At 38.4% G+C, this 72,089-nt stretch overlaps 1 protein-coding gene across 2 annotated transcripts; it reads right to left on the bottom strand.

Annotated features, from left to right (window-relative positions):
• Positions 1–27,690: 27,690 nt before the first annotated feature.
• On the bottom strand, positions 27,691–42,685 carry LOC110308603 (prolactin-5A1). 2 transcript variants are annotated; one of them, XM_085830764.1, is made up of 5 exons: positions 42,655–42,685; positions 33,584–33,759; positions 30,383–30,490; positions 29,018–29,206; positions 27,691–27,876 (listed from the first exon to the last, which is right to left on the bottom strand). In XM_085830764.1, exons 1-5 carry the CDS (start codon positions 42,683–42,685, stop codon positions 27,691–27,693), a joined length of 690 nt encoding a protein of 229 aa, XP_085686890.1. The 2 variants fall into 2 exon arrangements, with proteins under 2 accessions (XP_085686890.1, XP_021036694.1); XM_021181035.2 differs by having other exon boundaries at positions 33,584–33,762.
• Between the last annotated feature and the right edge of the window lie 29,404 nt (positions 42,686–72,089).

Below are 72,089 nucleotides of genomic sequence, written 5' to 3' on the forward strand. Positions count from 1 at the left end.
GCAAGTCATGGATACCCCAACACATGGGAAAAGCAAAATTTGGATTTAAAATCACATCTCATGATGCTGTTGGAAGACTTTAAAGAAGGACATAAATAATTCCCTTAAAGAAATACAGGAGAAAACAGGGGAGCAGTTAGAAGACCTTAAAGAGGAAACACAAAAATTCCTTAAAGAATTCCAGGAAAACAGAGCCAAACAGGTGTAGGAATTAAACAAAACCATTCTTGATCTGAAAATGGAAGTAGATACAATAAAGAAATCACAAAAGGAGACAACTCTGGAGACAGAACACCTAGGAAAGAGGTCAGGAGTTATACATACAAGAATCAACAACAGAATACAAAAGATAGAAGAGAGAATCTCAGGTGTAGAAGATACCATAGAAAACACTGACAATAGTCAAAGAGAATGCAAAATGCAAAAAGCTCCTAACCCAAAACATCCAGGAAATCCCGGACACAATGACAAGACCAAACCTAGGGATAATAGGTAAAGAAGAGAATGAAGTTTTCCAACAAAATGGCAGAAGAAAACTTCCCTAACCTAAAGAAAGAGATGTCAATGAACATACAAGAAGCCTACAGAACTCCAAATAGTTTGGACCAGAAAAGAAATTCCTCCCGACACATAATAATCAGAACAACAAATGCACAAAGAACGAATATTAAAAGCAATAAGGGAAAAAGGTCAAATAACATATAAAGGCAGACCTATCAGAATTATACCAGACTTCTCACCAGAGACTATGAAAGCCAGAAGATCCTGGGTAGATGTCATACAGACCCTAAAAGAACATAAATGCCAGCCTAGGCTACTATACCCAGCAAAACTCTCAATTACCATAGATGAAGAAACCAAGGTATTCCATGATAAAACCAAACTTACACAATATCTTTCCACAAATCCAGCCCTTCAAAGGATAATAAATGGAAAAATCCAACACAAGGAGTGAAACTACACCTTAGAAAAAGCAAGAAAGTAATCTTTCAACAAACCTAAAAGAAGATAGCCACATGAACAGAATTCCAACTCTAACAGCAAAATAACAGGAAACAACAATTACTTTTCCTTAATATTTCTTAATAACAATGACTCAATTCCACAATAAAAAGACATAGCCTAACAGACTGGTTACATAAACAGGATCCAATATTTTGTTGCATACAGGAAATCCACCTCAGAGATAAAAACAGATACTTCCTCAGAGTACAAGGCTGGAAAACAATTTTCTAAGCAAATGGTCCCAAGAAACAAGCTGGAGTAGCCATACTAATATCGAATAAAATCAACTTTCAACCTAAAGTTATCAAAAAAGGAGGGTCACTTCATAATCATCAAAGGTAAAATCTACCAAGATGAACTTTCAATTCTGAACATCTATGCTACAAGTCCACGTGTATCCGTGTATCCACATTCATAATAGAAACTTTTCTAAAGCTCAAAGCACACATTGCACCTCACACAATAATAGTGGGGGACTTCAACACTCCATTCTCCACAATGGACAGATCATGGAAACAGAAACTAAACAGAGACAAAGTGAAACTAACAGAAGTTATGAAACAAATAGATTTAACAGATATCTATAGAACATTTTATCCTAAAACAAAAGAATATACCTTATTCTCAGCACCTCATGGTTCCTTCTCCAAAATTGACCATATAATTTGGTCATAAAACAGGTCTCAACAGATACAAGAAGATTGAAATTATCCCATGCATCCTATCGATCACCACGAACTAAGACTGGCTTTCAATAACAACATAAACAGTAGAAAGCCCAGGTACATACGGAAGCTGAACAATACTCTACTCAATGATAACTTGGTCAAGGAGGAAATAAGGAAAGACTTATTAGAGCTTAATGAAAATGAAGCTACAATATACTCAAACTTATGGAACACAATGAAAGCAGTGCTAAGAGGAAAACTCATAGCTCTGAGTGCCTCTAAAAAGAAATTGGAGAGAGCACAAACTAGCTGCTTGACAGCACAACTGAAAGCTCTAGAATGGATAGAAGCAAATAAACCCAAGAAGATTAGAAGGCAGGAAATATTCAAACTCAGGGCTCAAATCAACCAAGCAGAAACAAAAAGAACTTTACAAAGAATCAACCAAACCAGGAGCTGGTTCTTTGAGAAAATCAACAAGATAGATAAACCCTTGGCCAAACTAACCAGAGCATACAGAGACAGTATCAAAATCAACAAAATCAGTAATGAAAAGGGAGATATAACAATAGAAACTGAGGAAATTAAAAAATCATCAGATCTTAATACAAAAGCCTATATTCAACAAAACTGGAAAATCTGAATGAAATGGACGATTTTATAGACAGATACCAGGTACCAAAGTTAAATCAGGTTGTACTTAGACTGAAAAATTATCTAAACAGTCCCATAATCCCTAAAGAAATAGAAGCAGCCATCAATATTCTTCCAACCAAAAGAAGCCCAGGACCATATGGATTTAGTGCAGAATTCTATCAGACCTTCAAGGAAGATCCAATACCAATACTCTTTGAACTATTCCATAAAATAGAAACAGAAAGAACACTACGCAATTAATTCTATGAAGCCACAATTACTCTGAAACCTAAGCCACATAATGACCAAAGAAAGAAAGAGGACTTCAGACCAATCTCCCCTATGAATATCGATACAAAAATATTCAATAAAATTCTCACAAACCAAATCCAAGAACACATCAAAATGATCATCCATCATGATCAAGGAGGCTTCATCCCAGGGATGCAGGGATGGTTCAATATATGGAAATCCATCAATGTAATCCACTATATAAACAAACTCAAAGACAAAAACCACATGATCATCTCGTTAGATACTGAGAAAGCATTTGACAAAATCCAACACCCATTCATGATAAAAGTCTTGGAAAGATCAGAAATTCAAGGCCCATACCAAAACATGATAAAAGCAATCTACAGCAAACCAGTAGCCAACATAAAAGTAAATGGTGAGAAGCTGGAAGTAATCCCACTAAAATCAGGGACTAGACAAGGCTGCCCACTCTCTCCCTACCTGGGAATGCCAGACCAGAGAAGTGGGAATGGGTGGGTTAGTGAGCAGGTAGGAAGGATTGGATAGGGGAGGTTTCAGGGGGGAAATGGGGAAAGAGGATATAATTTGCAGTTTAATAAAAGAAAACATCTAATTAAAAAAAAAAGAAAATTTGAGACTATGAAACTGTCCCCTTTCCTTATTCACATTTAATGATAGTGCTTTTCATGTTCCTGAGTATTACTTGAGTTGATTCATGACACTTTCTTAATTAAGGTGTAATTGGTGTGAAGTCACATCTCAGGAGAAAAAAATAAGTAAAATGAGTTACATACAAATCCATTGAAGGTTTCTGAAGATCAAGTATTGATGTGTTCAGATATAACATATACCAGGTCAAGTGTACATTTGGGGCCTCCATTTACAAATTACTCATGGGAGGAGGGACTCTGTGAGGTAGGAAGTGGGACAGAGAGCAGTGTTTGTGATGTAAATAAATAAATAAACAAATAAATATCAAAACAAATTAATTACACACCGGGACAGAGCCACTTTTCTCACACAGGACCAAGTGTGGCAGTTACAGTGACAGTTGTGCCCGTGATCCAGAGAAGGAAACCATGGAGATGGTGTGTCCCTGTTTAATGACAAGTTCCCTGTGTAGAGAGCCTTATTACACAGCTCATATTTCAGGTAGAGCAGAAAAGCAAAATCAGTCACTATCTATCTATAAATATTTCATTAAAAACTATATTTGCACAGACATATAGCTTGAAAACTTGTCAGCCTTCTAGTTTTCTGGAGTGTTCACAGAGCGCACGTGTTGTTCTCAGATGTTTAGACCATACATTAACTCTGAGCTGGTTGTGTAAGTCATGCTTTTCTGGGAGTTTCCTGTCCTGGGGTTTCTGATGATTGTCATTCATCAGACTCGCACAAGCCTTTTGTCTTTTAACTCAAGTGTCTGGTATCAGCATTTTGGTCACAAATGAGACAAGAACACTGAAGTTTGGCTTGCTTCAACTTCATGCCTGATGAGGCTAAACACGTGGCAGATGGATTTTAAATTGAAAAGTTGAAGAAAGCCCTGCCAGAAGCAGGAAGCCATAGTGTGGAGTTGCCAGTTCATTACTGTGTGCCTATGGGTTTGTCCCTTTGCAGAAAGCTTTAGATGTTTTTAAAATTTTGATTTTTACAACAGCCTATGAGGAAATTGGACCTCTGAAATTATCATCAAACTAAATTGAGGAAATAGGTAGATTATATGAGTGAATTATATTCCCACAGGCCTCTTATTAGCAGCTTGTGGAGAAAAAATTACCCTCCCTGAGGACTTTGCACTTCACCTGTTCCATCTTACGCACCTGCATATCTGGGGACAGGGAACACATTGATGTTCTGAGAGTCACTGTCAGCTGAGGTCCTTCTTCTTGCCTTTACGAACTGCATTTTGTACTCAATAACATTAGAGATGTTGCAGTAATTTGGTTTTTATCCCCTCTCTCTGCTCAGTGGGAGTCCTCTCTTTGAAATTTTCCAGGATTTTTTTTTTTTCTTTTCTATCTTCAGTTTTCTTTTGGCAGACTCTTTGAACATACCAACAATTTGTAATCTCAAATTGTTGAGAAAGACATAAGAGATATGTCCCATCTTAAAAGTTCCTTCTAACTCTAGTGATACTGCTCTGAAAGCTATTCTGATACTACAAATTTGAGTCTTTGGAACCAAGTCTTGTAAATACTTAAGTGTAAATAAATTAAGTTGAAAGCATGTGATATAAGCTTGGCATTTGCTAATTTATGTTGGGAAAATCCCTAAGTTCAAGTAACCAAAAGATATATATGTACGTGTATGTGTGTGTGTGTACGTGTGTGTGTACGTGTGTGTGTACGTGTATATGTATATAATGATCAAAGTATCTAAACAATCTTTTAAGGTGTAATTACAATTGAAAATGCAATTAATCATATGTTTTTCAAAGAACATGATGTTTCACTGAATTTATTTTATACCTCATAAACACACACACACACACACACAGAGGGGGGAGAGAGAGGGAGAGAGAGAGAGAGAGAGAGAGAGAGAGAGAGAGAGAGAGAGAGAGAGAGAGAGAGAGAGAGAGAGAGACTTTAATTATGACTGGAGAGATTTTTCAGTCTAAATACAACATAGTTTCACATTTTATAAAAAAAATTCATAGCTGTTATAAATTCATTATTTGTGGGACGCCTGACTCGCCAGCAAGTAAGATGCCACAACAGGATCCTTCTGCAACACGTTTATTGGGAGAGCATGGACTGCGTAGGTGAAAGACCCCGAGCCCCAGAAATGGCACTGCTTATATAGGCCTAGGAGTGACGTGTCCATACCTGATTGGTTATGCTACCAGTACCTCAATAATATGCCTCGGGCCAGGCAGTGACTCGGCAAAAAACTCTACTGCACATGCGCACATTGGTTGTTTACCCATAATCATGGGTGGTGGCCAGTGGTAGCCAGTGCCATCTTGTAATGGCGTTTACAGCTTCCCACAATTATTTTTGAAAATGGTATTAATAGTATAAAGAGAAATAGTTAACAGTAGCCTGATTTCCTGCTTTAATAGTTACTTGGTCTTCAGCAAATTCTCCAGAGGATCTGAGATAAACATCTTTTAGCATTGTCTGCTTTAGTTGGGGAATTTTAAGCTTCAGTAGTCTATTGCCCGCCGCTTTTTGTGTCCCCCTGGTAAGAACATGCTCAGGGCAACCGGAATCTTCTGCAGCACAAACTTTATTGCTTACCCCATCAGGAGCCAGTGGAGAAAGGAGCCAGAGAGAGAGAGAGATGGCGGAGCCCCCTCCCTTTTATGGAGGACTGTCCTCCGCCTCGGACGTGTCACTCCCTGATTGGCTGCAGCCCATCAGCCGGAGTTGTCGTCACGGGAAAGGCAGAGCACATGGCGTGGAAAGCTACCCCGGCACATGCGCAGCTTGCTTGTTTACTACTTAGAACACGGGTGTCAGTGCCATCAGCGCCATCTTGTAGTGGCGAATGTGAAGGCGGCTCCTTACAGTAGTCTAACTCAAGCTAAACAGTTTGTAGCAGTCACTTGTAATGAGGAAATGTTACTCACCTCTTTCTGCAGATCTGACAAATCAGGCTCTTAGATGCTTGTGGTCTCAAGCTCTTAGATGCTTCTAGGTGTGGTTCTCAGTTTTAGCTGCACTGCTGTTTTGAGGATCATTCCTTTTTCAATTGCTTTCCAGTGAGTTGGAAGTTGCTGGTATGTCTCTCCAGTTTCTAAGTTAAATAGAGAAACACACTCACAACTCCGTAAGCTATGCAGACTTGGGGAACGGGGGCTCATAATAACACCTGGAATCCCAGGTTAAGTTTCTATGACACTACTTCCTCAGGGAAAGATAATAGATCCATTACTATCTCCCCAGGCCTAGACCTGTCTCTATTATTTTGCTTATTTTTGTCTGTTGACTACGGACCAGTTGGTGTCTTATGTCATCAAGCTACGTTTACTCCTGTATGATGGATGGTTGTGTCACACTCAGAGAACACAACTATTTTTTAACACTTCACCTCTTTCCTCATGGCTTTTCTATTCTCTTTGTCAACTCTTGTGCATTGTGGCCTGAACCCTAGATTAGGTGATAGATAATCTTGAATTTTTTATAACCATTTAGTTAGCATTTTGTTAGGGATTTCTGCTAATTACCACCTATCATCATAGTGTTTGCCTCTCCAGCCTTGGCTAGTAAAAGAAGCCATCTGTGGCAACAGACATATTTTGAGAGAGATGATAGGCCTATCAGATTTGTTCATATATACTTATACATATACATCATATACATGTACATATACATATAAAATCACCAGGAAAAGCCTCCTTACTTGAGCCTAGAGGACCTTCCCAGGCAAAGACTTTTGGCTGGTTTATGTTAAAATATATTGGTTCATTTTGTGATGCAGGGTTTCAATTTAATTTCAAAGTCAGGGGTTGTATTTATAAGCATTGTCCCTCTATTAGACTAGAAATTATAACTTTCATGGCATGGTGATTGTGCTAACATGTAGCCGAGCAGGTCATTAGATACTTCATCTTGTATCAAGAATAGTGTATTTTAACAGTATCAATTCATCAAAAATATGGAGAATTTCTAGCTCAGGTTGGGTTTTACTTCTCCATACTTTAAAGCCATTATCACAGTGCATTTACATCAATTGTCTTATTATTTGATCTGGTGTGCATGCAGCAGCATTAGCAATCGTAGTATCAGAAATGGATCATAGAATGAATTAAAAAAAAATCAAGGTTTTCCATGAATTCTTCATATGTCAATTTAAAGTGCTGGGCTAGTACGGAAATGCAGAAAAAGGAGATTTATTCAATCTGTTTCTTAGTGAAATGGACATAGAAACCTGGTAACTTCCAAGTCTGTCTTTGGGGTCCTGATATGAGAATGAGTTTAAAATAAAAACCAAGGGAAGTACATACAAAACTTGCTGGCAGTCTTAAATAACCTTGTTGCTTTTGTGCATCTTTGCCTACCATGCTACGCGCACCATCTAACGAATCCTTACTTACTGTGTTTACTGTACTGGTTTTCTGAATACTTAAGATATGAGATTTTAGCATTATATAATGACACCTATTCCATAGGGTAGACATGATCCTGCTATGTCCATGCTATATCCATGCTAACTCAGTTCCTAGCATATTAGGTGGTATCAACAAAATATCCAAGCGTAATAAAATATAAAAAGATCCAAATGATTATTCCAGTTGTTTTCTCCAAAGAGAAAAGTTGGGTTCTGCACGGTAAATGTAATGGACTACATTCTGATGAGTTAGCTTCATAAATCTCATGTTTTGGCATTTCCAGGAGTCCAAGGATCTGGTAAGTTTCACCCATCTTGTACTGCTTGGCCTGGTCAGGACTTAATTGGGAATACTGTGTGTCAGACTGGCTGCAGGTTGGTGCTCTATAGTCTATAATTGCCTCTTGAAAAGGCCCCTGCTGTATAAACAATGACCACGTTAACTTTCTCATGTCTATCAAATACATAAATTCCTTTTGACTCCCTCTTAGACTCTCCAAGTCTATGATACATCATGAGTCTAAGAGGTACATGTACTCCTAGCATAGTTTGTGCAGTGGAGAAAGTGACACTACATAATCTCTGCAGAAAGGGTGCTAATTCATCCTTTGACCAGCTAAATCTTTAAACCTTCATTTCTCTCACTTATATGGTGTTGCTACCTTTACTCCCAGTGTATGTTGGATTTACAATGTTGGACTGGTGTTCATTTGACACTAACAGACACTGCCACAGAAACATTGTTAAGGTACTAAGTATGGAATATTCTACACTGGATCTTCAGTCAAGCTGCATAGTCATTTTGGTGGGGAATAGATTGAGAATCCTACCCGTTAAAGGCATTCTTTCACAATAGCACATTGAGTGTTAACCCTTGCTGCATCTTCTTCCTCTTGGCAAATGCCCATCCTTTTCCCTCCTTACTGAAGCCTATAAGCATTGCATCTGCTGTTCTGTCAGTCTTTTCCTAGGAACTCTCATTGGATTCCATCACAAAACTGTTCTCTTGAGTAGGACCCTTTTCGGTCTTGATTTCCTTAGCATTTAAAAAAGATCTACCCAAGCAGTTCCTTCAGTAGCATCAATCGTGTATGAATTTATATTTGGTTTCACTCTTCATCTCCATGTTTGTGACATAAACTTCTGTGTACTCATGTTGCCTTAGTTTATAGATCAAAGTGATAGGATAAATGATCTTCACCGTCAGAGGCTTGGATAGCTGCTGAGGCTAAGATATTTTTGCACATGGGTAAGTATTCAGAGGACTGGGATTCTTTTCTACTTTCATGTGGTTTTGATTAGAGGTTTGAGGATATTATTGACATTTAAAAAAACATATTAAATAGTAAATAAACTTTCAGTTTTGTGGTCCTGAGAGTGTCCTCTAAATGGGCATTTTATATGTCATATGTTGTACTGTTTACTGTCAATAAGCCTGCATAAGACTGATAATCAAACCTATGAAGCAACAAGTCTAAGATCGGAGAGTAGAGTAGAGATGGTTGTCTCAGACCTTTTAAAATTAGCATATATACCAGTAAGAACGGCTGGCAAAACTTTGGTTTTAGCTGACTAATCCCAACAACTGACCCATGTGCAGATGTATTTAATAACATGCCATGGGTCTAACTGCAATACTGAAATACATATCCTGGGAACGGACTTATGGTCCTAATCATACATATGGAGTTGTAGAGAACTGCATGTTCTACCCTGGAGTTCTAAAGTCTACAAATGAAAGCCCTGGATCCCAGAGGACTGTGCTGTTGATCTTTTTTCCTTTGTTCACCGACTCATCCTGTAAACATTTTCTTTGGTTTGGTCCACTTATGCATATACACTTTGTCTCTCCTTCTAATTAATTGATTAATTGTTAAAGAAGTTTAAAATCTCACACGCGACATTATTACAGTATCTTCTAGCAAAATTATTTTTGTTAGTTTCCTACTTCTCTCTTTCACTGTGCCCCTGACTTTCCCGTGTGCTGTGCCCTGCCACTGTGTCTAGTTTCCTGCTAAAAGTAATATTGGCAGGCCTAATTTAGAAAAAAGTGGGGAATTTAGGATGAATTTTGGAGTTGCAGTTTGAAACTTGTTGCATCTTGTTTCTGATTTTGTTTTAGTTTAACTTTTTATTTTCTGCCTATCTAAAATTTGTTCTTCCTATTATTTTTATTTAATGAAGAAGCCTAGCTGAAATGACTTCTTAATATGTTGACTATGCCCCTCTACCAAAATGTTCTAGGGCAGTGGTTCTCAACCTCTGGGTCATGACCCCTTGGGATGGAGTTGCACATCAGATATCCTGCATGTCATATATTTACATTACAATTTTTAACAGTAGCAAAATTGCAATTATAAAATAAGAACAAAATAATTTTACAGTTGGGGGTCACCACAACATCAGGAGCTACTAAAGGGTCCCAGCATTAGGAAGATTGAGAAGTTTGGAACCACGGTTCTATAGTTTTCCAAAAACAATTTCACTAGGGGAGGACCAATTATTTAGAATTATGAGCCTGATACAAACTTTTACATATATACATGAAATATATTACATTATATTGTGTATTATACTTTACTTTTTTATCCTGAGTCTCACTATTTCATTTTAAAAATGAAATATTTATATTTGTGTATAATGCCAAAGTGTTCATATTTTTGTTTTGATTTAAATTCCCTTCTATTCCCCCCACTCTTTCTCTCTGTGTACCCTCAGTTATTTCATGTCCTTAGTTTTTTGAGATAGAATATCTCACTGACTGAACTTGTCTTGTTTTGACATATTAACTAGACTGGGTAAGCAGGTGACACTATTGTTCCATTTCCCATTGCTTTCTGTCCCCATCTCCTAGCCCTGGGAATACAGACATGCACTGCCCCTCCCAGCTCCCAGTCTTTATGGAGTTGCTGGGGATCTGAACTCAGTAGATGTGTTCTTAGTTCCAACAGTTTCTAAGAAGTTTATTTTAATTTCAGCTTGAGTGTCATTCTTTTTATTTTGATACAATTTTTTAAAATTAATTCTTTTATTTTTGTTAAATTTCCTCTGAGACAAAGTTTGGAGCTAAGATGAAAGGATGGACCATCCAGAGACTACTCCACCCGGGGATCCATCCCATAATCAGCCACCAAACACTATTGCATATGCCAGCAAGATTTTGCTGAAAGGACCCTGTTATAGCTGTCTCTTGTGAAGCTATGCCAGTGCCTGTCAAGTGCAGAAGTGGATGCTCCCAGTCATCTATTGGATGGAACACAGGGCCCCCAATGGAGGAGCTAGAGAAAGTACCCAAGGAACTGAAGGAGTCTGCAACCCTATAGGTGTAACAACAATATGAACTAACCAGTACCCCCCAGAGCTCATGTCCCTAGCTGCATATGTAGCAGAAGATGGCCTAGTCAGCCATCATTGGGAAGAGAGGCCCCTATGTCTTGCAAACTTTATATGCCCCAGTACAGGGGAATGCCAGGGTCAAGAAGTGGGAGCGGGTAGGTAGGGGAGCAGGGCAGGAGGAGGGTATAGGGGACTTTCGGGATAGCATTTGAAATGTAAATGAAGAAAATATCTAATAAAAATTGAAAAAAATTTAAAGTATTTTAAGTATGTATTATTTGACACATATAGTATTGAAAATTTGTAGTCACCAAATTGTAAAAGTTTAATGAACTTTTAGTAATCTTAATAAATACTGAGTGTGAGTCTTATACAAAAAGTACAGTGATTAGAAATGACAAACCTGAGTGTGTACTTCCTATAGCTATTGAGGCCCAGTGCTCCCACTCATTGATGAACTGAAGTCTTCATTTATTGTGGCTTCTTTAACTGACACACAACACACAGCATATAACCCAGAAGCTCTGTTCATCAAGCATCAAGGGCTTGATTACAATATTAAACCAACTCTATTTTAGTGATTGTAAATTAATGACCCCAAGTTCTTTAAAAACAACTCATGATTGTGTTTTCTGACAGCTTTTTTATGATCACTATTGCTCTGCCCTGGCTATCATTGCTTCTTTTATATAACTCTTCTCAATGGATAACTCTTCTCTGTAAAGCAATTATTTACTCTGTCTGCAGTATACCAAGTGATGAATAGAGACTGGCCCCAGCACTCAGTAACAAGAAGTCATAGTCCTTCAGCCATACCTTTTAGGACATTGTGTCACAAATAGACATTAAACTTTAAAAATGAATAGAGTATATCACTGGAAAACTTTTAAAACTGCTGACTTCTGCTAATAGGATTTTAGGAACCTGTCTCATCTTCCTTATTCAGTAGGGGCAGATGTTTTCTGTATCTCTGAACATATATTTTTTGAAGTTTTGTTCTTGATGTTTTTTAGGTTTAGCTCTAGTGTGGCCTAGACATTGTTATACAGTCTCCTTTTAGGAAGAAAACAGGTAAATTGGTTATTTAGGAAGTCTATGAATAATTCTGGAGCTATCTTGTAAATGCACTCAGATAAAATGGACACTGTCTTAAACAGATACTGAAGGGCCAAATGGCAGCACCCATTTCCCACCTTGACACAGGGGGGTACAGTCTCCTACAGGAGCAGCTTTACTTCAACAGCAGCAGAAGGGTGTCTGGTATAATGAAAAGAATCAGCAATATGAGTGTCTATTCCTGAAGTTATTTCCATATAGTCCTCCTGCTGGTATTCAGGGGAAGCACAATGCTAGTTCTGAAGGTTTTCCATTGTTCCTGCTCCATCTCCACACATGTGGGGTATCGCTGTGTGTCTGTGGGGCCGATGGTAGCTCAGGTTATTGACATTAAGAACAGTACTTTGTTCTTCGTGATATGATAAGACAATTCCTATGAATTGTTCTGTTACGTACCCAAATTCCAAACTCATGGCACTAATCCAAGGTGATTGTTGCATCAATTTCTTTTTCACCAGATGGACAGGCACAGACCTCTAACATAGCAATAAGTGTAATCTCAAGAAGAAAAATGCAAGAAATATGTACCACCTACAAAATACCATTTGGGTTTTGCACTCTTTTGACAAAAGGTTTTCTGACAAAAGTGTGAGTCTGGCTAAGTAATTTTCACAGAAATCTTAATAAATGGAATTAGAAATGCTCAACATAAAAGATGTAATTGTTGGAGCTGCAGTGATAGTTCAGTGGTTAGGAGCACTGGTTGTTCTTCAGGACACCGGGTCCATTTCCAGCATTCACATGGCAGTTCACAATCACATAGCAGCTTGTAATAAAAGTAAAGATCAAGGGGATCCAATATCTTTTTCTGGCTTCTTTGGGAACCAGGCATAGAAGTGGTACATAGATCTACATGTAGGCAAAATACCAACACAAATTTAAAAAATACTCTTGTCCAAATAAAAAGTATGTTAAAGTTTCATGTGTGGGGAATTTCTTAAACTTTAGTGACTGAAATGATTAAATATATAAATAAAACTATGCAATACAGCAGGGAACTAAATAATCTTTAAATATTAAATTAGAATAATATTGTAAGAATTTGTATTGCATATAATTTTTCAAAGAAAATGTCACTTCTGTGAATTCATTTTAATGTCAATAAACACACATTGTCATTGCCATTTATCACTGGAGAGATTTACAAAGTCTAAATTGAATTTAAATAAAGGTACAATTTTTGTTTTACATTGCATAAAATAAATTTCAGAGTTGTTATTAATTCATCTTTCTGAACACATCATAAAGAAGATAAGAAGAATATAAAGGAGAAATAGCTGTAGCAGGGTTTCCTTTTTACAAGGCCATTGACATCATCCAAATATCAAAGCAGTATGAGATATATATTTGCTAGCATGGCATAAGCTACACTGTCCAAGTAGAAATGTAGATTCGTAAAGTCAGGGAAATATATATACACATACACACACACACACACACACACACACACACACACACACACACACACACATATAAAACTGAGAATCAGAATATGTTCCTCTTCCCTGGAGGAGCTGGGAGCAAATTGAACCCATAGTCTCTTGAGGTCTCATTCTCATCAAAGTTCTAATTTGAGAGCTCAGCCCTTCTTATGTGGGTATTCTAAAATGCTCTGGAGCTGTCCTGGGCATAAGTGATCGTCTTGATATCTTCCTAATGTCTAACCCAAATAGGATATGCTTACTTTCCCTCCTCACTTCAGTTGGGGAAACACATAAAGCACGTTGCCTCACGTAGCTGGGACAAGCAACGGCCACTGATTGAGAACCGCTGATGGAAGCCTCAGTTGTGCCTGTGCTGTGTTCCTATATAAGAAGGAATAGAAAATTCTCCGGAAGCCGTGAAACAGCGCATCATTCTCCCCAAGCACAGTTGGATACCATCATGAACTGAGATTGGAGGAGCACGAGGACGGGATCACCTACAAGAGCATGCTTGTGTTGAAGAGAGCTGCATGCCTGAAAGCTAACAAACAGCATGGATATCAAGCCACATTCTCACTGCAGTGGAACCCTGCCTTCAGTTAAATTTCACCTATATACTCAAGTACAGTTCCCCACTAAGCTATTCAGGAGTTACGTTCTGGAAAGTTTCCATGACTCTACCCATCCGGGGAAGGTTAATAGCCTCAACTTCACTACCATACTCCTAGAGCTATTCTATTATTTTGCTTCTCTTTGACTCTTGCGTATGTTCCAAGTAATGTCATATGCCAACAAGCCACTTCTTATTCTTAATGTGGATAGTCATCTACAGGAATGTAGTTATTTTCTAACCCCAACAATTTCTTCAGCCTCTTTCATTTTTTAACACTTGTTTTTTGCAGTCTTTCCTGACCTATGGGATGGTGATATGGTTTTGATTCTTTTAAAATCATTTTATTACTGTGATGCAGCACCAGTAACTTATTCTCGGCAGCTGAAGTGGGATAAGTCTCTCATAGTAAACACCAACCACCATAGAGTTTGTCTCTGCAACCTAGGAAAATGACAACAGTAATCTATATATGTGAATACCTATAGAGAATGCTGATGCAGACATCAGATCTGTTTCTATAAACCACAGGGAAAGCTTTCCTGCTGAGCCTGGGACCTCTCCAGCCAGAGTTTTGACCTGGCTTTCAGTATAAAACTTGGATTTCTCACATAAAACAGAGCTTTTATCTAGGCACAGAGTAATTGGATGTACCCATAAGAATTGCATCACTATCATACCACTGGTTACATTCGTGGTTGTGTTTAAGATGCTGCAGAGCAGGTCCCTTCGTATATCCAGCATAGTGTGATTGTCACTGTCAAACCCTCAAGCACACTGAAGAGATCAGCTAAGGTCAGACTTAATTGTCCATATCAAAACCAGAGCGTTGTATCTTTATCAGTAGGCTCTTACCCTGTGGCTTTGATTCACACCTCACAGCAGTGGCAATAGCCATTATTTCATGAAGGATCTCAGGATCTCCCTGGTCAAAACTTCATGACTGCAGCAATCTTGACTATGGCTTTTGTTAATAACCATGAGGCTTTTGTGCTCTACATTCTTTGTACATGACAGAAAAGATAAGATATTTCTCTTCGTGAGACTGTATTTTGCTAAACCTAATTGCTCTCCAATTTTGTCTATATTTCTGTAAATAATATAATTTCATTTTTATGGCTGAATAAAATTCCATTTGTACTGAAAACATATACACATATAAGTGCATATATATTCTTTTAAAATCACTTTAGATTTATTTCATTTTATGTGAGAATGTTTCGGCTTAATATATGTATGTGTATTCATATCTGGTGCCTGAGGAGATCAGAAGAGGTCATCAGATCTTCTGGTACTGGAGTTAAGGATGGCTGTAAACCTGTCTTAGTCAGGGTTTATATTGTTGTGCTTAAACACCATGACCAAAAGCACTTTGGGAGGAAAAGCATTTATTGGAGCTTATAGTTCCATACTAAAGTTTATCACTGAAGGAATCCAGAGCAGGAAATGTACATACTGGAAACCAAATCTGAGTCCTCTGTAAAACCAACCATTGATCTAAACTGCCAGGACATATCTCCAACTCCAAGTCACTTCCCCTTTAGGCATTTATATGTTGAAGGACACCCATGCTTGTTCTTATTTTGACCATTTTGAATAGTGGGTCAGGAAGCATAAGTGTTCCATGTTTTGGCACATGCTGATCAGATTTCTTCCATAGTTCAGAGGAGTGATACAGCTAGATTATATGGGAGCTGTAATTTGATTGAGAAGCTGACATTTGGATTTCCATTAGAGGTGCACTATTTCGTATTTCCAGCTACAGTGTATATTATTATTTGTAACCTTCCCAGAATTTGTTGAAATTCTTGTTAGTCTTTGTGAGGAAGCTCTTGCCTACGGTTTTCCCAGTGTTGTCTTCTAGCAGTTCCAGAATTCCAGGTTCAAATTAATATTGAGAATTTATTTTGTGCAAGATTAAAAAAAGGAATGCTGTTTTCCTCTAAGTGTGGATGTCCAGGTTTGAATACTGTTTGCTGAAGATGTTCCTTTGTCCAAGGCATATGCTGAGAACCTGGCTTCATGTTTATATTGTTGTGCTTAAACACCATGCCCAAAAGCACCTTGTGAAGGAAAGCATTTGTTGTAGCTCACAGTTCCAAAGCACAGTCTATCACTGGAAGAAGTCAGGCCAGGAATTTAAGGTAGACATCTAAAGACAGGAACTGAAGCAAAGGCTATGGAGAAACACCACTTACTGGCTTGCTCTCTATGGCATGCTCAGCCTGCCTTATAACCTCATGCCCACTTGCCTAGAGGTAGCATTGTCCTCCTTGTTGGGTTGGCCCACCGACACCAATCATTAATGAAGAAAATGGACTACAGAGTTGCCTACAGGCAATCTAATGGAGGCATTTTCTCAAGTGAGATTCTTCCTTCCAGACAACTCTAGCTTGTGTCACATTGGTAAAATCAACAATCAACAATAGCAAAACATGACAGAAACTGGACAAACTATGGGACTGTAGCTAGGGAGATTTATCTCTAGGTTTCTGCGTTCTATTCCATTAATTTAAGTATCTGTTAGTGTACTAGTAACATGCTGATTTTTATTATTGTGGCTGTATAATTTCAGTAGAATCCAAGCATTAAATCATCTTTAGCATGGCTCATTCTGTGCAGGGTTATTTTGTTATTCTGAGTGTTTATGTTCCATGTTAACTGCATAGTTTTTGTTATTATTGAAGAATATGATTGGAATTTTGATGAGTATTTCTTTGAATATTTAGATAGTTTTTTGATAATGTATCCAATTTCAAAGGGCTAATTCTACCAATCAGGGAGTAGGGAGCTGTTGCTATTTTCTACTTTTCCCTCCAGTTATTCCCTCAATGGTTTAAGATTTTCACTTTAGCAGTCTATCACCTTCTTTGTTAGTTGCATTTTTGGTTACAATTCCAAAGCATTTTTTTCCCTAATTTTCCCCCTGAAGCTCATTGATGATTTACATGACAACTATTGATTTCTATGATCTGATTGTATAACCTTCCACACTGTAGAAAGGGTTTATTAGGTTCAATCTTTGAGATCTTTTGAATGTAGGATTACCTAATAAAAAATACAAATAATTTGATTTCTTTCTTTCCTGTTTATATCCATTTTATTTTTCCTTTTAGGTTTATTGTTCTAATATTTTAAATATTATACAATAGTGAGTAATATTTTGATATACCTCATTTGTGATTTTAGGAAAAAAACCTTTATTTTTTTTCTCTATTTTGAATATTATTGGCTTAGATGTCTTGTCTGCTGCTTCTCTTTCCTTTCCCTTTTCTTTTTTCCTTTTTTTGAGATTTAAGAATTTTTTATTAATTATTTTATTTACATCCCAAATATTGCTCCCTCTCAATTCCCCCTCACAGAGTTCTTCCCCCACTTTTGCCTCTACTAGGGTGGCCCCTCCCCGTCCCCTGTTATTCTCCCATCTTGGGGCTTCAAGTCTCTATAGGATTAGGCACATCCTCTCCCATTGAGGCCAGACAAAAGTGCCTTCTGCTCCATATGCCCTGCTGGTCAGAGGACCTGCCCTATCATGTTTTTTGGTTCCTGGCTCACTCTCTGGGAGCTCCCAATGGTCTAGGTTAGTTAACACTGTGGATCTTCCTATGGGGTTGCCATCTCTTTCAGTTCCTTCTATTCTCCCCCTAACTCTTCCACAGGGGTTCCCAACCTCCATCCAATCAATGGTTGGTTGTGTGTATCTGTCTTAGTCAGTTGCTGGATAAAGCTTCCCAGAAGACAGTTATGCTAGGCTCCTCTGTGCAAGCACAATTTAGCATCAGTAATAGTGTCAGGAATTGGTTTTGCTACTTGGCCATTTCTTCTCTGATCCATTTTTTGTTGTTGTTTCTTACATTTCTTTTAGTCAGGAGCAATTTGGGGTCAAATGTTTTGTAGATAGGTTGTTGTCTCCATCCTTCCACTCGGGAGGTGATGTCTGATTAGTGGAGGTGGTCTCCTCAGATTGTATATTCCCACAGTTGGGCAATTTGGGTTGAGGTCATTCACTTTGAGTACTGGAAGCCTTCCTTATCCCAGGTTTCTGGGACTTTCTGGATGTTCGCCCCATTACCCACCCTGGCAGTTATATATGCCCCTTCAGTCTCCTGGCTCTCTGGGCCTCTCTCCTGTCTTCCCCATACTTGATCCTACCCCATTATTTCCATTTCCCTTTTCTCCCATCCAAGTCCCTACCTCTCTTCACTACCTATGATTCTTTTTAAGTGGGATTTAAGCATCTTCACTGGGTTTTCCATCTTGCTTAATGTCTTACAGTCTGTGGGGTGTATCATGGATATTCGGTACATTTTTTACTATTATGTACTTATCAGTGAGAATGTACCATGTATGCCCTTTTGAGTCTGGGTTACCTCACTCAGGATGATATTCCCTAGTTCCATCCATTTGACTGCAAAATTCATGATGTCCTTATTTTTACTTTTATTTTTATTATTAGGTATTTTCTTCATTTACATTTCAGATGCTATCCCGAAAGTCCCCTATACCCTCCCCCTGCCCTGCTCCCCAACCCACCCACTCCTGCTTCCTGACCCTGGCATTCCCCTGTACTGGGGCATATGATCTTCACAATACCAAGGGCCTCTCCTACCATTGATGGCCGACTAGGCCATCCTCTGATACATATGATACTAGAGAGACAGCTCTGGGGTAGGGAGTACTGGTTAGTTCATATTGTTGATCCTCCTATAGGGTTGCAGACCCCTTTAGCTCCTTGTGTACTTTCTCTAACTCCTTCACTAGGGGCCCTGTGTTCCATCCAATAGATGACTGTTAGCATCCACTTCTGTATTTGCCAGGCACTTGCATAGCCTCAAAAGAGATAGCTATATCAGGGTCCTGTCAGCAACATCTTGCTGGCATATGCAATAGTGTCTGGGTTTGGTCATTGTATATGGGATGGATCTCTGGGTGGGGCAGTCTCTGGATGGTCCTTCCCTCTGTGTCAGCTCCAAACTTTGTCTCTGTAATTCCTTCCACGGGTATTTTCTTCCCCATTCTAAGAAGGAGCAAAGTATCCACAATTTGGTCTTCCTTCTTCTTGAGTTTCATGTGTTTTGCAAATTGTATCTTGGGTATTCTAAGTTTCTGGGCTAATATACACTTATTAGTGAGTACATATGTGAGTTCTTTTGTGATTGGGTTACACCACTCAGGATGATATTCTCCAGATCCATCCATTTGCCTAAGAATTTCATATACTCATTGTTTTTAATAGCTGAGTAGTACCCCATTGTGTAAATGTACCACATTTTCTGTATCCATTCCTCTGTTGAGGGACATCTAGGTTCTTTTCATCTTCTGGCTATTATAAATAAGGCTGCTATGAACATAGTAGAGCATGTGTCCTTATTACAAGTTGGAACATCTTTTGGATATATAAGGAGAGATATTGATGGATCTTCAAGAAGAACTATGTCCAGTTTTCAGAGGAAACACCATACTGATTTTCAGAGAGGTTGTAACAGCTTGCAATCCCACCAACAATGGAGGAGTGTTCCTCTTTCTCCACATCCTTGTCAGCATCTGCTGTCACCTGAATTTTTAATCTTAGCCATTCTGACTGGTGTGAGGTGGAATCTCAGTGTTGTGTTGATTTGCATTTCCCTAATGATTAAGGATGTTGAACATTTTTTCAGGAGCTTCTTAGCCCTTCAGTATTCCTCAGTTGAGAATTCTTTGTTTTGCTCTGTACCCCATTTTTAATGGGGTTATTTGATTTTCTGGAGTCCAGCTTCTTGAGTTTCTTGTATATATTGGATATTAGTCCCCTATCTGATTTAGGATAGATAAAGATCCTTTCCCAATCTGTTGGTGGCCTTTTTGTCTTATTGATAGTGTCTTTTGCCTTAAAGAAGCTTTGCAATTTTATGAGGTCCCATTTGTTGATTCTTGATCTCACAATACGAGCCATTGCTGTTTGTTCAGGAATTTTCCCCCTGAGCCAATATCTTTGAGGCTTTCCCCCACTTTCTTCTCTATAAGTTTCAGTGTCTCTGATTTTATGTAGAGTTCCTTAATCTAATTAAACTTGAGCTTTCTACAAGGAGATAAAAATGGATCAGTTCGCATTTTTCTACATGATAACCACCAGTTGAACCAGCACCATTTGTTAAAAATGCTGTCTTTTTTTTTTCCCACTGGATGGTTTTAGCTCCTTTGTCAAAGATCAAGTGACCTTTGGTGTGTGGGTTCATTTCTGGGTCTTCAATTCTATTCCATTGATCTACTTGTCTGTTGCTGTACCAGTACCATGCAGTTTTTATCAAAATTGCTCTGTAGTACAGCTTGAGGTCAGGCATGGTGGTTCTTTTATTGTTGAGAATAGTTCTTGCTATTCTAGGTTTTTGTTATTCCAGATGAATTTGCAAATTGCCCTTTCTTACTTGGTGAAGAATTGAGTTGGAAGTTTGATGGAAATTTCATTGAATCTGTAGATTGCTTTCAGCAGGATAGCCATTTTTACTATATTAATCCTGCCAATCCATGAGCATGTGAGATTTTTCCATCTTCTGTGATCTTTGAATTCTTTCTTTGGAGACTTGAAGTTCTTATCAAACAGATATTTCACTTCTTTAGCTAGAGTCACAACAAGGTGTTTTATATTATTTGTGACTATTGTGAAGGGGTGTTGTTTCCCTAATTCCTTTCTCATTCAGTTTATCCTTTGTGTAGAGAAAGGTCACTAATTTGTTTGAGTTAATTTTATATCCAGCTACTACACTGAAGCTGTTTATTTTTAGGGTCACTTATATAGACTATCATATCACCTGCAAATAGTGATATTTTGATATCTTCCTTTCCAATTTGTATCCCCTTTTGTTATCTAATTGCTATGGCTAGGAATTCAAGTACTATATTGATTAGGTAGGGAGAAAGTAGGCAGCCTTGTTTAATCCCTGATAGTGGGATTGCTTCGAGTTTCTCTCCATTTAGTTTGATTTTGCTTTTATTATGTTTAGGTATGGGCCTTGAATTCCTGATATTTCCAATACTTTTATCATGATTGAGTGTTGGATTTTGTCAAATGCTTTCTCAGCATGATCATGTGTTTTTTTTTTCCTTTGAGTTTGTTTATATAGTGGATTACATTGATAGATTTCCGTATATTAAACTATCCCTGCATCCCTGGGAAGAATCCTACTTGATCATGGTGGATGATCCTTTTGATATGTACTTGGATTTGGTTTTTGAGAATTTTACTGAGTATTTTTGCATCAATATTCATAAGGGAAATTAGTATGAAGTTCTCTTTCTTTGTTGTGTTTTTGTGTGGTTTAGTTATCAGAGTAATTGTGGCTTTGTAGAATGAATTGGGTAGAGTATATTCTGTTTCTATTATATGGAATAGTTTGAGGAGAATTGGAATTAGGTCTTCTTTGAAGGTATGATAGAACTCTGCACTAAACCCATCTTGTCCTGGACTTTTTTTTTTTTTGGTTAGGAGACTATTAATGACTGCTTCTATTTCTTTAGGGGAAATGGGACTGTTAAGATCATTAATCTGATCCTGATTTAACTTTGGTACCTGGTATCTGTTTAGAAATTTGTCCATTTCACCCAGGTTTTCCAGTTATGTTGAGAATAGCCTTTTGCAGTAGGGTCTGAGATGTTTTGGATTTCCTCATGTTCTGTTGTTATGTCTCCCTTTTCATTTCTTATTTTGTTAATTAGGATACTGTCCCTGTGCTCTTTAGTTATTCTGGATAAGGGTTTATTTATCTTGTTGATTTTCTCAAAAATCCAGTTCCTTGTTTGGTTGATTCTTTATATAGTTCTTTTTGTTCCTACTTGCTTGATTTTAGCCCTGAGTTTGATTATTTCCTGCAGTCTACTCCTTTTGGATGAATTTGCTTCCTTTTGTTCTAGAGCTTTTATGTGTGCTATTAAGCTGCTAGTGTATGCTCGCTCTCTCTCTCTCTCTCTCTCTCTCTCTCTCTCTCTCTCTCTCTCTCTCTCTCTCTCTCTTTCTCTCTCTCTCTCTCTCTCTTGGCAGCACTCAGAGCTCTGAGTTTAAGTTTGGGTATGTTGTGGGTTCATTTTCATTAACCTCTAAAAAGTCTTTAATTTCTTTCTTTACTTCTTCCTTGACCAAGTTATCATTGAGTAGAGTGTTGTTCAGTTTCCACGTGAATATTGGCTTTATATTATTTATGTGGTTATTGAAGATCAGCCTTAGTCCGTGATGATCAGATAGGATGCATGGGATAATTTCAATCTTCTTGTATTTGTTGAGACCTGTTTTGTGACCAATTATATAGTCAATTTTGGAGAAGGTACCACAAGGTGCTGAGAAGAAGGTATATCCTTTTGTTTTAGGATAAAATATTCCGTAGATATCTATTAAATCCATTTGTTTCATAACTTCTGTTAGTTTCCAGAATCTGTCCATTGATGGGAGTGGGGTATTGAAGTCTCCAACTACTGTTGTGTTGGTTGCAATGTGTGCTTTGAGCTTTACAATAGTTTCCTTAATGAATGTGAATGGTATTGCCTTTGGAACATAGATATTCAGAATTGAGAGTTCATCTTGGAAGATTTTTACCTTTGATTATTATGAAGTGCCCCTCCTTGTCTTTTTTTGATAATTTTGGTTTGGAATTCAATTTTATTCGGTATTAGAATGGCTACTGCAGCTTGTTTCTTCAGACCATTTGCTTGGAAAATTGTTTTAGCATCTTTTACTCTGAGGTAGTATCTGTCTTTGTCTCTGAGGTGGGTTTCCTGTATCCAGCAAAAAGTTGGGTCCTGTTTATGTAGCCATTCTGTTAGTCTGTGTCTTTTTAATGGGGAATTGAGTCCATTGATATTAAGAGATATTAATAAATAGTAATTGTTACTTCCTGTTATTTTGTTGTTAGAGTTGGGATTCTGTTTTTTGCAGCTATCTTCCTTTAGGGTTGTTGAAGGATTACTTTCTTGCTTTTTCTAGGGCAGCATTTTCCTTCTTGTGTTGGAGTTTTCTTTTTATTATCCTTTTTAGTGATGGATTCGTGGAAAGATATTGTGTGAATTTGGTTTTGTCATGGATTACTTTGCTTTCTCTGTCTATTGTAATTGAGTGTTTTGCTGGGTATAGTAGCTAGCATTTGTGTTCTCTTAGGGTCCGTATAACATCTGTCCAGGATCTTCTGGCTTTCATAATCTCTGGTGAGAAGTCTGGTGTAATTCTAATAGGTCTTGCTTTATATGTTACTTGACCTTTTTCCCTTTCTGCTTTTAATATTCTATCTTTATTTAGTGTATTTGTTGTTCTGATTATTATGTGTTGGGACAAATTTCTTTTCTGGTCCAATCTATTTGTAGTTCTGTAGACTTCTTGTATGTTCATGGGCATCTCTTTTTTTAGGTTAGGGAAGTTTTCTTCTATAATTTTGTTGAAGATATTTACTGATCCTTTAGGTTGAGTCTTCATTCTCATCTATACCTATTATACTTAGTTTTGGTCTTCTTATTGTGTCTTGGATTTCATGGATGTTTTGGGTTAGGATGTTTTTGGATTTTTGCATTTTCTTTGATTGTTGTGTCCATGTTCTCTATGGAATCTTCTGCACCTGAGATTCTCTCTTCCATCTCTTGTATTCTGTTGCTGATGCTTGCATTCATGCTTCCTAGGATTTCTATCTCCAGAATTGTCTCCCTTTGGGTTTTCTTTATTGTTTCTACTTCCATTTTTAGATCTTGGATGGTTTTGTTCAACTCCATCACCTGATTGGTTATGTTTTCATATAAATCTTTAAGGGACTTTTGTGTTTTCTCTTTAAGGACTTTTACCTGTTTAGCAGTGTTTTTCTGTAATTCTTTGAGGGATTTTTGTGCTTCCCCTTTAAGGCCTTCTACCTGTTTAGTTGTGTTCCCCTGTATTCCTTTGAGTTATTAATGCCCTTCTTAAAATCCTCTGCCAGCATCATGAGATATTATTTTAAATCTGAATCTTGCTTTTTAGGTATGTTGGGGTATCCAGGACTTGCTGTGGTGGGAGTACTATGTTTTTTTTTTTTTGTTTGTTTTGTTTTTTGTTTTTTTTGTTTTGATGCTGGGTAATCTTGGTTTCTGTTAGTAAGATTCTTATGTTTGCCTTTCCTCATCTGATAATCTCTGGTGTTAGATGTTCTAGCTGTCTTTGGCTGGAGCTTGTTCCTCCTGTGATTCGGTTAGCCTGTATCAGCAACTCTGGGAGTGCAACTCTCTCCTGAGTCCCAGTGGTCAGAACACTTTCTGCACTCCAGCCCTTCTTTTGCAGGGAAGGTGCACAGATCTGCCTCCTGGCTGAAGATGAAGGCCCGAAGGGACCCTATCCAGAATCTCTGTTGCTTCTGAGGCCTGCATGCTCTTCTGCTTGGATTGGTCTCTGAGAAACCCGGGAAAGGAGATGGCACTCTCACCTGAGTCCTCAAGTCAGAGACCTCCCTGGAGGCCAACTTTCCTCTGGTGCCCAGAGGTCTGGGTCTCAGATCTGCCTCCTGGCTGAATATGAAGGCAGGAAGGGACCCTGTTCAAGAAGCTCTGTTGCTTCTGTGGCCTGTGTGCTCCCCTGCATGGACTGGTCTCTGAGAGACCCAGTATACAAGATGGCTCTCTCACCTTAGTTCTGCGGTCAGAGCCTTCTCTGGAGGCGGACTCTCTTCAGTGTTCCTAAGATCCTGGGCGTGCTAGGGTACCTATGGCATGGAGAGTCCTCTGGGGACATTGGGACCATCTGCACAGTTTGTCCCTAAGGTTGCCCAGGGCTGGTCCCTACTGGAATGAACCCCAGCTGCTGGTCAGTAAGGTTTCCTGTATTTTTGTTCCTGCTGGCACAAGTCCCTCCCGGTTGTTTTGGAACAGATGTTGCATTCCACTCACCAGTGATCCCAAGATCCTGAGTATACTAGGGTGCCTATGGTGTAGACAGTCCTCTGGATACCGTGGGACCATCCGCCGAGTTCGCGCCCAAGGTAGCTCAGTGATGTCCTTATTTTTAATAGCTGAATAGTAGTCCATTGTATAAATGAGCCACATTTTCTGTATCCATTCCTCAGTTGAGGGACATATGGGTTGCTTCCAGTTTCTGGCTATTATAAATAAGTCAAGATTTTAGAATTTTCAATTATTTTTATTTTCATGTTTTAAACTACCTATTAACAGTTCATATTACTTCTAGATTGCATCCAAACTATCGTTCTCTAGGGTAAAGCATGGTATATATTCTTGATGCTCCCATCTACTTGCCTTCCTCAAACTGCCATATATAGCCAGGGTCACGCATCTATGCTTGGGCTTATTCTGACCTCTCCTGACTGGGCTCTAAATGATGCCCAGGCTTTTGCAGAACCTTATCTACCCATCACCTAGTCCATAGGCCCCTCTCAAACCACATGTGACCTTTTCACCTAGCCAGATCTATCCTCACACTCTAGGCTTGGACCAGGAGGCAAATCCTATATATCAGCCCACTCTCCTCTGTCCACCTGACATCATTCTATTCAAGTTAGATCTAACTTCTAATTCCAAGTTGCCTGTACATGTTCTCTTCTGTGCCAGTCTGATATGTCTATATCAGACCTAGAACTAACAAACGAAGTTCAAATGCTAAGATATCATCAATGAATTATCAATAATATAAGGTTTTGTTGCATTGAGTTTTCATTTTCATTTAATTCCAGATTTTTTTTTTTAATTTTCTCTTTGACCCACTCATCATTCAGTAATGAGCTGCTTAATCTCCATGTTACATGGTTATCAAAAATGTCTATAGTTTTTTCTTTTTGTTGTGTCTTTGTATGACTTTGGTAATAGGATAACACTGTTTTCATAGAGTGAGTTCTATAGAGTTCATTCCTTTTCCGTTTTATGGAATTGAATGGGAACCATTTACCCTCTCTGTTCTTTTACTAGCTGATAGAATACTGCAGAGAATCTATCTTTTCTGTGTGGATAAAATTTTTTCCTATTGTTTCTTTGAGCAATTCTTAAGAATAGGTCAGCTGATGGCAAAAGTTGAATTCCACAGTGATATCTTAGTATACATGAGTTCTTTCAGTTAGGTTTTATACTGCCAAAGAAGCCTTATGTTTGTGAAATTGTTTATTTCATTTCAGAAAGATTGTCTATCTAGGCATAATATTTATAATAGACTTTTTCTTTTAGTGCATGCTACTTAATTGATTATAGATGTCATGGATTTAGAACAGATACACAGATATTTGGTTTTTTGTTTTGCCTTGTTTTTTGTTTTGTCTTTGTGTGGGTAAGGCAACATCCTCTCATATCTATTTTAAGTAATTGAACTTTTCATGAAATTTGACTGTGTTTATCATATGTGTGGACACCACTGGATTTACCCTAACTAGAGTTGCAAAGAGTTTTGAATCTTTAAGGTTTTAACTTTTACTAAAGTTAAAAGATTTTCAGCTTTCCCGTCTTTGAGGGGTCAGGCAACACTATATATATATATATATATATATATATATATATATATATATATATATAATTTTTTTCCTTTTTGAAGCACAGTAGTGTGAATGTCGAGTATTTTCTTGTTTGACTATTCAGTCTGCAACAATTTTTTTAGTATGTTATTGTAATTTTCAGATGTAATAATTTGTATTATTCTTTCAGATTCCAATACTGTGCTCCATATCTTGCATTCTAGTTAAGCCCATTCAGTAGATCTTTTATTTTTCTTTATTCTATTTATGGTATTTGAAGATAGACACTTTATAATATTTGCATTTTTGTTATTTTTCTGTGAAAAATGGTTCATAGTCAATGGCTGGCTTTCATAAAAATACTTGAGATTTCAGTTTATTTTGTAGGATCAAAACCTTGATTCTAATAACTTATATTAACTAATTATGATTCTAAGTGAAATTGAATCATCTTTTAAAAACTATTTTTGGTAACAAATTTGAACAGGTTTAATTTTTTATTGTTAAATGAACAAAAGAAATGATGAAAAATTAAGTTTGTTAAACACTGACATTTCTAAAGTGTCAGTGAGGTAACCAAAACTCAGAAAGACAAACACTGTATCTTATCTCCCATCTATGGTACCTAGCTTCAAATTTCAGAAGTGAGTTTATTACCTGGAACAACTACATTAAACTTGAAAGATCAAAGAGGCTATGGTGGGATGGAGAGGAGTACTAGAGAGGGAATATCAGTATGTAGGTGACATGAAGAGAGAAATGGGAAAAATGGTTCTCCAATATTATGTTGTCAACCCTAAAAAGCAGACATAAAGAAAACAATACATAAAGCAACAATAAAGAAGGCTACATTTATATATTTATTCATTTATTTATACATACAGATAGCAATAATACTTTATATGCATGTGGAATTATAATTAATAAAAATTCATTTTATAAAGATTAGAATGAATCAGGGGACAATGGGGGGCAAGGAGTGGGTAGAGGGAAGGAGAAGTGGTGTAATTATATTTAATTAAACATAAAAAATTTGAAAAGAAGTGACCCTTTAGATTTAATCACACATAAATATTATTAAACTTAAAGAACTTTTTAAGGTTTGGATCAGTATGGACTGCCCCAGAAATAGATAGGAAGGATGATAGGAAGGCTTTTCATTGATTAGGCAAAATTTGGTCTCTCAGGATATTGATGAAATCAGAAACCTTCTGTGCATCATTGTCCAAGCAGACAAACAAACTATGCAAACCAAAAAGTTGAAATCTCCTTTTTGATTGCTGTACATATGGCTCTCCTGACCAGCCAGGGTAGTCTTCATTTTTCTTAAGTTCAGGATGAACCTATTCACCAAATGAAAGTCAGCTAGTTATTATTCACATTATTAATATTTATTGAGCCTCATTACTTTAAAAATTTGAATAATATTTTGAAGAATATTATGAATATAAATCTTAAAGAAATATACGTGTTTCATGTATATAGACCTGGGTACTACCAATCTGTTAGTTATCCTAAAACTAGACAGAAGAACTATGCATAAATTTTTGTAATATAGTTGATCCAAGATGAAATATATCATTCTAGGAGGAGACAGAATTGCTACTTGACTATGGACATGGTTTTGACCAAGGGATATGGAAGAATCTATAATCAGTTCTCTTGTGAGGAGGCTTTCATGTTTTCCATGTCATCCCTGAGCTGCCATTTGTAATTTATTACTCTTTTTTGTTTTTGTTTTTGTTTTTTTCAAGACAGGGTTTCTCTGTGTAGCCCTGGCTGTCCTGGAACTCACTCTGTAGACCAGGCTGGCCTCGAACTCAGAAATCTACCTGCCTCTGCCTCCCAAGTGCTGGGATTAAAGGTCTGTGCCACCACCACCTGGCTAATTGACAATTTTGCTTTCCTCTCTTTCAACAATATTCATTTTCCATAATTTATGGACACAAAGGTACAGAACTGATGAGGATTGCACCTGGTGGGTTAAAATTCTTCTAATGTATGGATGATGGTGGTGAAATCGATGGGATACTTAGACTCTGCCCAGGAAAGGCACTGTCCATGTTATTTCTAGCAATCATTAATGCATCAGGAGAGCTCTGTGTTGTGGGGTGCTGAGTGAAAACACTTTTGTGCTGCCACAAACGTATTAGTCCCTAGACTGTTTATGAGATTATCTGGCTAAATTTAACTGTGGCAGGCATAGAATCAGTCCCAGGTTTAGTTTTCTTTTTTCCTTTCCTTTCCTTTCCTTTCCTTTCCTTTCCTTTCCTTTCCTTTCCTTTCCTTTCCTTTCCTTTCCTTTCCTTTCCTTTCCTTTCCTTTCCTTTCCTTTTGTTTGTTTGTTTTGTTCTGTTTTATTTTTCAAGACAGGCTTTCTCTGTTTAGCTCTGGCTGTCCTGGAACTCACTCTGTAGTTTTCATTATAGATGTTACATCTATCATAAAAAACAAAAGCCATAAGGTTTAAAAGAGACAACTTACCTGGCTGAGTATAGTCTTAATGTTCTGCAGATTTTTAGTGAGTTTTCTGATTTGTCTGTCAATCAACTTAACTTTTGATATGATAACATAAGGAGTTCCATCGAGATCAGCCATGTTGTTTTCTACATGGTACAGAAGGTTTTTCCAGGCAGCCAGCATTCTCATTGTCACATTCAGAAGCACCACAGGCTAAGCAAAAACAATTGAGCATCATGTTAATATATGGGTATAACTGGGGGTTTGAATTGTATGTGATAACTAGTTGAGTATTCAGAGCTTGTGAAGTATTGATGGTTGGTTGAAGCAATACTGAACCAGTTTGTGAAGTGTCTAGCCATGGGGCAGCTCTCAGGAGGCACTTTCTCTTCCTCTACCTTTACTTATGGTTTACAATTGTTATGTTCCTAGCAGATATACAGAATGCTGGTCTATCCAATCATCAGGGAGACCAGATTATATGTGTGCCATGTGCACATATATTATGATAATTACTTTAAATTATGCTGAGATTGGTTATGAACAGGCCATCAGATAAGCAGCCTATATATAGTAGCACACACACACACACACACACACACACACTAGCACTGCCTGCCTAATACATATCTATACCCCATAAAACATGAATAGTATTTTACTGGACCTGCATGTAAAGACCCTAGAAAATGGCGTCAGGTAAGAGTGAAGAAGTAGGCAGAAGAGCAGAAGTACAAGTAACATCTTCCAAGTCAAGAAGAGTTTATACGTGGTGGCGCACGCCTTTAATCCCAGCACTCGGGAGGCAGAGGCAGAGGCAGGTGGATTTCTGAGTTCGAGGCCAGCTGGGTCTACAGAATGAGTTCCAGGACAGCCCGAGCTACACAGAGAAACACTGTCTCGAAAAACCAAAAACCAAAAACCAAAAACCAAAAACCAAAAACCAAAAAGAAGAAGAAGAAGAAGAAGAAGAAGAAGAAGAAGAAGAAGAAGAAGAAGAAGAAGAAGAAGAAGAAGAAGAAGAAGAAGAAGAGTTTATGTCATGATTAGTAGTGTGCAAAGCTTCCCAAGGAAGTTCTTTAGTAATAGTAAAAATTGCAACTCTAGTTACTTTTTTTTTAAAGTCTGCATGGGAGGGTAAATTTAACCATGAAAATTTAAATCAATTCAAAGTTTCTTCCATAATAAAAGGTTCAATCCTAATGGTAAAGCTGTTATTAAAATAGGGAATGATTCATGACCAATTCCTGGCTATGCTTTAAAGTTACTCTTTTATTTTACATGTATTTTATTAGCTATAGGGTATGCCTGTCTTGCGCTGCTTGCTCTTTCTGCACATTCCTGATGGTTTGGTCACTGTGTTAGAGAGTACCTGTTATGAGGACTTACCTGCATTCTTTCAGCCTTCCTTTTGTTGTTTGGGATAGAGCGGGATGAAGTGTGACAGGTCATGGTGGGCCTGTTCTGGAATTTCTGGTGTGGATCATACTCTGTATCCTGGAAAAAAAAATCAGTTAGAGTTTTGGAATTGAGTAAATGAACTCATGAGCAGACTGTTAGTTATTAATGCACTTTCTACAAGTGTTTAACATATTTATTTTCTTAGTTTTTTGTTGTAGAATTTCACCTATGAGTACTGTATTTATGTAATAATCACCCTACAGTCTACTCCCTGCAAGTCCTCCTAGATTCACATGCCTTCTCAACTTTATGATTTAATTTTTTAAAGACATGGTGCTATTCCATGAGTTTTTGACATTTGATGAATACACACACAACACACACACACACACACACACACACACACCTACAATTAATTAATGGAGAGATATACAAGGTCTCAGTAAGCTACTATTTTTTCACATTTCATAAAATAAATCCCACAATTCTCACTAACTTATTTTCTTGAAAAAATTATCAAGATATACCTTGAATAAATGAAATTCATGTATGTAATAAGCAATGGAGCATGTGAGCACCCTGAGCCAGGCACAGTGAGTGAGTCCTCTTTGGACAGTTCAGCACACTCTATGAAAGGAGCTATATGGTTTTCATTTTTTTCTCTTTTTGTTGCACATGTACTACACACAAACAAATATAAATATGTACATGTAAATATGACCCCCTAATTCCATTTAGTGTTCCTCACATGTCCATGTGTTTGTGGATAATGACTTGGGATTGGACAGTATACTGAGGGGCTTCTTGCTGAAAAATACTGGTTCTCCATCTATTTGAGGTGATTAATTGCTAGTAATTCTTCTTGTATGGGTTGGAAATGTGTGAAACTTCTCCTATCCATGAGTTAAGATGTTAAGAGTACATTAAATCTCTAAATTAAGAAATTAAAAAAGAAACCCTTGGTCTATTAACTTCTTTTCATTGGAGATGCAAATCTAATTTCATGTCTAAACATTTAACTTTATATTTTTTATAGATTTACTGTTCTGATTTCTCTCTCTATTAAAAGTTACTATTTACAACGGGAGCACTAAAGCATCAAATTTACAAAATACTATTTTAATGATTATCTTTCTTTAGGATTAGAGTCCAATACGTAGTACATATATGTCTTCAAACTCATGATTTCTGTTGGAGAAAACTGATATACTTACTTTAATTACATGTTATAGAACTATATTTTAACTTTCTATTAGCACTGTCTCTATAGACATTGAATATATCAAATTCATGAATATTTAATAATATAATTGTGTTGATTGCAATAGTATCAAAGTATATCTTAGGAAATACTCCACAATAAAAAATTAAAGTATAAAATATAATTTAATATTTACATATTAATATCTAAATATTGTATGTTCCTATATATTATTTACCACATTCATTATTTAAATTTAATAATCAGCTAAATTGTTAGTGTTTCATGAGTTATTAGGGATCTTAAGATTAAATGTTGCCAATTAGGAATGGAGGATTAAAACAAAAACAACGACTACAGAGGACAATATTAATACATGTTTACTACACACATGGGTACCTTGTGCTGATACTCATTGATGCTGCAGCTCTTATCTGTTTTTGCCTCCTGGACTGATAGAAAATGAGTAAGATCCATCCCTCAAAGTACATTCATCAGGGAGAGAAAGCCTATTTTTATTTCTAATACGGTTCTCACCTTGTAATGGTAAACTCACATTCTCAAATTCTTTAAACAATGGCTCCTAGATTTTAGGCTTTTGAAATTGTTTCAGTCATACTAATTATTTTCAATGTAAGGGATTCACCCAACTTGATTCTCCTTTATTGGATATCTTCAGTGAACTAAGTGAAGAATGTCAGTGGAGACTACCTGCAGCATGCAAGAACAGGACCTTAGTGCTCTTTTCATTTCTTTTAGGATATTCTATCAAGAGTAGAAAGTTAAGGGGGAGGAAAAAAGGGGACACAGGATTAGGTATGGGAAGAGACAGGTGAGAAGTCCAGAGGGTTAGGAGAATAAGTAGAAATATGTAGCAGTGGGGTGGTTACATGGGGGAACCACTAGAAAGTTCCAGGTGCCAGGAAAGCAAGAGATTCCCAGGACCCAATGGGGATGACATTAGTCAAAATACCCAAGAGAGGAGAGAAAGTACATGAAGAGACTACCTCTAAGAGATAGGCATGGCCAGTAGATGAGGAATGGGGCCACCTACTCATCTCAAAAATTTTAACTCAGAATTATTCCTGTCTAAAGGAAATGCAGGGACAAAAATGGAGCAGGAACTGAAGGGAAGGCCATCCAGGGATGATCCCCATCTTGGAATCTATCCCATCTGAAGACACCACACCCCACCACTATTGAGGATGCCAAGAAGTGCTCACAGACAGGAGCCTAGTATGTCTGTCCTCTGAGAGGCTCTGCCAGCATTAGGCTAAGGTAGATGCAAATATTCACAGCTAACTATTGAACTGAGCCTGGGGGAGAGGGGACCACAGTGGAAGATTAGGGGAAGGACTGAAGGAACTGAAGGAGATTGCAACCCCACAGGAAGAACAACAATATCAACTAACAGGACCCCTCTCAGAGCTTCGAGGGAATAAACCACCAACCAAAGAGGGTATATGGTTTGGTCCATGTCTGAAGCTACATATGTAGCAGAGGATTGCCTTATCTGGAATCAATGGGAGGGGAGGCCCTTGGTCCTGTGGAGGCTTGTTACTCTAGCATAGGGATGACAGAGGGCTGAGGCAGGTGTGGGTGGGTAGAGGAGCACCATCTTACAAGCAAAGGGGATAGGGGAGAGGGGGTTTGCAGAGATGAGACTGGGAAGGGGGACAACATTTGAAATGTAAATAGATAAATAAAAAAGACATATTAGAGAAAAATCTCTTAAAATTGTATTCAAAAGTATTTTTAAAATACTTTTTTTTTTTTTTTTTTTTTTTTTTTTTTTTTTACAAATTTAGCCAGTTTATGAAACCAACTTGTTTTCTCCCCATGTTCTAGTGGTTTTTGCTTTTTCGAGCCTATGAATGTGTATTGTTTGGATTTTGATTCATGATGTCTTGCCATTTAACCTGTAGTGTACCCAGTTATTGACATAGGGCATTTTTTATAGAGAAGCCAGCTGTTAGTGAGGTACTTACAAAATCATTTAATGTTTCTGAAGAGAGGTGGTTGAAGTTCTCAGATATAGTGCTTGTCATGTTAAAAATGTAGTTGAGGACCTTCTGGCAACCTCCATCGTCCATGATACATCTGGGCACAGAGGCCACATTCTCCCACATGAGCAAGTTTGACAGCAGCAGCAGCAGAAGTGCCCCTGCTATAAGGAATGAAATCACAGAGACAAATTATTCATGTGAAGTCACAAGAGTCATGCTGTATAGTGAAACCCTGTATAGCCACTGTGCCCTCTGTTACAAAGCTTTGTATATCTGAGATGGGTTGAGAAAAAAAATATGTCTTCCCCTATAGAAATTTAGTTAATGCTCCCAGCCAGAGGACAGGTGTCCGCCTGGCTCGGAAGCCTTCTGCCTCAGGAGCAGCGGGAGACATCTTGGTTCCAGGATTCAGCCAAACTTAGGAACTTAGTCTGCACAGGTGAGAGGGTGCACCACAGAAGCAGACAGCTTCTGGGACAGGTGGGAGCCACAGAACTGCTGAGTCAGCACCCTTTTCAGGCCGCAGACATCCGGCCACCCTCCCAGACAGAGGACAGGTGTCTGCCTGGCTCTGAAGACCTCTGCCTAAAGAGCAGCGGGCGACATCTTGGTTCCGGGACTCCACCGAACTTAGGAACTTAGTCTACACAGGTGAGAGGGTACACCACAGAAGCTGACAGCTTCTGTGACCTGCCAAAGCAACACAGCTTCTGGGAAAGGTCCTGTTTTGGGCCTTCTTCTTCGGCCAGGAGGAGGTCCAAACGCAAGCTATCTGTGCACCTTCCCTGTAAGAGGAGAGCTTGCCAGCAGAGAGTGCTCTGACCACTGAAACTCAGAGGAGAGAGCCTGTCTCCCAGGTCTGCTGATAGACGGTAACAGAATCACCAGAAGAACAATCTCTAAACAGAGTCAACTATAACAACTAACTCCAGAGATTACCAGATGGTGAAAGGTAAACATAAGAATCTTACTAACAGAAACCAAGACCACTCACCATCATCAGAACCCAGCACTCCCACTTCGCCCAGTCCAGGGCACCCCAACACACCCGAAAAGCTAGACCTGGATTTAAAAGAATATCTCATGATGATGGTAGAGGACATCAAGAAGGACTTTAATAACTCACTTAAAGAAATATAGAACACGGCTAAAGAGTTACAAGTCCTTAAAGAAAAACAGGAAAACACAACCAAACAGGTAGAAGTCCTTATAGAAAAACAGGAAAACACATCCAAACAGGTGATGGAAATGAACAAAACCATACTAGACCTAAAAAGGGAAGTAGACACAATAAAGAAAACTCAAAGTGAGGCAACGCTGGAGATAGATCCCTAGGAACGAAATCTGGAACCATAGATATGAGCATCAGCAACAGAATACAAGAGATGGAAGAGAGAATCTCAGGTGCAGAAGATTCCATAGAGAACATAAGCACAACAATCAAAGAAAATGGAAAATGCAAAAAGATCCTAACTCAAAACATCCAGGAAATCCAGGACACAATGAGAAGACCAAACCTACGGATGATAGGAGTGGATGAGAATGAAGATTTTCAACTCAAAGGACCAGCAAATATCTTCAACAAAATTATAGAATAAATCTTCCCAAATCTAAAGAAAGAGATGCCCATGAACATACAAGAAGCCTACAGAACTCCAAATAGATTGGACCAGAAAAGAAATTCCTCCCGACACATAATAATCAGGACAACAAATGCACTAAATAAAGATAGAATATTAAGAGCAGTAAGGGATAAAGGTCAAGTAACATATAAAGGCAAGCCTATAAGAATTACACCAGATTTTTCACCAGAGACTATGAAAGCCAGAAGAGCCTGGACAGATGTTATACAGACACTAAGAGAACACAAATTCCAGCCAAGGCTACTATACCCAGCCAAACTCTCAATTACCATAGATGGAGAAACCAAAGTATTCCAAGACAAAACCAAATTCAAACATTACCTTTCCACGAATCCAGCCCTTCAAAGGATAATAACAGAAAAAAACCAATATAAGGACAGGAACCTCACCCTAGAAAAAACAAGAAGGTAATCCCTCAATAAACCTAAAAGAAGACAGCCACAAGAACAGAATGTCAACTTTAACAACAAAAATAACAGGAACCAACACTTTTCCTTAATATCTCTCAATATCAATGGTCTCAACTCCCCAATAAAAAGACATAGACTAACAAACTGGCTACACAAAAAAGACCCAACATTTTGCTGCTTACAGGAAACTCATCTCAGAGAAAATGGTAGACACTAACTCAGAATGAAAGGCTGGAAAACAATTTTCCAAGCAAATAGTATGAAGAAATAAGCCAGAGTAGCAATTCTAATATCTGATAAGATTGACTTCCAACCCAAAGTCATCAAAAAAGACAAGGAGGGCAATTCATTCTCATCAAAGGTAAAATCCTCCAAGAGGAACTATCAATTCTGAATATCTATGCTCCAAATACAAGGGCAGCCACATTCATTAAAGAAACTTTAGTAAATCTCAAAGCACACATTGCACCTCACACAATAATAGGGGGAGACTTCAACACACCACTTTCACCAATGGACAGATCATGGAAACAGAAACTAAACAGGGACACAGTGAAACTAACAGAAGTTATGAAACAAATGGATCTGACAGATATCTACAGAACATTTTATCCTAAAACAAAAGGATATACCTTCTTCTCAGCACCTCATTGTACCTTCTCCTAAATTGACCACATAATAGGTCACAAAACAGGCCTCAACAGATACAAAAATATTGAAATTGTCCTATGCATCCTATCAGATCACCATGGACTAAGGCTGATCTTCAATAACAAAATAAATTATAGAAAGCCAACATTCACGTGGAAACTGAACAACACTCAATGATACCTTGGTCAAGGAAGGAATAAAGAAAGAAATTAAGGACTTCTTAGAGTTCAATGAAAATGAAGCCACAACATACCCAAACTTATGGGACACAATGAGAGCATTTCTAAGAGGAAAACTCATAGCTTTGAGTGCCTCCAAAAAGAAACTAGAGAGAGCACACATTAGCAGCTTGACAACACACCTAAAAGCTCTAGAACAAAAGGAAGCAAATTCACCCAAGAGGAGTAGAAGGCAGGAAATAATCAAACTCGGGGGCGAAATCAACCAAGTGGAAACAAGAAGAACTATTCAAAGAATCAACCAATCGAGGAGCTGGTTCTTTGAGAAAATCAACAAGATAGACTCAACAAAACTGGAGAACCTGGATGAAATGGAGAAGGTTTTAGACAGATACCAGGTACCAAAGTTGAATCAAGATCAGGTTAATGATCTAAACAGCCCTATATCCCCCAAAGAAATAGAAGCAGTCATTAATAGTCTCCCAACCAAAAAAAGCCCAGGACCAGATGGGTTTAGTGTAAAATTCTATCAGACCTTCAAAGAAGATCTAATCCCAATTCTCCACAAACTATTCCATAAAATAGAAACAGAAGGTACTCTACCCAACTCATTCTTTGAAGCCACAATTACTCTGATATCTAAACTACAAAAAGACCCCACAAAGATAGAGAACTTCAGACCAATTTCTCTTATGAGTATTGATGCAAAAATCCTCAATAAAGTTCTTGCTTACCGAATCCAAGAACACATCAAAACAATCATCCATACTGACCAAGTAGGTTTCATCCCAGGGATGCAGGGATGGTTCAATATATGAAAATACATCAACGTAAGCCAGTATATAAACAAACTCAAAGACAAAAACCACATGATCACCTCGTTAGATACTGAGAAAGCATTTGAGAAAATCCAACACCCATTCATGATAAAAGTCTTGGAAAGATCAGGAATTCAAGGCCCATACCTAAACATGATAAAAGCAATCTACAGCAAACCAGTAGCCAGCATCAAAGTAAATGGAGAGAAGCTTGAAGCAATCCCACTAAAATCAGGGACTAGAAAAGGCTGTCCACTCTCTCCCTACCTATTCAACATTGTACTTGAAGTACTAGCCAGAGCAATTAGACAACAAAAGGAGATCAAGGGGATACAAATTGGAAAGGAAGAAGTCAAAATATCACTTTTTGCAGATGATATGATAGTATATATATATGTGACCCTAAAAATTCCACCAGAGAACTCCTAAGCCTGACAAACAGCTTCAGTGAAGTAGCTGTATATAAAATTAACTCAAACAAGTCAATGGCCTTTCTCTATACAAAGGACAAACAGGCTGAGAAAGAAATTAGGGAAACAACACCCTTCTAAATAGCCACAAATAATATAAAATACCAAGGCGTGACTCTAACTAAGGAAGTGAAAGATCTGTATGACAAGAACTTCATGTCTCTGAAGAAAGAAATTAAAGAAGATCTCAGAAGATGGAAAGATCTCCCATGCTCATGGATTGGCAGGATCAATATAGTAAAAAGGGCTATCCTGCCAAAAGCAATCTACAGATTCAATGCAATCCCCATCAAAATTCCAACTCAATTCTTCAATGAATTAGAAAGGGCAATCGGCACATTCATCTGGAATAACAAATACTTAGGATAGCAAAAACTCTTCTCAAGGATAAAAGAACCTCTGGTGGAATCACCATGCCCGACCTAAAGCTTTACTACAGAGCAATAGTGATTAAAACCGCAGGGTACTGGTATAGTGACAGCCAAGTAGACCAATGGAACAGAATTGAAGACCCAGAGATGAACCCACACACCTATGGTCACTTGATCTTTGACCAGGGAGCTAAAACCTTCCAGTGGAAAAAAGACAGCATTTTTAACAAATGGTGCTGGCACAAGTGGCTGTTATCATGTAGAAGATTGTGAATTAATCCATTCCTATCTCCTTGTACTAAGGTCAATTCTAAGTGGATTAAAGCACTCCACATAAAACCAGAGACACTGAAACTTATAGAGGAGAAAGTATGGAAAAGCCTCGAAGTTATGGGTACAGGGGGAAAATTGCTGAATTGAACAGCAATGGCTTGTGCTGTAAGATCGAGAATCAATAAATGGGACCTCATAAAATTGGAAAGCTTCTGCAAGGCAAAAGACACCGTCAATAAGACAAAAAGGCCACCAACAGATTGGGAAAGGATCTTTACCTATCCCAAATCGGATAGGGAACTAATATCCAATATATATAAAGAACTCAAGAAGGTGGACTCCAGAAAATCAAATAACCCCATTAAAAATGGGGCTCAGAACTGAACAAAGAATTCTCACCTGAGGAATACCGAATGGCAGAGAAGCACCTAAAAAAATGTTCAACATCCTTAATCATCAGGGAAATGCAAATCAAAACAACCCTGAGATTCCACCTCACACCAGTCAGAATGGCTAAGATGAAAAATTCAGGTGACAGCAGGTGCTGGCGAGGATGTGGAGAAAGAGGAACACTCCTCCATTGTTGGTGGGATTGCAAGCTTGTACAACCACTCTGGAAATCAGTCTGGCGGTTCCTTAGAAAATTGGACATAGAACTACCGGAGGATCCAGCAATACCTCTCCTGGGCATATATCCAGAAGATGTTCTAACCAGTAAGAAGGACACATGCTCCACTATGTTCATAGCAGTCTTATTTATAATAGCCAGAAGCTGGAAAGAACCCAGATGCCCCTCAACAGAAGAATGGATACAGAAAATGTGGTACATTTACACAATGGAGTTCTACTCAGCTATTAAAAATAATGAATTTATGAAATTCCTAGGCAAATGGATGGATCTGGAGGGCATCATTCTGAGTGAGGTAACCCAATCACAAAGGAACTCTCACAATATGTACTTACTGATAAGTGGATATTAGCCCAGAAACTTAGGATACCCAAGATATAAGATACAATTTGCTAAACACATTAAACTCAAGAGAACGAAGACCAAAGTGTGGACACTTTGCCCCCTCTTAGAATAGGGAACAAAATACCCATGGAAGGAGTTACAGAGACAAAATTTGGAAGTGTGACGAAAGGATGGACCATCTAGTGATTGCCATATCCAGAGTTCCATCCCATGATCAGCTTCCAAATGCTGATACCATTGCATACAATAGCAAGATTTTGCCGAAAGGACCCAGATATAGCTGTCTCTTGTGAGACTATGCCAGGGCCTAGCAAACACAGAATTGGATGGTCAAAATCAGCTATGGAATGGATCACAGGGCCCCCAATGGAGGAGCTAGAGAAAGCACCCAAGGAACTAAAGGGAACTGCAACCCTATAGGTGGAACAACAATATGAACTAACCAGTACCCCGGAGCTCTTGTCTCTAGCTGCATATGTATCAAAAGATGGCCTAATAGGCCATCACTTGAAAGAGAGGCCCATTGGACTTGCAAACTTTTTATGCCCCAATACAGGGGAACGCCAGGGCCAAAAAGGGGGAGTGGGTGCGTAGGGGATTGGGCGATGTATAGGGGACTTTTGGTATAGCTTTGGAAATATAAATGAGCTAAATACCTAATAAAAAATGGAAAAAAAAAGAAATTTAGTTAACAATTTCCATTAGATGGTATAATAAGAGAGGCTCTAGTACCTCTGCTATAACAACACCCACCTTTAAGATTTATGACAGGGATATGTGCTAGCTTCATTGTCAATGTTCTTTTGGCAGACTTAAACACAGCAGTAGTTTGTCATTTCAAGAGGGTGGAAATATCAACTGCCAGTATAAAAAGGAAATTTATACTTTAGTGATATTACTACAAAGTGTTTTTTATTTTGAAATGTGAGCCTTGGACTGGGGAGATGTCTTCATGATTAAAATGCTTGGCAAGAAAGTGTGAAGGATAGAATTTGAATTGCTGGACTCTGTAATATTTCAGCTTCCCTATAATTGTACATCCACAGGTGGGGACCTGGAGTCCACATCACAAGCTTGCTACCATGATAGTTATAATGGTTGTCTTTGCATTTCATTAAGAGACCCCCACCCTTCTGAATATGGTCAAAAAACTATGAAGCGCGATTTTCTGCATAGCAGAACTTTCATTCTCCATGGCACAATACACAAAAAGGAACACCCATAAATGTGTACACTACACAAATCCACAATAATAAAAAGAGGAAATAATTTGCAAGCCTTCAGGAAAACTAGATTTCATAAATGTCCAAAATTAAATTGAGAATTTTATGTGCAGGAAATACCTACATTCAAGTAGCTAAATAATTAATAATATCACAGAATGTGTAATGTACAATTAACTAAACAATATATTAAATTAATATTTAATTATGTAAAATAATATTTACAAAACTTATAGTGCCTATCATTTTTTGAAGACATCGTTCTCTTCCCTGAATTTATTTGACATTTGATGAACACACACAAACACACACACACACACACACACACACACACACACACACACACACACACACCTACAATTAATTAAGGGAGAAAGAAACAAGGTCCAAATAAGCTACTTTTACATTTCCTGAAATAAATCCCATAATCCTCATTAATTCATTTTCTTAAAAATATTATCAAGAATGTAAAGGCAAGTAGCTCACACTTTTATTTACAAATTTATTATGATTAAATCAAATTCTCAAAGCCCTACAAGATATACATCTGCTAGTGTTTGTCTTAGTTGAGTATTAGAAGTTTAATCTGGTTGACTCAAGTCAGGCCATTCATGGTGCCTTGGAACCTGAATGTGTTAACTGCATGATATAGGAATTGTGACAAATTAGATCCACAGAATCCAGGGGTTTCATCCCAGCACTGGTGCAGCCTTTTTGAGATAGGCCATTCCTTGCTCTGGACTTGTCCTGTGGATTGGATGTTGTGTGGACATATCTCTAGTTTCTACACATTAGAATCAGTAATTCCTAGGCAAGTAGATGGATCTGGAGGGTATCATTCTGATTGAGGTAACCCAATCACAAAAACCTCACATGTTATGCACTCACTGATAAGTGGATATTAGCCCAGAAACTTAGAATACTCAAGATACAATTTGCAAAAGACATGATACTCAAGAAGAAAGAAGACCAAAGTGTGAATACTTCGTCCCTCCTTAAAATGGGGAACAAAATACCCATGGAAGGAGTTACAGAGACAAAGTTTGGAGTTGAGACAGAGGGATGGACCACCCAGAGACTGCCCCACCTGGGGTTCCATCCCATAATCAGCCATCAAACGCAGACACTATTGCATATGCGAGCAAGATTTTGCTGAAAGGACCCAGATATAGCTGTCTCTTGTGAGGCTATGCCAGTGCCTGGCAAATACAGAAGTGGATGCTCACTGTCATCTATTGGATGGAACACAGGGCCCCCAACGGAGGAGCTAGATAAAGTACCAGGGAGCTAAAGGGGTCTGCAACCCTATAGGTGGAACAACAATATGAACTAACCAGTAGCCCTGGAGCTCGTGTCTCTAGCTGCATATGTAGCAGAAGATGGCCTAGTTGTCCATCCATGGAAATAGAGGCCCCTTGGTCTTGCAAACTTTATATGCTCCAGTACAGGGGAATGCCAGGGCTAAGAATTGGGAGTGGGTGGGTAGGGGAGCAGGGCAGGGAAAGGGTATAAGGGACTTTCGGGATAGCATTTGGAATGTAAATGAAGAAAATATCTAATAAAAAATTGGACAAAAAAATTAGTAATGTACCCCATTTTCTCCTCACTTCCATCAAGAAAACACACTTTCTTTTTTTTTTTTTTTTAGATTTATTTATTGTTATATGTAAGTACACTGTAGCTATCTTCAGACACACCAGAAGAGGGCATCAGATCTCATTACAGATGGTTGTGAGCCACCATGTGGTTGATGGAATTTGAACTCAGGACCTTCAGAAGAGCAGTTGGAGTTCTTAACCGCTGAGCCATCTCGCCAGCCCCAAACACACACTTTCTAAAGTTGACATATATCTCTGGAACAAGGAAGGTTAGCCTTTGTGAAAATGACTTTTCTAAATATGCTGCACAGTTACCTTATGGAGCAAAGGTTAGAATGCTGTAAGTACTACATGAAGGCAGAAAATGTGTTCTGCATTAATGTCTATTGCTATAAAATTATGCATTAATTAAGCTTTAAGGAGCCTAGGTAAGGTAGTACTTACATTGGTGTGGTTGAATCTTAGACAGCCGCATCTCTGAAAAATCCCACCACAGTGTAGGTACCGACTGAGGAAAGCTGCTTCACTAGAATCCTGCCTTCAGTTAACTTCCCACCACCTATATAGTTTGCCAGACATCCCCCAAAGCTATGCAGAGATGGTTTGCAGGAGGAAAGATGTCCAATCCTAGATGAGGGCCTCGTGACCCCCCAGGGGATGTTAACTGCCCCATCAACATTACTGTAGTTGTAAATATACCTTTTCCTAGTTTGTAAACAATGGCTAGCTTCCGTGAGGTGACAGATCACCATAGTCCCATCTACTTCCCGATGTCTGATGTTCATGTCACGTCCGGAGGAATGTAGGCATTTCCTAACACTTCATTCTTTCCCTCAGGCGCCCATGTTCATCTGTTAAGTCTTTGCAAAACTACTTGAGCCATTAATGGGTTGCATATTTTTAAGTTATTATATGACCATCAAGGATCCATGCATAGTAACTATCACTTATTTATTTAAGCATAGTAGCAAACATTCTCTACACTTTAATTGATTTGAATCTTTGCCAGCAGCCACCAACCATTATAAGGTTTATCTTTGCTACTTAGGCTGATAATAGCTACCTATCTACCAGACACAAAAACACCTTAAGAATAGTAGTAAGCGCCGGGCGTGGTGGCACACGCCTTTAATCCCAGCACTCGGGAGGCAGAGGCAGGCGGATTTCTGAGTTCGAGGCCAGCCTGGTCTACAAAGTGAGTGCCAGGACAGCCAGGCTACACAGAGAAACCCTGTCTCGAAAAACCAAAAAAAAAAAAAAAAAAAAAAAAAAAAAAGAATAGTAGTAAGCACACCACATCTATTTATCAAAAACAAAAAGAAAAACAAAAACAAAAACAAACAAACAAACACCACTAAAAATCTTCCTAATGGATGTAGGGCTACCCTAGTCACAGATTTGTAATCCAGCATGTATTGTGAAATATGGGTTCTCTGTATTGACCAAAGTTGTATTCTGGCACAAGGGCGTTGGTTGTAACTATACGTGTTGAGCCTTGGACTGGTAAGTACATTGTGTCTAGTTTCAGAATTATGTTAACATGCAGGTGACCAGATCATCTGTTGACCATTGCATTCAGTGTAATACATTTAGCACTATCAAGTTAGCTATGTTAACATTCTAGAGATCATGCCTAACCTAATTTCTACATACTCAGAAAGGAGCAGAGTATATCTACATCCATAAATGGACTCTTAAAATTTGGTTTGTGTATTCTCATTGGCAGTGTGTGTATTCTGTGGATGGCTTCAGAGACCTCCCTGGTCAAAAACTGTTAGAAGAGTAATCACTCTGTCACTGGAATGTGTCAACAACTTTATGGAAAATACATAATTTTACAGCAATTATAGTATCTGCTTTCACATTCTTTTTTGTGGGTTATTTTATTTATTTACATTTCAAATGTTATCTCCTTTCCCAGTTCCCCCCACAAACCCCAACTTCCATCCCCCCTTCCCTGAGCCTATGGGGGTGCTCCCCCACCCACCCACCCACTCCTGCCTGACCACCCTAAGATTCACCTATACTGAGGCATCAAGTCTCCACAGGACCAAGGGTCTCTCCTCCAATTGATACCAGGCAAAGCAATCCTGCTACATATGCAGCTGGAGCCATGGGTGCCTCCATGTGTACGTTTTGGTTGGTGGTTTAATCCCTGGGATTTCTAGGGAGTCTGGCTGGTTAATATTGTTGTTCTTCTTATGGCATTGCAAACTCCTACAGCTCCTTCAGTCCTTCTCCTAACTCCACCATTGGAGTCCCTGTGCTCAGTCTGATGGTTGGCTGTGAGCATCTGCATCTGTATTGGTCAGGCTCTGGCACAGCGTCTCAGGAGAAAGATATACCAGGTTCCTGAAAGCAAGCAATTTTTGGCATCAACAATAGTGTGGATCCATAGGTGAGGCAGTCTCTGGATGGCCTTTCCTTCAGTCTCTGCTCCACTCTTTGTTCCTGCATTTCCTTTAGACAGGAGCAATTCTGGGTTAATATTTTTGAGATGGGTGGCTGGCCCCATCCCTGGGGGCTGTGCCTCTGGACATGTACCTCTTGATATGGTCTCTATAGGTTTTATCTCTCCTTTGTTGTGTATTTCAGCTAATGTCATCCCCACTGGGTCCTGGGAGCCTGTTGGTTTCCTGGTATCTGGAATGTTCTAGTGGTTACCCCCAGTTTAACATCTGCTACTGCTACACACCTTCATTCAATTTCCTGAACCTCTATACTTCTCCCCTGTCTCCTACAAGATATGGTCCTGACACCCTTTTCCCTCCCCCTCATTTCTCCCTCCATGTACCTCCCATGATTATTTTGATCCCTTTTCTAAGTAGGACTGAAGCATACACACTTTGATCTTCATATGGTCTGTGAATTGCATCATGGGCTTTTTGCCTAATAGCCGCTTATCAGTAAGTACATACCATGTGTGTTCTTTTGTGCCTGGGTTACCTCTCTCAGGATGATATTTTCTAGTTCAATCTATTTGCCTGCTGAATTTCATAATGTCATTTTTTTAATGCCCAAGTAGTACTCCATTGTGTAAAAGTACCATAATTTCTGTATCCATTCCTCTGTTGAGGGACATCTAGGTTGTTTCCAGCTTCTGGCTATTATAACTAAGGCTGCTATGAACATAGTGGAGCATGTGTCTTTGTTATATGTTGGAGCATTTTTTGGGTATATGCCCAGGTGTGGTATAGGTGGGTCCTCAGGTTATATGTACTATGTCCTATTTTCTGAGGAACTGCAAGACTAATTTCCAGAGTGGTTGTGCCAGCTTGCAATCCCACCAGCAATGGAGGAATGTTCTTCTTTCTTCACATCCTCACCAGCATCTGCTGTTATCTGAGTTGATTCTCAACTCAGGAGAATGAGTTGTGAACAATCTCAGTTTAATAAAGTACTACTCATATGTTTATTATAATAGCTGTCCAACTGAACTTAAATCCTGGTAAACAGGTGGGAAACCATGCCTTGTTAGTTAACTACCTGGGGATTATATGGTTATAGATTTTTAGAAGAGAGTCTACTACCAGCATATTGATAGCTCAGCACTAATTTGTAACTGTTCAGTATATTCTAAATCTTATCCTATACCCACCAGTGGGTGTATCTATAATTCTCATCAGAGAAGCTTCTCTTTACAGAAAACTGCACTGGATAAAATACAGAGCTCAAGATATTGGGGTCACCCCATACACAAATAATATAACTGCAGCACAGATCCTGCATCTATAGCTCAGAGAATATTTCAGAAGAAGGGAAGAAAGTTTATAAGAACCAGAATGCCAGAAAGTCTATGAGACTCTCTTTTAGGTATGGCAGAGTATATCAGACCTGAGTAATGAATATCAATACACATGTTAATATGTAAAAGTAAAAAAAATCTCAGAGTCCCACCCTTAAACAAAGAATTGCAAATAACCAATAATTGCTGAGAGAGGGAGAATTAATCCCTCCCTTGATGAGCCCCTTCACCAGTTAAACAATAGAAAGCAGTCAGCCCCCATACCATATACCTACAAACTACAAAATGAGCCCAACAGGTTTTATTTATATATTTGTCTGTCTGTCTGTCTATCTATCTATCTATCTATCTATCTATCTATCTATCTATCTATCTATCTATCTATCTCTAGCTCCTATCTATCTTTATTCAACAATAATAAAAATAGAATATTGATCTGAAAATGGAGGGGAATATTTAAAATGTCACAAAGAGGCCTACAGTCATCAGTGACTACCAGGTGAGGCCCCTATTCCCATTTCCTCTCTTCTGGCCCCTCCAGGTAAACCCAGCAGCAGCATTTTCTACCTTGTCTTCTTTGCACTCTATTTTCCAGGTCACAGCTCTGCCTGCTTCCCTGGAGGCCTGTTGCCATCCAGGAAAACCACCTCTGCCTACAATCACAGAGGCCTATTGTCAACAAGTACTACCATGTCTGCCAAGACTATAGACAACTAGATGCCTAGAGATTAGCATAAGAACACAATCAACAAAAGCCAGGGCAATATTGTACCACGAGAATTCAGCTATCATACTACAGGAAGCCCTCCATATCCTAACACACCTGAAGCACAAGAAAATGACCTTAAATCTTGTCTTATGAAGATGATAGAGACATTTAAAGAGGAAATGAATAAATCCCTTAAGGAAGTACAGGAAAAGACAATCAAACCAGGTGAAGAAAATGAGTAAAACTGTTCAAGACCTGAAAATGGAAATAAAAGGAATAAAGAAATCACAAACTGAAACAACCCTGGAGATAGAAAATCTAGAAAAGAGAACAGGTATTAAAGATGCAAACAACATGAACAGAATACAAGAGATGGCAAAGAGACTCTTAGGCATACAAGATATGATAGAAGAAACTGATACATGGGTCAAGGAAAATGTTAAAGCTAAAATGTTTCTAACACAAAACATCCAGGAAACTTGGGACACTATGAAAATACCAAACCTAAGAATAATACAAATAGAAAAAAGAAGATTTCTAACTCAAAAGCCAAGAAAATATCTTCAACAAATCATAGAACAAAATTTTCCTAACCTAAAGAAAGAGATTCCTAGAACATACAAAAATCTTACAGAACACCAAATAGATTGGACCAAAAAAGAAAATCCTTTTGCCACATAATAATCAAAACATCAAATGTACAGAACAAAAAATAATATTAAAAGCCTCAAGGATAAGAAAAAATAACATATGAAGGATTTTTTTTTTTAGAATCATCCTAGACTTCTCAACAGACTTTAAAAGCCAGAAGGGCCTGATCAGATGTCTTGCACTTTCTAAGAGAACACAGATGTCAGCCCAGACTACTATAACTAGGAAAACTTTCATTCACCATAGATGAGGAAAAGATATTCCATGAGGAAACCAAATTTAGACAATATATCTCCACTAATCCAGTACTACAGAGGATACTAGAAGAATACTAGAAGAAATTCTTCAATACTAGGAGAGCACCACTCAAGAAAATACAAGAAATAATTTCACACTGGCAAAACCAAAAGAAGAGAAACACTCACAAAACACACACACACACACACACACACACACACACACACACACACACACACACACACACACACACCACCTCTGCCACTACCACAACTACCACCACCATGAAAATAACAGAAATTAAATGTCATTGATCATAAATATCTCACAACATCAATGAATTCAGTTCCCCAATAAAAAGACACAGATGAACAGAGTAGATGTGTAAACTGGATCCAGCATTTTACTGCAAATACAAACCATATCTCAGCAACAAAGATAGATATTACCTCAGAGCAAGGGGCTTGAAAAGGATTTTACAACAAACAGATGCAAGCATCAAGCTGGTAGACATTCTAATATCTAATAAAATAGACTTTCAACCAAAGTCAATCACAGGAGAAAGGAAAGGACACTTCATACTGATTAAAGGAAAAATTCATCAGGATAACCTCTCAATTCTGAACAGATATGCCTGAAATGTAAGGCAACCCACATTTGTAAAAGAAATATTACTGAAGTTTAAATCACATATCAAACCCCATATATTAATAGTGGGAGACTTCAACAATCCACATTCACCAGTGGACAAGTCATCGAGATAGAAATTAACAGAAAAATAGAGAAACCAACAGATATTATGATTCAAATGGTCCTTACAGATATTACTTTCTTCTGAGCATCTCATGGAACTTTCTCCAAAATTGACCATATAGCCTCAACAGATAAACAAAATTGAAATAGCTCATTGTATATTACAAGACCATGATGGATTAAAGCCTGACTTCAACAACAACAGAAACAACAGAAAGCCTACAAACTCATGAAAGTTGAACAACTCTCTACTTACACAGTGATCACTGGGTCAGGGAAAAAATAAGAAAGAAATTAAAGACTTTCTAGAATTCAATGAACATGAAGAAACAACATACCCAAACTTATGTGACATAATGAAATCAGTACTGAGAGAAAAGTGTGTGTGTGTATGTGTGTGCGTGTGTGCGTGTGTGTGTGTGTGTGTGTGTGTGTGTGTGTGTGTGTGTGTGTGAGAGAGAGAGAGAGAGAGAGAGAGAGAGAGAGAGAGAGAGAGAGAGAGGAACCCAGTAGGAGTAGAACCCAGTAAGAAATACTCAAATTCATGGCTGAAATCAATCACTTAGAAACAAAGAGAACGATACAAAGAATCATCAAACCAAGAGATAGTTCTTTGAGGAAATCAACAAGATAGACAAACCTTTACCCAGACTAATTAAAGGGCAGAGAGGGTGTATCCAAATGAACAAACTCATAGATGAAAAGAGAGACATAACAATGGACACTGAGGACATCCAAAGAATCTTTAGGTCTTACTTCAAAAGCAGGTACTCCACACAATTGAAAAAAATCTAAATCAAATGAATGATTTTCTAAACAGCTAACACTTTAACTCAAAGTTAAATCAAGATTGTTTAAACTACCTAAATAGTCCTATAACACCTAGGAAATGGAAGCAGTCATTAAAAATCTCTGAACCTAAGAAAACCCAGATAGTTTTGGCACAGAATTTTACTTGATTTTCAAAGAAAAGCTAATACCAATACTCCTCAAACCACTCCACAAAATGGAAACAGAGGGAACACTACCAAACTCATTCTATGAGGTCACTGTCACCCTGATACCTAAACCACACAAAGACTCAACAAAGAAAGATAATTTCACATCAATTTCTCTTATGAGCATTGATACAATAATGCTCAAATACTCACAAACTAAATCTAAGAACACATCAAAAGTCATCCACCATTATCAACCAGGCTTCATCTCAGGGATGTACGGGTGGTTCAATATATGAAAATCCATCAATGTAATCCACCATACAAACAAACTGACAAAAGATCTCATTAGATGCTGAAAAGCCTTTGACAAAATCCAGCACCCTTCATGTTAAAAGTCTTGTAAAGATCATGCATACAAGGCACACACCTAAATGTAATAAATGCAGTACAGTGTAAGCCTTTAGCCAACATTAAATTAAACCACAGAGTTGTTTTAGGTTTTTCTCTCTTCTATCTCTTTGTATTCTGCTGGTGATATTTGCATCTATGGCTCCTAATCTCATTCCTAGGTTTTCTATCTCCAGGGTTGTCTCCCTTTGTGATTTCTTTATTGTTTATATTTTCATTTTTAGATACTCTATGGTTTTGTTTAATTCCTTCACCTGTTTGGTTGTGTTTTCTTATAATTCTTTAAGGGACTTTTGTGTTTCCTCTTTAAGGTCTTCTACCTGTTTGCTTGCATTCTCCTATATTTCTTTAATGGAGTTATTTATGTTATTCTTAAAGACCTCTATCATCATTATGAAATGTGATTTTAAATCAGAGTCTTGCTTTTCTTGTGTGTTGGGTTTCCAGGGCTTGCTGTGGTGGGAGAACTGGGTCCTGATAATGCCAAGTAGCCTTGTTTTCTGTTGCTTATGTTCTTGCACTTGCCTTTCCCCATTTGTTTATCTCTGGTGTTAGGTGGTCTTGCTGTCTCTGACTGTGGCTTGTTTGTCCTGTAAGCCTGTGTGTCATCTCTCCTGGGAGACCTACTCTCTCTTGGTGGGATTTGAGTATGGAGGGCTGTGGCATAGGGTCAGCTCCCAGGCACAGATGGAAACTGTGACTCTGTTTTCAATCTAAAAATCACATCTCATAATGATGATAGAAGTCTTTAACATTTCCACACAAATACTAACTTAAGCTCTTTTCTTCTCTTAAATAGCATAAAATACTTTGTCTTTCAATTATTCATATGTACCATTCATTTTCTGGTTTGTAGATCATTTATTCTACTGGTTTCTCTGCTCTCAGAATACTCCTAAAAGTTATGAATATTTATTCATTGCTGATCTTTATTGGTCTGGAGGTAATGGACACCACTCTTGCTTGCATTCATTCCTCTTGAAAGAAGAGTCTGTAGTCTAACTCCTCAACAATGGTCAGCAGCAGCTGTGAATGGAAGTCCAAGGATCTAGCAGTTGCTCAGTCCCACAAGGCAAGCAAGAACAGAAGAAGAGCAGTTGAAAGTCTCTTTCTGGACACTAGAATTTCTACTCCAGCTTGTTTCTCAGGACCATTTGTTTGGAATTGTTTTTCCAGCCTTTTACCGTGTGGTATTGCTGTCTTTGTCACTGAGGTGTGTTTCCTATATGCAGCAAAGTACTGAGTCCTGATTATGTATCCAGTCTGTTAGTCTCGGTACTTTTATTGGGGGGAATTGGGATGTTGAGAGTTATTAAAGACCAATGATTGTTGCTTCCAGTCTTTTTTTTTTTTTTTTTTTTTTTAATTAGAGGTGGAATTCTGTTTGTGTGGCTCTCTTCTTTTGGGTTTGTTGTAAGAAGATTAATTTCTTACTTTTTCTTGGGTGCAGTTTCCCTTTTTGTGTTGGAGTTTTCCTTCTATTATCCTTTGTAGGGCTGGATTGGTGGAAATATAGTTTAAATTTGATTTTTGTTATGGAATATCTTGATTTCTTCATCTATGGTACTAGAATGGTAATAGATAATGTTGCTGGGTATAATATCCTGGGCTGGCATTTTTGTTCTTTTATGGTCTTTATGACATCTGTTCAAGGTCTTCTGGTTTTTATAGTCTCTGTTAAGAAGTCTTGTGTAATTCTTGTAAGTCTGACTTTATATGTTACTTGACCTATCCCCATTACCTCTTTTAAGATTCTTTCTTTGTTCTGTGCAATTGTTGTTTAGACTATTATGTGATGGGAGGAATTTTTTTTCATGGTCCTATCTGTTTGGTGTTTGTAGGCTTCTTATATGTTTATGGGCATCTCTTTTCTTAGGTTAGGGGAGTTTTCTTCTATAATTTTGTTGATATTTACTGGCCCTCTGAGTTGGGAATCTTTGCTCTCTTCTATACCTATTATTTTTATGGTTAGTCTTTTCATTGTGTCCTGGATTTCTTGAATGTTTTGAGTTAGGAGCTTTTTTTCTTTTTTCTTTGACTGTTGTGTTACTCTCTTTTTATGGTATCTTTTACAGGTGAGATTCTCTTATCTATCTCTTGTATTTTGTTTGGTGATGCTTGCATTTGTGACTCCTGATCTCTTTCTTCGTTTTTTCATCTCCAGTGTTGTCTCCCTTTGTGTTTTCTTTAATGTTTCTATTTCCTGTTTTAGATCCTGGATTGTTTATTCAATCCTTTACCTGTTTGGTTGTGCTTTCCTGAATTTCTTTATGAGATTTATATGTTTCCTCTTTAATGGCTTCTACTTATTTACCTGTGCTCTCCTGTATTTATTTAAGAGAGTTATTTATGTCCTCCTTAAAGTCCTCTATCATATTCATGAGATGGAATTTTAAATCAGAATCTTGCTTTTCAGTTGTGTTGGGGTATGGTGTGGTGGGAGAACTGGATTATGATGTTGTCAAGCAGCATTGGTTTCTGTTGCTTGGTCCAGTGCTTGCCTCTCACCATTTGGTTATTTCTAGTGATAACTTCCCTTGCTGTCTCTGACTGGAGCCTGTTCCCGCTTTGAGCTTGGTTGTGTCATAACTCCTGGGAGTCCATTTGTTTTTGTGATCCTGTGATTCTGTGATCCTGTGATCCTGTGATCTTGAGATCCTGGGTGTATCAGAGCTCCTGACAGTTAAGCTGACTCTGGGATCCTGAGATCCTGTTGTGTCTGAGCTCCTAGGATCCTGTTGTGTCAGAGCTTCTGGGGGGTCTAGCTTTCTCTAGGTGTTGTAGGGGTTGGTGGGGAGCCAGAACCCTGTGTCTGCTCTTGGCACAAGTGTAAGCCAGAAGGAATGTGTGCCTCTGGCTTGGCGGTGGTTCCTACTTCCCTGGTTCCTATGGAGGTCCCAGTTATGCTGGGTGTTGGGGCAGATGTTGTGGCCTCAACTGAGATCTTGGGTGTGTCAGAGCTCCAGTGATGGTGGGTGTGTCACATCTCCTTGGACTTGAGGTTTCTCTGTGATTCTGTGATCCTGACTGTGTAAGAGCACCTGGGAATCAAGCTTCCTCTGGTTGTTGTAGGAGTTTGTGGGGAGACAGAGCTCCAGGTATGCTCTGGGCACTAGTACAAACTGGGAGGAACTTGTGACTCTTGCTGCATGGGGTTTCCTTCATCCCTGGATCCCAGGTGTTCTAGTTACTCTGGGTGAACAACAACCCTCCGAATACTCACAAATAATATAAAATATCTTGGGAAAACTCTACCAAAGCAGGTCAAAGACTTGTAGGCCAAGAAGTTTGAAGAATAAAATTGAGAAAACATCTGAAGATGGAAAGATCTCACAGGCTTATTAGTTAGTTAGGATTAATATAGTAGAAATGGCTATCTTACCAAAAGCAATTTATAGATTCCATACACTTATCATCAAAATTGCAATAAAATTGCTTATAACATTGAAAGATAATTCTGAACTTTAAATGTTAAAATAAAAAAAATCCATGATAGATAAAATAATCTTCAACAATAAAAGAATATTTGGAGGTATTACCATCACTGACTTCAAGCTGCGCCACAAAGCAATAGTAACAAATACTGCATGATATTGGTGTAGAAATAGACAGGTTGATCAATGAAATTAAATTGAAAACCCCAAAACAAACTCATACACCTATGGATACTCAATTTTTGACAAAGCAGCCAATACCACTCAACAGAAAAAGAAGCATCCTCACCAGTTGGTGCTGGTCTAACTGGATGTCTTCATGTAGAAGAATGCAAATAGATCCATGTTTATCACTCTGCATGAAATTAAAGTTCAAGTGGATCAAGATCTCAATATAAAACTGGATACATTAAATCTAGGAGAAGAAAAATTGGGGAATTGCCTCAAATGCATTGGTACAGAAGACAACATCCTAAACCCATAGTGCAGGCACTAAGATCAATAAATAATAAATAGGACCTCATGAAGCTGAAAAGCTTTTGTACATCAGTAGGATAAAAGGGCAGCCTACAGAATGAAAAAGAACCTTTTGTCTCTTGTGAGGCTATGCCAGTGCCTGGCAAATACAGAAGTGGATGCTCACAGACATCTATTGGATGGAACACAGGGCCCCCAATGGAGGAGCTAGAGAAAGTACCCAAGACGCTAAAGGGGTCTGCAACCCTATAAGAGGAACAACAATATGAACAAACCAGTACCCCTGGAGCTGTGTCTCTAGCTGCATATGTAGCAGAGGATGGCCTAGTCGGCCATCAATGGGATGAGAGGCCCTTGGTCTAGTGAAGATTGTATGCCCCAGTACAGGGGAATGCTAGGGCCAGGAAGTGGGAGTGGGTGGGTTGGGGAGCAGGGCAGAGGAGGGTATAGGAGACTTTTGAGATAGTATTTGAAATGTAAATGAAGAAAATATCTAATAAGAATAGAAAAAGAACCTTCACTAATCCTACCTTTGACAGAGGGCTACTATTCAAAATTTATATATATAAAACTCAAGACACCCACCACCCAAATAACCCAAATAGTAAATGGAGTACAGAGTTAAACAGAGAATTCTCAATAGAGGAGTCTCAAATGGTCAAGAAATAGTTAAAGAAATGTTCGACATTAGTCATCAGAAAAATGTAAATCAAAATGACTCTGAGATTCCACTTTACACCAATCAGAAGAGCTAAGATAAAAAAACTCAAAGGGTTACCAAGTAGATGAAATGGTGCCCACAGTGCTTTCTTGCTACTCCTTGGCGACCTGTTGACACAGCCCTGCCCATTTTCAGCTGACATTTGTTTCTCTGTCATCTCTAATAGATGGTATATGTGGCAACATGGTATGAAGGCTGTACAGTGTCGCTTTAATAAGCATGATGCTGATTTTACATCCTGAGCTGTAAGACTGCTATTTGCTCACAACGTCACCATTGCTAAAGCTCCATGCTTTACTTACAAAACAGTAAAGCCGGTGTTTAGTGTCACACAGCGATTTTAGTTGTGAAGTTAGTTACTGGTATTCTTAAACCATAGAGTACTGAGTCACGTCCCTGAAGTGCTCTTGAAACAGAATTATCTCCTACTGTCCCTTGGGTGTGCCCTGCCTATCCCCTGACTCCAGTGGGGCTAGCTGTACTAGGCATCCATAGTTGAGCCGGATAATTTCCTGTCACTAGTTTTCCTTGATTGCATACCCAGAATGGAATACATTCTTGGGCATCTCAGTTTCTCAGCCCTGATCCTCATAGATGCTCCCCTTTCGATGGCTTTTGCGGTGTCGTTTTGTACCTCAGTGAGTCATGAGATTCATGAGTTGGAGGAAACTACTTGTCCGGCATTGAGGAACATGTCTCCTCCACTGAGACTTTAAAATAATGATGCAGGGCTGGAAGAGGCTGGCTGCTGATACTGTGTGGCTGATGTCATTGCTCTTTTAGTTCTTTGAGTTAAGAACCTTTCATATGGAAGGCCTGAGGCTTTCTCAGATCGCCCCTTGCCAAGAAGGCTTGGCTTAGGCCATTAGTGTCCACAGTAGCCTTCTGGAATATAGCAAGTTCCTGTGCTTGAGTCAGAATGGTTCAGATTTATTTTCTACATCTGTTGTTGATCCCATGTAACCTCTCATTTTGCCTTCCAGTCTATGTAGATGAAAGATGAAAGGCAGAGAATGAAGACAGTCTTCTTTGTGATTGCTTCTGTTATTCTGTTGCATCTACTGAGTCAATTTTCTCCCTGTATTTGCATACAGTATGTTTATAAGTGAACTTGTTAAAATATTAAATGATCATTAACCTTAAACTGTGGAAAAAAACCCTTCAAGGGCCAGCACATGCTGTCAAGTGCATGGAGAAAGCAGAATACTCCTCCAATGCTGGTGGGAGTACATCTGGAAATCAATTCAGTGGTTTCTCAGAAAATTGAGAATAATTCTACCTCAGACCTAGCTATATCACACTTGGACATATACCCAAAAGATGCTCCATCATAACACTAGGACATGTGCTCAACTATATTCATAGGAGCTTTATTAATAATAGCTGGAACTTGGGAAGAACCAGATGCCCCTCAATTGAAGAATAGCTAAAGAAAATGTTGGAATGGAACATTATGAAATACTATTCAGCTATGTAAAACAAGGGCATCTGAATTTTGCAGGCAAATGGATGGAACTAGAAAATATCCTGCATAAGGTAACCCAAACCCAAAAGGACAGTCATGGTATGCACTTACTTATAAGTGGGTATTAGCCGTAAAGTACAGGATAGCCATACTACAATCCACAGACCCGAAGAAGTTAAATAACAAGGTGGATCCAAGGGAGAATGCTTAAATTTCACTTAAAAGGGGAAATAAAATAGATACAGGAGTTGGATGGATGGAGGGATCTGGGTAGGAGCTGGATGGCAGAGAGGTATGGGGTAGGGTGGTCAAGTGTAGAGAGAATTGGGGGGCATTTGGAGGCTGGCAGGATATGGGGCATCTCTAGGACACACCAGAAACCTGGGATGGGGGAGTTTCCAGGGAGTCTATGGCGGTGACTCCCTAGCAGTGGGGGATATAGAGCACAAACTGGACACCTCCTTTTGTCAGGCAGATCTCCCAGTAGAGGAATAAGGACACCAACCTACTCACAAAACCTTAGACCTAAAGTGTGTCCCGCCTATACAATGTGCAGGGACAAAGATGTAGCAGCAATTGAGGTAATGACCAACTAATGACTGGCCCAAAATCAGACCCATCCCATGGTCAAGAATCAGTCCTTGGGTCCATTAAAGATAGTCTGCTATGCTTTTAGACAGGAGCATAGTTTAACTGTCCCCTGAGAGCCTCCACCCAGAAGCTGCTAAAACAGATACAGAGACCCAAAGCCAAACATTAGAGGGAGTAGATTACCAGTTAAGAATGCAATGTAAAATAAAATCAGTAAGTAAATGAGACAATATGAATGTCATTGATGTACTGAACAGTCATTTACTGTTAACTCATAGACTAACACACTGCACACAACACCCAGCCTTTGAAAAACATCATCAGGAAGAAAAGTTTGCATTTCAAAGCCATGTCTATTTCAGTAGTCAGTATGCCTTCAAATTCTTTTAAAAATGGCTTCCAAATTTGGGAGTTTCTGTAAAATCTTTGATAGTTATCATTCCTCCTTGTTCCTTACTAACATTGTTCTAGTCATTTTAATTCTTTTCAGTTTAAGAAATTTACTTCCAAACAATTTTTCTTTACTGGTTATCTGTAGTACACCAAGTGAAGAATCCCAATGGACACTGGCCCTAGTATGCCAAAAAGGGAAGCCTGAGCCCTTTCTTAGCTAAACATTTTAAGAGTGTATGTAACAAATGGAAAAATTTAAAGAATATTTTAAAAGTACATTGGATAAAAAATATTAAAAGCCATTCAATTTTGGAAAAATTAAATTTATCTATAACTGCCACATTGTTCTTGTTAAGTGTTTAGTGGCTGATGCTTTCTTCTACCTATAAAAGTGGACCATTTGAACTTTGGTTCATGATACTTTCCCAATTAGGTCATTGTGTTTTCAGATATTGAGTGCTCCTTTTAGGAAGAAATTGGAAGTGTGCTATTTATAAATCCATTGTTGATTTCTGGGAAAGGGTTTTCACTCACTAAGGGCCTTCATGTGCTCAGATAGCGTTCTTTCCAGGTCAAATAGGGATCTGAGGGTTAGCTGGGAACCTCCATTTACCATGCTATATGTAGGCACAGAGGCCATTTTCTCACATATGAACATTTTTCTTTTTACAACAGCGACAGTATGAGTATCCCTGTAGTGAAAAAAAAATAGCAGAGGCAAACTATTCATGTGATGTTACAAGTGCCAGTCTTTGTAGTGAAGCCTTATCTATCTCTAGTGGCCTGCTTGCATAGCTTGTTATAATTTAGTTGGGACAGAAGAATATAATCTTCTTTTAAGACATATAATTAAATAACTATATTTACATGATTGTATAGTTTGAAAAGCTGTTAACTTCCTGGGGTTCTGGAATGTTTACAAAAGTGCATCTGTGGTTCTCAGATTTGGAGCTGACATTTATTCTGAGATGGGCGTAGAAGGTGTCGCTTCAGAGAGCTTAACATGCTGGGATTTCTGATCATTGTTGCTCATTAGACTTCTCCTTGTTTTTATTTTTAACTCAATGTTTGTTATTAGCAGTTTGGAGACTGATGTGACAAGGACACCCCAGTTCTGTTTGCTTTATCTTCATGTCTGAAGAAAATAAATCCATGATTGCTATATTTCTAGCATTCAGTAGACTCCTGTCATAAGTATACCACCTTTGCAACATGCCATAATAGTTTATTTTTTTCTCTTAGTTTGGGATTTAAAATAACCTTGTGAAGAGTTATTCGATTGATGTTACCAACTAAGCCTGTTGATGAATATAGGGCATACATGGGTGAGTGGTTTCCCCATAGTCCTATTGGTAACAGTTTATGGAGGTTGAACTGCAGCTCTGAGGACGTTGCATCTCACCTGTTTTATCTCACTCTCCTGTGGGCTCTTGCTGTGTGTAAGGGAACATGAAGCAAAGAGTTCTGAGGGTCACTGTCAGCTTAAGTTGTTACTTGTACTTTTAAGAATATCTTTTGTCCTTGATTACTTAAGAGAATCCTACTAATTTGATTTTACCTCCCCTACAGGTTTATGTGACTCTTATTTTCCAAACAAGATCTTTGTTTCATCGTTAGTTTTTCTTTGGAAAGATACTGGCCTCTAACATATCAACAACCTTGTAATCTCAAGAGGAAGATACAAGATGTCCATCTTATCTTAAAAATCTTTCTGAGATGGTTTTTATCTGCTGCAAAATAAACTTTGATCAGAAAACCATGCTTACATGTGGGTATAAGAATAAGCATTCCAAATGCAGTTAGAAATTATACTGTAAATTATAGGAAAGTAGCTGCGGAGTACTCTCCGCTAAATTACATGAAAGGTAGTGGACTAGGTCACCATTACTGGGCATGATTTTCTTCCTGTTGAGTGAATCTAATATCCAACTGGACACTTGTTGGTTATTGCCAAGATGTAAATGCCACTATTTCACCTTTAGGGTTATCTTGTCATGCTAGAACTTGTGGTTCATAAACATACTGTCTAGGTAGCACTATCAATTGTTTTCTTCCCTTGTCTGTGTGCATTGTATTTTCCAGCTCTATGTAAGCTAGTTCTTAGGGAGGAGGTATTTTTATCAGACATAGCTTGAGTCTTAAGACTCCTGTGTCCAAAGTGCAAGGAGTCTTCATCAATAGGGATTTACATTCATCTTCTGGAAGGCAACTAAAGGCAACAACTATAACCTAATATTATTTTGAATGTCAGTTGGAAAAGAGTTTTCCCATGCATACTACTGGGTTTTTGATTACATAGTCTATGGCTTTTGATGGATCATTATCATCCCAAGTAGCATAATTTAGCAGAACATAAAAACTTAAAATTTTAAGTAAATATGAAGTAATATGTTTCTCTTTGACATTCAAATATTCCCAGTGTTTTTTATTCTTCATCTCTTTCTTTTCTTCTGTATTACCATTACTCTACCTTCTATCAAAAGCCCCTCCTCTTTTTTTCATTTTTCCTTTCGTATTACCTGCTTTCTTATATTCTACAAAGAGTTCCTCCCTCACCCCTATGATCTCTTTTCATTTTCTAGATGTTTTTTGTTACTGTATACTATATACTAACAATTGAAGGTTGACTCTAGGAACCACAAATGAGAGACAATGTGTGACATTTGTTTATCTGGGTATAGGATACCTCACTGGGTGTAATATTTTCTTCTTCTATTTACTTATTTTCATAATTCATGATTTCATTTTTTATAGCTTTATAGTATTCTATTGTGTGCTTGTAATACATTTTCATTATCAATTTTTTACTTGTAGGGAAGGCATTTAGGTGGTTTCTATTTCTGATTTATTTTATACAGAGATTGTTGAGTAAGTACTTGTAGAGTAGAATGTTAAGTTTTTTGGACATATACCAAGGAATTGTATAATATGGTCATTTGTAGGATTTATTTTAAGGTTCTTGAGAATTCTCTTCACTGATTTCTAGAAAGTCAACAAAACTTTCAATCCTACAAACAGTGAATGATAGTTCCTCTTTCCTACATTTTCACAAACATTTGTTCCTCAACTGGTAAAAATGCAGAAAACAACTGATGTTTTAGTGTTTAGTTCCAACATATAAAACTACAACACATCTCCTACACATACAGATCAAAGAACACTGAAGAAGGAGGATTGCAATAGTGGGCTAGACATTTGAAGCAGGCAAATGGATGGAACTAGAAAATCTTATCCTGAGTGATGTAACCCAGACATAAAAGAGCACATATGGTATGTACTTATTAATAAGTTGATACTAACCAAAAAGCTTAAAATGCCTATGATTCAACCTACAGACCATATGGAACATAGAAGGAGAAAAGACCAGGGGGTGGATGTTTCAGTCTTGCATTGAGGGGGGAACAAGATGATTGTGGGAGATGGAAGGAGATGGGGACAAGGGAGGGAAAAAGGAGGAGGAGGAAATATGTGGCAGTATCAGAATCTGAAGGAGATGTGAGAGAGGTACAGAGGGTTAGGAAATCAAGTAAAAAGAGGTAGCAGGGTGATCAGGAACTAGAGATAACCCCTGGAGAGTCCCAGACACCAGAGAAACATGAGGCTCCCAGGATCCATCGTGATTGACTTTAGCCATGATGTACAGAAAAGGGAGAGATAGAAGCTGTGGAGACTGTTTCCAGTAGATAGGCACAGCCCCTGGTCGAGGAATGGGGCCACACAACCATCTCAAAGTTTGTTTTTTTTTAACCCAGAAATATTCCTGTACAAAGGAAGAACAGGAAGAAAAAATGGAACAGACACTGAAGGAGGAGCCAACCAGGGAACAGCCCCACCTGGTGATACATCATGTCTGCAGACACCTAACCCAACACGGTTGCTATGGTCTAGAGGCACTTGTGGAACGGAGCCAAGTATGACAGTTCCTGGGCAGATCCAGCCAGCAACTGATCAATGCAGATGCGGGTGCTTGGAGCCTGCCATCAGGATGAACTCAGGTAATCCGGTGGGGGAGTTGGCAGAAGGACTGGAGGAGCAGATGGGAATTGCAACCCCATTGGAAAAAAAAAAAAACAAACCAACAACAACACAGGCTGGCCTGACCATCCAGTTCTCCTAGAGACTAGATCACAAACCAAGGAGTATATCTTGGATCTATTGCTCCAGATTCATATGTAGCAGAGGGTGGCCTTGCCCGACAGCAACAGGCGGAAAGGCCCTTGGTCTCAGGGAGGTTTGATGCCCCAGAGTAGGGGGATGCTGGAGTTGGGGCCAGGAGAGTATGGGTGGCTGGGGGAGGACTCTCATACAGGCAAAAGGGATGGGGAGGGAGAGGCTTGGAAGCTACTCACTGAGGCAGAAGGGTTTCACAGAAACTCACTCCTGGAGTCTGGCGTTCTCTCTAACCCATACATTAATTTTCCATTCCCGCGTTAGTCTAGTGTATGGATCCATGTGCTCTCTCTTAGAATTATCCTATTATAAGTGCCTTTTAAGATTGAATTCTGACATAGCTAAAGCCAGTGTTCCAACAGTCCTAGAATGTCCTTGAGCAAGACCTTGGGCTTGGAATTTAGTACTGCCCCTGGTATTACATTATCACTTTGAGTAAAAGTTAGGTCACTGCCCTTCACAGGAATCTACCATCACCAAGGAAGAAAGAAGTTTCTGACCATAGGAGAAACCAGAATAGATACTTAGAATTATAGCTGAGTTACTCCCATATACAGGAATTTACAATGGTTTAGGAAGTAGATTGGGCTGTGGTTTTAGAGTATTGCATTATTCATGAGATGGTTAGCTAGAATGGAACTCCCTAGTTAGAACCATGACTTGGGTGTGAAAGCCCTTGCCCTAGGAGTGAAAAGATCTCACACCTGGCTTCTAAGACTATTGCTGACCTTAGATAGGACTGACTTTGTCTCAGTTATTTTATTGCCCAGTTCCTGCCAGTCTTTGCATTTTCATTCCTCTGTTCTGTGTAAGAGTCATTAAGCATCTGGTTACCTCATTTGTACCTTGAGGGTATGTCACCCAACTTCCTTATTGTCTGTCACCCAACTTCCTTATTGTCTTCTGTATAAAAAATCTGATGCTCAATTTGAGAAATTACATTCAGATCCAACACAACCTCTCCTGTGTGCATCTGTCTGTCAATTCATCCGATTCAGTCCACCCTCGACTAGAGACCCATTCCACGCAGACAAAGGGGCCCAGAGGGTCTGCGGCAGAGGGCAAATGTGGGATTAGGGGGGGGGCGTGGCAGAGATGCAACTGGTAAATGGAATATCATGGAACGGGAGGTTGTTGGAGCAGGTAACCAGGAAATGAGATGTTACTTGAGATGTAAACAAATGGAATGATTAATAATAATAATAGGAAAAAAAGAACTGGATTCCACTGGAAAAAAAAAGAAAGAAAGAAGGAAAGGAAGGAAGAAAGAAAGAAAAAAGTCATTTTCACTAATATAAAGGCAAATAATAGTAGCCTGATTTTTTTATAACATTTTAAAGCAGTACAAGCCAGACATCTGCTAGCATTGGATAAACTAGACCACACAACTGAATGTTTCATTAGGTCAATTTAAATCAGCAAGTCCACATCAGTGGCCTTGAACCAAAGAAGGTCACTTGCTTTCTTGTGGGGTTGTGACACTTCTGATGCACAGAAATCTGTGATCTCCTTTCCATCACAGTTCTCAATTTCAGCAGCACTGCCTTTTTGAGATTGGGCCATTCCTTGCTCTGGAGCTTTCCTGTGCTTTGGTGATATAGACATTGACTACTTTCTAAATTAAATAGAAGGCACATTCACCTTTTTTTCCTCACTTCATTTATGACAACATATAATGTACATTTTCTCACACCACTAGGACAAGAAAAACTTACCATTCATCTAAGAGTCTAATGTGCTTTTTGCAGTAGCCCATACGGAAACTAATAGAATGATTATCTTACCTAACCATAGGTTGAAAAAGTTGTAATTTGACAGTTATGAGTTAAGAATTATAGGATGGCAGATGAGTCAGTGATCTCTCCATGTCTGAAAAATCCCACAGCAACATACTGAGAATTCCTCCATTATAGCTCTGAATTCAGTTAATTTTTTGCTTCCTGTGCACACCACCACCAAGCTATGCAGGACATGAGGCAGGAGTTATTAAGGTCTGAAATCTAAGGTAATGTTTCCATGACTCTTCCCAACTCAGGGAAGGTTACCAGCCATGTTGCTATTGCTACACCTAGTTATATGATAACCACAACTCTACTTGTGTTTTCATGTGAGTGGAAGTTTGCACAAGCAAGTTAAAATCATTTCTACATTTCTTATAGGATGAAAGGTTTGATCCAGGATCAAACAGTGGTTAGCACATTGATAAACTTTGTTAATAATTTATGGATCTGGTACATTTTTGCTTTAGATTTGATTTTGCTTATAATTTATCAACTATATAATGGGATTTTCCTCTTATCAACCATTCATTCTAGAGATCTGATTACTGTATCTAGCAGAGCACCATAGCACAGCATGGCAAAGCCAGCACACTGCTTCAGTGAATTTGGTGCCAAAATTGAGCTGAGTATGTACATGCATCTCTTGGGCTTGTGTTGTAGTGTTTGGAATAGGGAAGGAAGAAGTGTGGTATACTGGAGCATGCTGTACAGGACCTTCTGGCCAGAAGTCTACAATTTTCTCTGGGAATTGACTAAATGAAGTTAGGTACAGAGTACTGCATTTGGTCTATTTATGCTTTTGAAGAAAGACTAATTATAACATCTACAAATTAAGAAATTAGGCAAGTGACCTTTTTGCCTACATTTTCTCATTTAGTGTTATACTTTCGGTTTTTCTAGTTAATTTTCTAGTTTCAACATCTTCCCTCTCTTGTGATTCTCCTGGGTTCCCATTCTTCTAAAATGTTTATTTAGAAAGAAAGCAATGAAACCAAAACTATTACAAAACTCTGAATTTTTTTTCACTAGGATCATGAGCAAATGCCATAGCTGTCTATATTTGTTCATCTCCAGTGTTTCGTTTATACAAACTACAAATTATAGAATCATGCTTTTTCTTTGAATTACCACTGAATCTATATGTTAATCATACAAAGTTAACAAAAAATGTAGAATGTAATTATGTTAATTTAAGCATCAGGCAAAAACCAAAAACCAACCAACCAACCAAACAAAACCCCAGCAGAATTTTTCAGGAGCTATAACACAAAGGAAAATGTAAAGTGCAGTAAACATGCTTCAGTGTGAACATACCATTCAACACTTCATTCAAAAATATTATATTCTCTTAACTATATGTTATTTGATGCATCTAGAATCTCAATTTCATGATCAAAAATTATAAAAGCCTACTGGACTTCTAGGAAGGGATAGTAAGAAGTTTCTAAGATTTCCAGCCAAGGATGGGGAATAAAAAAACTAGAGTGTGATTGGAGATGCCAGTATACATAATACTTATTATAAATATCATGGACCTGTGTTCCCCTTCACTGATGCACTGATGTCATCTGTTGTGGCCTCCTGGAGTGAGTACAGCACACAGCCTATAAACTACCATTGCCAGGAAGAGTGAGCCTGTTCACAGTTCTAATCCCGCACCCCTTTAGTAATTGTGAACTTGTGACCTCAAGATCTTTTTTAAAATGCAGGTTTATTGTGAAGCTGCTCTTGGTAGGTGAATTCACTGGACCCAAGTACAGAGGTTATGGAAGTCACCAGGGGGAGAAAGAATGGGGAAGGGGGGAATATAAAGAGTAAAAGGGCCTGTGCAGAGAGAGAGAGAGAGGGAGAGAGTGACCTTAAGTTCTTAAACATGGCTCATCAAAGCTATCATCATCATAATTAGAAATCATCAATGTTTCCCAATGCTGTTATTTTAGCTTTCATTTTAATGCTACATTTTTTCATTTTTGTTGTTTTATTTTTTTGGTTTTTTTTATCGCAGCCATTGTCTAGAACAGAATACTCCTTTATTGGGGGTCTGTTGTGTACTAAGTGCATAACATCAATGGAGTCTAACCCTAACTCCCAGCAATAGGAAGCCATAGTCCCTCTTCAGTCACACCTCTTAAGGCTTTTCATCCTAAGTGAAAGTTTAAAGAATTAACTAAAGAAAATTAAGGGAAAAACTTAAAAATCATTGATTACTTGCAAACTAGAGGTCATAAAGCAAGCCCATTCTCCTTGGAGTTAGAAGTGAGAGTTCTCCCATAATTCTTGGACATTTGAATGGTGATTGGCTATTTGAGGGAGGATTAGAAGATGGGCCTTTATGAAGGAAGTAGGTCATTCAGGGTTGACTTTCAGTTTCAAAAGATCCATGCATGGCCCTTTGGGGTTATCTTCTAGGTTTCCTGTTTGTGTTTGCAGATGTCAGCACTGAGCTGCTGCTCCAGTTGTTTGCTGGCTGCCAGCTGCCACCTGCTACCCCTACTCTGCCATCATGGACATCCTGGAAGTGTAATCCCCAAGTAAACTGTATAAGCTCTCTTCACTATGGTGTTTTATCATGGCAATTGAAAACTCATTCAGTCCTTGCTCACTTTTTAGTATCAGATGCTACTAAATGTCTATGTATAAATGTTATGCCTATGAATGTGCATTATTTGACGTTCATCTCATGATGCTTTTTCACTTATGCAATGATGATGCCTAGCCACTGACATAAATGTTCCCTTAGGGAAGATGTCATCAATTTCCTTTACATCTCATGGTCAGACATAGACTTCTAACAAAGCAACAACTTGTGATTTCAAGCAGACTATACCACCTGAAAATTGCCTCTGGGCTTTATTGATAGTACGCCAAAAGTTTTTCTGACCTAAACGTGTGAGTCTCATGAAGTAAATTCCACAGAATCTTCAATAAGTGCAGTTAGAAATGTCCGACCTAAAACATGTATTTGTTAAAGCTTTTATCTGTGGGAAACTTCACAAATTCAAGTAACTAAAATAATTATTTATAGCTTATTCAGTATTCTGGACAACGAAATTATCTCTCAAATGTAAATCTTAAATAATATTATCAGAATTTACACTACTTTAATTTTTCAAAGACAAATGTATCTGTCGCAAAGTTAATTTATAAATTATAAGCACCATACACACACGAGCATGTTGCCATTTATCTCTGGAGAGATATACTTAGTCTATTATGAATTTGAATAGATTCACCTTTTTACATTTCAAAACATGAAGGTGATAGTTGTTATTAATTTATTTTTCTGAACACATCTTCAAGACTATAAGGAGAGATAGGTCTAGCAAGCTGTCCTGTTTACAAGGCTATTGGACATTAACCAGAATCTTAAAACAGTATGAGACACACATCTGCTATCATTGTATAAATTAGATTTCACAACTGAAAGTGTCATTAGGCTGATTCAAGTCAGGGAATTGATGGATGTACCCTGGGAACTACAAAAACCTTGCTCTTCCCTGAAGGAGTGGCTATAGGTGTACCCATAGTCTTCCTGTCCCAGTCCTCAATCTTGGAGCACAGTCATTTTTTACATGGATTCATTTGTTCTGGAGCTATTGCATGCAGTGATGGTAATGCTGACATCCTTCCTTGTTTCTAAATTAAATAACAAGACATCCATCTTTTCTTCTCATAGAATGTCTCCACAAATTGCCTTGCATTTCTGGGATTAGCAAAGGTCACTGATGGAGGTCTATGGATGGAAGAGGCTATTTGGCCTGTGTAATGCAAAGACTTAGAAAGGTCTTCAAAAGGCCTTCAAATGGTCTTCAACACATTATTCCACATAAGCACAGATGAATAACAGTATGAATTGAGGAGATCCAGGGAGCTTAAGGGAAGTATTGCTTACAGACACATGGTTGAGTTGAACAGAGCTACATGACAGAAAAACTCACAGGCAGGATGGATATCAAGCCAGGATCCCCACTTCAGTTAAATATCAACCTACATACTCTAGTGTGCCTCCTCCTAGTTACTCATAACCCTACTCCTTCAGGGAAGGTCAATAGCATCACAGTCATTATGACACACCTATGCATATGACTAGCTATGTCTCCTTTAGAAGCCAAATTCCAATGAGTGATTCACTTGTTTGGAGATGGCAGGAATTTATTTCAGATATATCATACACAGTTTCTGGGAAAAGATAGCATTATATAGTGCAACCATCTTATACCTTAAAGATTTGGAGGAGAAATTAGAACCATAAATACAACAGGTTAAGAATTTGAAAAAGGTATTGTTCATGATGGGTTAAAGGAAACAAGGCCATATTGTTATTGACAAAAGACAGTTTCAGGATTGTTACTTTCCGAAATATTTTATCAGGAGGACACTGAGGTCCTCTGTGCGGTAAATGCTATTGCTGTGAGGTGTGTAGAAAAGCCACACGGTAAGAAGGTAGGAGCCTAACGATAAAGATATAATGCTCTGATTTCAGGTATGGAAAACTGAATCTGACCTGATCTCTTCAGTGTGTTTGAGGGTTTCTCAGTGCCAATCACTCTATGCTGGATATACCAATGGATCTGTCTAATCTCTGTAGCACAGATGACCATTCACATCTAGGAAAATTTAATTCTTTTTCCTGCTTCTCAGTTATAGTTCCAAGTACTCCTCTTTGGATCACTGATCACACTGCTTTTGGGTTGCCATGTATAAGTGTTTAACTCTAACATTAAAAAAAAAAGATGTACAGAAACCCATTGCCAATCAAAATTTAGAGCTCAGTCCCAAAGGATAAACCTGTTTGGAGTACAATGTACAAGTCAACTCTCTCACTTTAAGGTCAGAGAACATGTAGAGAATGTGGAAGGATTGTATGACCCAGAGCTCCAGGAAGTTTACTTTGAGATTATGTGTTCTAATAACATGAGAAATAACTCCCAAAATCCTCACCAACATGATTACCTTAAGAGGAGCTGAAGAAAGGACAATAAACATAGACATGACAATATGGAAGGAAAAGTCCCTTGGGGCCCTATCCCTAGACAATGTGCTATAGGGTACAAGGGAGTGCTGCGAGTTAGAGAAATAGAGTTCTCCAGGAAAGAGCACACCAATCGGTTATCCTAAATCAGATGGAGAGCCCTAAAACCACACATCAATGTAACATCATACAGACTGATCTGGTTGTACTTATGTAGCTAGGAATATATTCCTATATATATATTCATATATATGTGTATGTAAAAATATATGTATATATACATACATGCATGCATACATACATATGTATGTGATAGTAATTATTGAAAATGTGGCTATGTATTTGAAGGAGGGCAAGTATGGCTATATGGGAAGGTTTGGAAAGAATAAAGCAAAGGAGGAAATGATAGAATTATATTATCAAAAATTAAAGACGTAATTAAAAAAACCAGAAACATTCTTTACTTTAGCAATGAAATAACAAATCCCCAAATTCCCTTCCACTAGCTGCACACTAAATAATTTGATATAACTTATTTATTGGCATTCAAACTTTTTTATTCTTTTTATTTCCCTGTGTCCTATGGCCTGTTTGGAAGTGTGGTTTCCGGTTAACACATGTTTAGAGATTTTTTTCTAATTTTGCTCAGTTTATTGATTTGCACTTTTCTTGTAACCAATGAAGGGAACATCTACACTTCCAATAGCTCCAGTCTTCTGTGGCTCTGATGTTGCTGCATCTCAGGAAGAGCAGGTCCCATATTCTAGCCTGCCACACACATGGACTTCCTGGGTATCTTCCTCTTTCAGACAGGCTCTTATTCAGTCCTCTTCAAGGTATTTATCATCCACTGCTGCTCAGGGCTGGATAAATAATGTCTCCCCTTTAGATTTCCATGTCACTTGAGACAAAAGATCCCCTTACAGTTCACATCCTCAAGCAAGACTCCTGCAAATTGATATGCAGTGTGTGTCCCATGTCATGTCCACGTTCCATGCTTGTATTCACAGGACAGAAGTGTAGACAGTGTCCTCTCTAGTAAGTGTGAGGAATTTGCCCTCCCTAGGACAAGCCTGATTTTGTTTTGTACCTTCACTGCTCTATTTTTGTAATTGTTGGTTGATGTTCACGCTGCCCAGTGTTTTTTAAAGTTAGACATGGATTATGGGGCTCTGGGTTCCAAGGTCAATCATTAATTTCATCAGTAGGGGATCAATAAATTGTTAGCTCGACTTTGGATACTAGGAAACCTTTGAAAGGAGCTGTTATGGACCTGCTATGTGGTTTGGTCCCCATTCTTCAAGATCTTCCTCTTCTGTAGGGAATGCAGTGGTGTACACCACCTGCTATCTGACATTTAGGGTAAACTGTTGTTGAGAGCTGAAGTCCTTCCATTGGCTCATGACCATGACATCTGGTTGTCTCTGAACTTAGGAAGTCTGGTTTGATCCCAGCTCTAATCTTGTAACATTCCTCACCAAGTAAGCTCCTCTGTGAGATTTTTGTTTCTTCAGATTCACTTTGATTGCTTCAGTACTTTGTAGTTCCCAGTTCCATTCAAGTCTCAGACCCTGAGATTCAATGAACCTCTTCTGTGACTGTGATCTGAAATGAACAAGAAAAACAAACAAAATCAAAGCCAAACGTTTGTGCCCTACCCTTGAACATCAACACTTCCATTGTTTGTCATATAGTTAATCAGGCATGGTAAAGTTAAAAATTTCAGTTAACCCCTAGAAAAGGCAGGAGTAACACTGTCATTGTTTGTCACACAGTTTATTGGGCATGACAACATTGAAAACTTAACCCTAAGAGAAGTCTGTAGAGATCTCCACTCTCCACTAACCAACAAAGTGGAGCTTAGTATTATTATTACTGTTGTTGTTGTTGATTATGTTTTATTCTTTGGAAATTTCATACAAAGCATTTTGATCATATTCTTTCTGATCCTCTGCACTTTCCATACTCCTCCCACCTCTATATACCAAACTTTATGTTATTTCTTTCTCTTAAAAACAAAAAACAAGATGAAAAGGAAAACACATAAAAACATGGTGTGTTTTCTGGGATGAACTGAGCATGGGGCCTTCTCTGAGGCACAGATGATATACAAGTTCAATCCAGTGAAGAGAACTGTTTTCCCCTCTTCTAGAATCTATAAATTGCAAATAGCTTCTTGGGAAAAGGTGTCTACTTTTCTTCTGAATGCTGGGACTTTATATATGAGGAAACCTTGACTAAATATTCTCCATATTGGGAATGCAGTGAGTTCCTACTAATATCCACAAATTATATTCTGAATTTAAATGAAATTGGTATGTTCAAACTATATTGAGTTAATTCTACAGTGCTTAAACTAAAGGAAGTATAGCAGTCTAGAACAACAGGAAGTCAGAATGGTAACTTCTATTTTATTATACAGGAACATACTTCATCTAGAAACAGCTGCACGTCAGAATTCAGATATGTGGCCCTTCTGTCTCGCTTTTACATAAGTAACTGATTTATGGTTCTATGTACATAAAATATGTAAGACTTATGGTTGAAGATTCACATTCTTGACTTTCCTCTCTAGGTTTTATTAAATATTTATAAGGAATAAGGGTTAAATTTATTTTTTTAAAATTTCCAATTTTTTATTAGGTATTTACTTCATTTACATTTCAAATGCTATCCTGAAAGTCCCCAATACCTTCCTCTGCCCCCCGCCCCCCTCCCCACCCCCCCGCCGCTCCCCTACGCACCCACTCCCACTTCTTGGCCCTGGTGTTTCCCCTGTACTGGGGCATATAAAGTTTGCAAGACCAAGGGGCCTCTCTTCCCATTGATGGCCAACTAGGCCATCTTCTGATACATATGCAGCTAGAGACACGAGATCAGGGGGTACTAGTTAATTCATATTGTTGTTCCACCTATAGGGTTGCAGACCCCTTCAGCTCCTTGGGTACTTTCTCTAGCTCCTCCATTGGGGGCCCTGTGTTCCATCCAATAGATGACTGTGAGCATTCAGTTTTGTGTTTGCAAAGCATTGGCATAGCCTCACAAGAGACAGTTATGTCAGGATCCTTTCAGCAAAATCTTGCTGGTGTATGCAATAGTGTCTGCGTCTGGTGGCAGGTTATGGGATGGACCCCTGGGTAAGGCAGACTCTGGATGGTCCATCCTTTTGTTTCAGCTCCAAACTTTGTCTCTATAACTCCTTTCATGGGTATTTTGTTCCCTATTATAAGGAGGAATGAAGTATCCACCAATTGGTCTTCCCTCATCTTGATTTTCTTGTGTTTTGCAAAGAGTATCTTGGGTGTTCTATGTCTCTGGACTAATATCCACTTATCAGTGAGTGCATATCTAATGACTTCTTTGGTGATTGGGATACCTCATTAAGGATGATATCCTCCAGATACATCCATTTGTCCAAGAATTTCATAAATTCATTGTTTTTAATAGTAGTACTCCATTGTGTAAATGTACCACATTTTCTGTATCTATTCTTCTGTTGAGGGACATCTGGGTTCTTTCCAGCTTCTGTCTATTATAAATAAGGCTGCTATGAACATAGTGGAGCATATGTCTTATTACCAGTTGGAACTTCTTCTGGGTATATGCCCAGGAGAGGTACTGCTGGATCTTGTGGTAGTATTATGTTCAATTTTCTGAGGAATCTCCAGACTGACTTCCAGAGTGGTTGTACAAGCTTCCAATCCCAACAGCAATGGAGGAGTGTTCCTCTTTCTCCACATCCTCACCAGCATCTGCTGTCACATGAATTTTTGATCTTAGTTATTCTGACTGGTATGAGATGGAATCTCAGGGTTGCTTTGATTTGCATTTCCCTGATGATTAAGGATGTTGAACATTTTTTCAGGTGCTTCTCAGCCATTCAATATTCCTGAGTTGAGAATTCTTTGTTTAGCTCTGTGCCCCATTTTTAATGGGGTTATTTGGTTTTCTGGAATCCATCTTCTTGAGTTCTTTATATATATTGGATATTAGTCCCCTATCTGATTTAGGATAGGTAAAGATACTTTCCTAATCTGTTGGTGGCCTTTTTGTCTTATTGACAGTGTCTTTCGCCTTACAGAAGCTTTACAATTTTATGAGGCCCTATTTTTCAATTCTTGATCTTATAGCACAAGCCATTGCTCTTCTATTCAGAAATTTTTCCCCTGTGCCCATATGTTCAAGGCTTTTCTCCACTTTCTCCTCTATAAGTTTCAGTGTCTCTGGTTTTATGTAGAGTTCCTTGATCCACTTAGACTTGCCCTTAGTACGAGAAGATAAGAATGGATCAATTTGCATTCTTCTACATGATAACCACCAGTTGTGCCAGCACCATTTGTTGAAAATGCTGTCTTTTTTCCACTGGATGGTTTTAGCTCCCTTGTGGAAGATCAAGTGACCATAGGTGTGTGGGTTCATTTCTGGGTCTTC

This window comes from Mus caroli, unplaced genomic scaffold (assembly GCF_978045245.1).
Source record: "Mus caroli unplaced genomic scaffold, Mus_caroli_1 scaffold_15, whole genome shotgun sequence".
In the NCBI taxonomy this organism is placed as follows: Eukaryota; Metazoa; Chordata; class Mammalia; order Rodentia; family Muridae; genus Mus; species Mus caroli.

Bases quoted from the DNA above. Each gene is read 5' to 3' on its own strand.
- LOC110308603 (XM_021181035.2), bottom strand. From the start codon at position 42,685: ATGCGGCTGTCTAAGATTCAACCACACCAAT. The intron at 33,763-42,654 runs GTAAGTACTACC...CATTCCTTATAG, and splicing joins TAAGATTCAACCACACCAAT to CAGGGGCACTTCTGCTGCTG. The intron at 29,207-30,382 runs GTAAGTCCTCAT...GTTTTTGCTTAG, and splicing joins GGAAGGCTGAAAGAATGCAG to CCTGTGGTGCTTCTGAATGT.